General features: G+C 36.4%; 2 protein-coding genes across 2 annotated transcripts; one reads left to right on the top strand and one right to left on the bottom strand.

Moving 5' to 3' along the window:
- Positions 1-39,968: 39,968 nt before the first annotated feature.
- On the bottom strand, positions 39,969-42,105 carry LOC141416278 (disintegrin and metalloproteinase domain-containing protein 25-like). The gene is given in 3 exon segments (XM_074053323.1): positions 39,969-40,951; positions 40,954-41,145; positions 41,148-42,105. Coding segments are annotated over 3 exon segments (2,133 nt in total).
- A 7,062-nt stretch (positions 42,106-49,167) lies between these two features.
- Positions 49,168-51,480, top strand: LOC109675477 (disintegrin and metalloproteinase domain-containing protein 20-like). The gene has a single exon (XM_074053322.1). It carries the CDS (start codon positions 49,168-49,170, stop codon positions 51,478-51,480), a length of 2,313 nt encoding a protein of 770 aa, XP_073909423.1.
- Positions 51,481-72,089: the final 20,609 nt, after the last annotated feature.

Below are 72,089 nucleotides of genomic sequence, written 5' to 3'. Positions count from 1 at the left end.
TAATTTTGGTTTGAAATCTACTGTATCAGATATGAGTATAGCTGCTCTTGCCTGCTTTCCAGGTCCATGTGCTTAGAAAATCTTTTTTCCACCCTTTGCCCCTAAGCCAATGTTTGTTTTGGTCAGATGTATTTTTTTGGCAGTACTGGGAAGATACATTTCTTGCAGGCTACAGTTTTTTTAGTTTTGCTTTTTAATCCAGCTTTCCATTCTGTGTCTTTTGAATTGTGGAATGGAGACCATTAACATTCAGGTATGTAGTAATTCCTGTCATTTTGTTGCTTTCTTTTAGTGTTTGATTCTTTCCTACTATTTATTTGCTTATTTACTCATATCTGGTGAGAAATTTTTATTTCCATATTTTGATTACTCCATTTATTTTCATATTCTCTGTGGAGTATCTTCAGGGTCAGTGATCATAAGTTGTGCTAGTTTTTGTTTATTATGCAAAATATTTTATTACTTTTTCAGTTATGAATGATAGCTTTTTGGGTAGAGTAATGTAGGTTTGCAGTTACTTTCTTTCAGCACTTGATGTACCTCATTTTATGTTCTCCTTGCTTTTAAGGTTTCTGTTGAGAAATCTGTTGTTATTCTGATTGGTTTACCTTTATACATAACTCAATACTTCTTCCTTGTAGCTTGCAATATTCTTTTCTTGTTCTCTATACTTAATGTTTAACTATAATATGCCATGGAGATATTCTATTTTTGTCTCATCTATTTGGAATCCTAGATGCCTCCTGAACCTGGATGGGCAACTCTTTCTCAAGATTTAGGAAATTTGCTATTATTATTTTGTTGAATATGTTTCCTATGCCTTTAACTTGAACCTATCTCCTTCTCTAATATCCATGATTCATAGGTTTGGTCCCTTAATGGAGTCATGGAGTTCTTGTATATTCCATTCATAATTCTTCATTCATTTTTCATTGGATATTTCTATTATATCTACTTTGTCTTCAATCCTTGGTATTCTATCTTCCAAATGATTCAGCCTATTGGAAAGACCTCAATTGAATTTTTAAATATGACTTAAAGAGCTTTTAATTGAGAACTTCAATTTGATTTTTTTCATGTTTTCTATACTTTATTGAATTCCCTTTTAATGTCTTGAACTATCTACCTTATTTCATTTAGCTTCTTATTTGTATCATCCTTGAGTTTGTTCAGCTGTTTATTTGTATCCTCTTTAGGTCGTTTAGTTGTTTACTTGTAACCTCTTTGAATTCATTTAGCTGTTTATTCATGCTGATTTCATTGAGGACTTTATGCATGTCTTCTTTCATCTCACTACTTGCTCTTATCATCATTCTTTTAGGCTCAAAAATTGAGATTCTTCCCATTCACTATCTGATTGATATGGTTATGTGATTGTTGACCTTTTGACATATTATATTTCCTTGTTTTTTCATATTTCTTGTGCTTCTATTCTGAGATTTTTCTCATCTATAGTCAATTAGTTGGTTGGGGTTTTAGTCACCTAAAGTCTTTCCCTTGAGGTATTCTCTATGTTTTGGCAAAACTGGTGAGTGGCAGGGTAGATGTGCCATTTTTGATCACAGGCCAGGGGATATAACTCAGCAATAACAAATTCCCCAATTCAATCCAAACTGTGTATTTAAATGACATAAAATGTAATTGACAGCATTCTCAATACAATTGATCATGTTTTATGTAAAGGGGACTAGTATTCCCATATGGTATAGTAGGGTGTTAGAAAAATAAAATTTGTTTGCATAGGATTTAAAACTTGGCTAGTAAAAATAAGGGATGTGATTGGGGAAATAAGGAAGAAGGAGGATGGGGAGGAAAATGTGAGGGCTGCAGGTAAACAAAACACTAGTGAGTAAGGATATAGCTCAAGTGTTGTAGAGAAGGGTGCTATTTTCAGAGATTGCAAAAGGATAGAAAAGTTAGAGAAGAGGTACTATAAAGCATGAGTAGAATGGTTTGTAAACAAGAGATAGGAAAAGTGAAAGAAAAAGAAAAATGACAATATAAAAGAGATAAAAAATTACGTTTTAATTTTTTAAAAATCATATTTCTTCCTTGTTGAGGAGAAGCATGAACGTCTGGTAGGTTCTATCAGTACACTGGATATTCCCTACCAATCTCTGAACCTTAGGTCTTTATCTACAGTTCTGTTGGATTTACTCATGCGTCTCCTCAGGGCTCTGGATTGATCAGGTGTACCCTGAGTGGGAATCTCTTGATTAGGGCAGCTGCTGGGATAAGGTGGGAAAGTTTCACGTTTGTGAGATAGCAGTTGAGGGTGGTTGGTGGGGTACCCAAGCACAGCTAGTGCATGAGAAAGTACTCTGCTGCTCTTGAAGTCAATACTTTTCCCTGTTCATGAAGTCCAGTGGCTGCTCTGGCTTGTCCACAATGAGCTTTTTTCTTTTTCCATCTAGGCCCCAAGTTTAATGTTTCATTTGGAGCCAATTATGTATATACATATACTGCTGAGTTGGGCAGTGGATTAAGGGCTCTAGGTAGCTAGCCAGCTCACTTGCCAGCCCTCCTCATCTTAGGATAGAGATCCAAAAATTTTCTGAAGGATCAGATGTATTTGCATGCACCCTTTGTGCTTGACTGACTGGCAGCCCATTAAAGTAAAGTTCACACAGGTACACACACACACAGACACACACACACACACACACACACACACATGTGCATGCACACACACACACACACACTGCCAGTCTAGGGCCAGGTACAGGAGCTGACAATTAACCTACTTAGCCAAGGGTTTTCTCAGGAGTAACATGTATTTGCATGCATGTGCTGAGCTGGATTGCATGGTGGCCCTCAAAAGTGAAATTGACTCACCCTGTTGGTTGTTTTCAATGCCAGACTTTTTTGCTCTGGGAGCTGGAGCACAGACACCAGTTGGCTTCTATCTAATGGCTCAGGCAAGCCTTGCAGACCTGTTCTTATTCCTCTGTGCAGTCATTTTGTTCACAGAGTGGCCTTTGCAAGTGGCTCTTTGGGAAAGCAATTCAAGTCCAGACAGTAAATAAACAAAACAAAACAAAGGACTGGGAGGGGTTGGGATGGAGCAGGTCTGCACAAAAATCTGAAAGCAGATTTGTGCTTTCAGAGGTTTAAAGATCAGTATTTTTAGTTACTATCTGTTCTTACACTTTCTTACACTGGTGCCCTCCTTTAATGTACTAACTTGCCTACTTCTTACAACCATGTAACTGAAGAGACTTGTGGAGACACAGGAAGGTGGTGCCTGTCAAGAATCTGCCTCCTTGATGATCGATCAAGTACATCTTTTTTTTGAAGTACATCTTGAAACTCTGATTTTTAAATAATAACCTTTTTAAATTGACTTTAGTAATAGTTCTACAAGAGTTGTTTGCCTTGCTAACAAGATAACCAACTAATGGAGCATACAGAAAAGGTTTTCACTGAATATAATATGCTATAGAAAATGTTTGTCCTTTAGAAAGATTTGAAATATTAGAATGTTTAACAGGCCTTAGTAATCTTTTTAGAATGGGGTGCAAATATAGAAGTTTATTTGTAAGAAGTTTTTGTTTTCTTTCTAGCCATTGGCAAAGTCCAAAGTTTTAAAAGTAAACCTGTACTCACCCTACTTATCTTGCAAACAAAGTGACTTCAATGTTATAGGCAGAATGTTGCAGCTAAAATATAGACATGGATACTCTGTAGAAGGGTGTGTTATTTATTTTACTTAAACAATGCACCAAAATGTCCACAAATATCAGGCTTTGGGATATGTCCAACTCAAAATATTGGATGAACGTTGGAGAAAGCTCCACTATTTTCATTCATATTTTTAAAAATTTTTTTGAAATTTTGATGCACCTGGGATATGCAACAAAAGAAATAAAGCAAATACATTAAGAAATGACTCTCAAGAGATCAAAAAGGTGAAAAGCAGACAGACTCTGGAATACTGAGCTCTCACAATTCTGAAAGAACACATCAGATTAATGATAGCAAGGATCTGGTAACTCAGCCTTTTCGATAAGATACTATCAATACACAGGATGCACATAATATACAATAAGTATCCCCTAAATAAGATTTTTATAGCACATAACAGCCTAGGAAGCCTGGACACTAAGGATCAGCAGCTGACAGCTGGCCCACTGGAAAGCCAATTACTCCCCTCTCCTCCACCCCTCGTCTTTTTAGCTTCTTTTCTCTTTTGGAAGAGCAAAAACACAATGTAGAGAACTGCAGAACCAGTTCTGCAAGCATCTGGGAAGTTCTGGTCTCACCACAATTCATGGACAAAGAACCTTGGACTTCTGCCTCTTACATCATCTTGGAGCTGACCACAAATACCACTGAGTGAGACTGCAACTCCACCAGGTAAGCATGACACATAATCTGCTCTGGAGTGAACCACATAGTCCACAGTAGCTGGTGGGCAGATTGTACCCCTCCTGGATAAAACTGGTGGCCAAATAAATAGAGGGATAATTTCACCTCCACCTGGTGTATATGGGGCAGAGTGCTAAACTGACCTAACCTGTGTAGGACTGGGGAAGCCAGGCTGCAGTATGGGGAAAATAACATGGTCAACCACTTTGGAAAAACTGGTGGTAGCCCAAACTGAGACATCAAAGAGAAAAGCTGTTGACCTAAAAGCTCAATTCTACATCTGAGGCTTGCCCTTCAGATAGCAGGATCTGGTGACTGCTTACATACCAGTTCCTCTCAGGACCACTTCTGAAAACACACAAGGAGAGCCTGTGCTCAAATACCCTGAGTGGATCCACAGCAAAGCTGTCCAATATGGAGAGACAACTTCAGTGGCCACCCAGCCTAGCATACTAACCTCGAGAAGTGGCAGAGACCCAGAAAAAGCCCCTGTTAAAAGTGTCAGCACTAGGATTAGAAATCAGAGGAAAGAGCCTAGAATATTCATTGCACTGAAAAGAAACCCATTCTTCTCCAAACAAGGAAGAAGTTTAGACAATATTTTAATTTTTAAAATTTGCTGTCACCTATTTCTCTCTTCCAGTCTGTCCAAATCTCCATTTGCTTAGACCTGTCTTGATTCACTTTCCTTTCTTTCCTCCAATTTTTTCTTCTCTTTTCCTCTTTTCTCTGTTCCTTTTTTCTCCTTACCTTCTTCTCCTCCTATCACTTTCTCCACACGTCCCTACCTCCTCCACATTAACACTCACTGAATAGTCTATTATACCAACTTTACATATGACCCTTGTCCTTCCTGTCTCTTTGCAATCACTGACAATATCACCTTCTTCCACAATGACTGAATAACAACTTCATACAAATTTGGGCCTTATTACTCTGTTGTCCCCAAAACCTCATAACTTTTTACCCCTGGTCCCATCTCCCCTACTGCCCAATTTTCTAGCACCATCATTTGAATTACCCAAGTATCAATCTCTTTGCAAACAACTGTTATCACCCCAACACAAGAAGTTTACTTAACATCATCAAAGATTTTTTTGTATATTATATAAATATTTGGGTTGGCATTGAATCTGTGAATTTGTTATTGCTAAGTTAAACCTCCAGGTCAGTGAACATAATACAACAACCCAGCTAACTAAGCTAGTCATAGCATAGAAATTAAATCAAAGGAAAGAAAACAGGTGATTAAAACTCCAACCAACAAATCAAAAACAAATGATCAAAGCACAAAAAAGAAATGTGGGGAGAAAAAGAAGGCAGAGGAATATAACTTCTCAAAAGACTAACAGTAACATAACAGAGAATTTGGTGGAATGTGAATGGGATGAAGTCCCAGTTGCTGACATAAGAAGAATGATGATAAGAATGTTTAATGAACTTAAAGATGACAAAAGCAACTCAATGAATCCTAAGAGAATATGGACTAAAAAAAACATGAGAAGACAGAAAAAAAAATGAAATCAGAGAGGATTTCAACAAATTTTGAAAAAAACTAAGGAGATTATTTAAGAAATGAGATAAATGAAATAAAGATGACAGCACAAGTTGTGAGAGAGGATTTGAACAAAGATATGGAAAGTCTCAAAAAAATTAAGAAGAAATCCTGGAAATAAAACATTCTTTAAGTCAAATAGAAAGTACAGTTGAAAGCCTCTCCAGCAGACTAGAACAAGTAGAAGACATATTTTCAGGTTCAAAGACAAAATAGATATATATGAAAAAATAGAAGAACTCTTAGACAAAAGACTCAAGAGCTGTGAAAGAAATATGCAAGAGGATCCAAGATGGTGACTAGAGTGCAGAAGCAGACAGCATGAGATCTGTAAATCAAAAGTCTTTCTGAGATGCTGGAGTCACACTTGGAAGAAAAAAAGCACCAAGAAGAATCAAAGCTTTGACACCTTGAATCCCAAGCCCATACAAAGCTTCTCCATGCCATGTTATACTAAGAAAACTGGAGGACACCCCTGCTGCCAGATGCCAGCTCCAAACCTGCTTGGAAGACATCCAGAAGATGAACAGGTGAGCACCAAGCATCACACAATATTCCTACAGCCATCCCTGGGATAAACCAGCATATCCCCCTGGACAGACTGACTCCCCACCCTGCAAAAAAAAAAAAAAAAAGAAAGAAAAAAAACTGAATAATAAACAAGGAACTGAAAAGGAACATGAAGTGGAGGGGGTGCTGTAAGTGCACCAGAGAAGGGGAGTAGGGTGAAGGAACTGCTTTCCATGAGAAATTTCAGTAAGCAAAGACTAGAAAAGCAGAAGGGCTAACAGAGAGCAGGTGATAAGCCACTGCCTGAAATAGGAGAGGTAGTGATTCACAAAGCTCATCTCCTCACCCAGGGAACAATACTCAAAGTCAAATGATGCTGCAAAAATGAGAAACAATCAGTAAACCATCATAAAACTCTGACAGCAGGGAGCCAGCTGAGAGATCTCTGACCTTGCCCCAGAGAAAGGAGGCAAGACTAAGAAACAAGCCCCCAATAAACCAACACAGTAAAACCCAACTCCAAAGCAAATGGCTGGTGGGCTACAGAGCTGTTCTCCAGAACCTGAGGACAATATACAAACTAAAACTGTCACACCTCACTGAGGGAGGAGCTGACTAAGCAGCTGTCACTGAAAGAAGGAAAAAAAAAATGGCAAGACTCCACAACCACTTGGCAAGACCAAGACAGAGCTTGTGCTTAAATACCAACACCAGGACTGGATGCTGAAGGAGTAACTCCAGAACTACTAAGACTGAAATTCTATTTTTCCTGAACATGAAATTTTTTTGTATGTTTGTTTGTTTTGTTTCCTGATGGTTTGGTTGTGTTTGTCCAACTCTCTCTGTTGATTTCTTTGGGTTTTTTTTTTTGTTGCTGTTGTTTTTATTTTATTATGTTTTGTTAGTTTTACTATTGTGAGCTAGTTAATACTAAATTACACAGAGACCAGGGACAAAAATAGCATACATACACTAACCTACAACTCAACACACCCACAAAACAAAATTAATCAAAGGAATGAAACAGCTTACTGAAACCACCAATAGACTATCAAGAACATAGTTACTCAGCACCAAATGGAGCAATAGGAAGATGAAAACTGTATAGAAATCATTCTCCCCAGAAAATAATTTAATATGGGATTCAGAGGAAAATGAAGAAAATGGATACCCATTTCCAGACTCCAACAAAATAATGATAAATCACACCAAGGAAGCCAATGAAGCCCACAAGAACAATCTGAAAGGAGAAACCCTGCAAGTAATTACTGAGAATTTCATGGAGATGTTACCAGATATGGTCAACTAAAACATATAAGAGGCACTCAAGAAATTACAACACACCAAAAATAAGGAATATGAGAAGACACAAAAACAAATAAACAAATTGATAGGAGCCCTAAATAAACACCAAATTGAACAGAAAACACTACAAATAGAGAGATAAAGGAACTAAAATGAAAATTGACAATGTTAAAGAAGAAGTGACCCATGATATGGAAGACCTCAGAAAAAAAAATGAAACAGAAAAACAAAACACAATGGAAGGCCACTAAATCAGACTAGAACAAGCAGAAGACAGAATCTCAGAACTTGAGGATGAAATGGAAATTAAAGGAAAAACTGAAGACCTATTAGGCAAACAACTCAAGACCTGTGAAAGGAATATGCAAGAACTCACTAACTCTATCAAAAGACCAAAATTGAGAATTATGGGCATTGAAGAAGAAGAGATGCAAGTGAAAGGAATTCATAATATATTCAACAAAATAATAACAGAAAATTTCCCAAATCTAGAGAAAGATATTCCCACTCAGGTACAGGAAACAGAACACAAAACAGACATGACCAAAATAGAACTACCCTACAACATATTATCATTAAAACAACAACCACAGAAACTAGAGAAAGAATATTGAAGGCTGTAAGAGAGAAAAAACAAATAACATACAAAGGTAAACCCATCAAAATCACAGCAGACTTCTCAACAGAAACATTAAAAGCAAGAAGAGCTTGGGGTGAGGTCTTCTGGGCACTGAATGAAAAAAACTTCAACCCTAGGATACTCTACCCAGCAAAACTATCATTCAAAATAGATTGGAGCAATAAAAGTCTTTCATGATAAGCAGAAACTAAAACAATATATGACCACCAAGCCACCATTACAAAAGATTCTTCAAGGGATTCTGCACACAAAATGAAACCCAACATAACCATGAAAGGACAGGCAGTACCAAACTACAGGAAAAGAAAAAACAAGAAAGTAGAGAATAACATTGATTTAGCTACACACAATCAAACCCTCAAATAACTAAGACAACTAAATGACAGGAATCACCACATACCTATCAAAACTAACACTTAATGTTAACAGACTTAATTCCCCCATCAAAAGGTACCGTCTGACAAACTGGATTAAAAAGGAAAATCCAACAATTTGTTGCTTACAGGAGAACCATCTCATTGATAGAAATAAGCATAGGCTTAGGATAAAAGGCTGGAAGAAGATCTACCAAGCCAATGGCCCCTGAAAACAGGCAGGAGTAGCAATACTTATCTCAGACAAAGTAGACTTCAAACCCACATTGATTAAATGAGATAAAGAAGGACATTCATACTACTAAAAGGGGAAATAGACCAAAAGGAAATAACAATTATCAACCTATATGCACCCAATGTCAATGCACCCAATTTCATCAAACATAGTCTGAAGGTCCTAAAAGCATATATTAACTCCAACACAGTGGTTGTGAGAGACTTTAACACCCCACTATCATCAATAGCTAGGTCATCCAAACAAAAAATCAATAAAGACATTCTGGGAAAAAGATCACACTACAGATCAAATGGACCTAACTGATGTCTACAGAATATTTCATCCAACATCCACAAAACATACATTCCTCTCAATAGCCCATAGCCCATGCAACCTTCTGCAAAATTGATCATATCTTAGGGCATAAAGCAAGCCTCAACAAATATAAGTAAATAGAAATAATAACATACATTCTATCTGATCACAATGCATTAAAACTAAAACTCAACAACAAAAACAACAGAAGAAAACATGAAAACAATTAGAAGTTGAGCAACACATTGCTCAATGATCAATGGATCATTAATGAAATAAAAGAGGAAATTAAGAGGTTCCTGGAAGTTAATGAAAATGAAAACAGGACATACCAGAGCCTATGGGACACAGCAAAGGCAGTCCTGAGAACAAACTTTATATCCATGAGTGCATGTATTAAAAGGACAGAAAGATCTCAAATCAGTGACTAATGATACATCTCAAACTCTTAGAAAAACAAGAACAAGCAAATCCCAAACAAGCCGAAGGAAAGAAATAATAATAATAATAAAAGGTTGAAATAAATGAAATAGAAACAAAAACCATACAAAGAATCAACAAACAAAAAGCTTTTTCTTTGTAAAAATAAACAAGATTGACAGACCCCTGGCAAACCTGACTAAAATGAGGAGAGAAAAAAACTCAAATCAGTAAAATCAGAAATGAAAGAGAATATAACAATAAACACCATGGAAATCCAGGAAATTATCAGAGACTACCTCTGATGATTAAAACCTATATTCTAATAAATTTGAAAATCTTGAAGAAATGGACAAATTTCTAGACACTTATGAGCATCCAAAATTGAGCCAAGAAGATATTAATCACCTGAAAAGATCTATAACACAAAATGAAATTGAAGTGGCAATAAAGAGTCTCCCAAAAAAGAAAAGTTCAGAACCTGATGGATTCTCTGCTGTATACTATCAGACTTCTAAAGAAGAACTCATATCAAATCTCCTTAAACTTTTCCATGAAATAGAAAGGGAAGGTACACTTCCTAACTCATTTTATGAAGCCAGTATTACACTCATCCCAAAACCAGACAAAGACACCTCCAAAAAGGAGAACTATAAGCCAACCTTCATATTGAACATCAATGCAAAAATTCTCAATAAAATAATGGCAAACCAAATCCAACAACACATCAGAAAGATCATGATTCAGGTCAGCTTCATCTCAGGGTCCAGGGGTGGTACAACATACACAAATCTATAAATGTAATACAGCACATTAATAGAAGCAAAGACAAAAACCACTTGATCATCTTAATAGATGCAGCAAAAGCCTTCTAAAAGATCCAACACTACTTCATGATAAAAGCTCTAAGAAAACTAGGAATAGAAGTAATGAACCTCAACATTGTAAAGGCTATATATGACAAACCAGTAGCCAACATCATACTTAATGGAGAAAAACTAAAACCATTTCCCCAAAATCAGGAGTGAGACAAGGGTATCCACTATCCCTACCCCTATTTAAGGTAGTGCTGAAATTCCTAGCCAGAGAAATTAGGCAAGAAGAAATAAAAAGAATACAAAAAGCAAAGAAACTGTCAAAAGATCCCTATTTTCAGACCACATACTCCTATATCTTAAAGACCCAAAAAACTACGCAAAAACTCCTCAACACCATAAATAGCTACAGCAAGGTGGCAGGATACAAAATCAACTTACAAAAATCGTTAGCTTTTCTATACACCAAAATGAACAAATTGAGAAAGAATATGTGGGAACAATTCCATTTACAATAGCCTAAAAAAAATCAAATACCTAGAAGTAAACTTAACAAAGGATGTAAATGAACTCTACAAGGACACCTACAAAACCCTGAAGAAAGAGATTGAGGAAGAATACAGAAGGTGGAAAGATCTCCCATGCTTGTTGATTGGTAGAATGAACATAGTAAATATAGCTATATTACCAAAAGCAATGTATATGTTTAATGCAATTCCCATCAAAATCCCAATGACATTCATCACAGAGATTGAAAAATCTACCCTAAAGTTCATTTGGAAATACAATAGACCACAATAGACAGTAAAAAGAGCAATGCTAGAGGTATCACAATACTGGACTTCAAACTATATTACAAAGCAATAGCAATAAAACAACATGGTCCTGTCATAAAAACAGACATGAAGACCAGTGGAACAGAATAGAGGACCCAGATATGAATCCACACACCTATGCCCACCTTATTTTTGACCAAGGCACCAAAAAAATATGATGGAGAAAAGATAGCCTCTTCAACAAATATTGCTTGGAAAAGTGGTTATCCTTCTGCAAAAAATTGAAACTAGATGTATGTTTATCTCCCTGAACTAGTATCAAATCAAAATGGATCAAGGACCTTAATACCAGACCCAAAACTCTAAAGTTAGTATAGGAAATGCAGGGAATACTCTGGAAGTAATAGATATAGGCAAGGACTTCCTCAAGAGAACCCCAGCAGCTCAGCAACTAAGAGAAAGAATGGACAAATGGGACCACATAAAAATAAAAAGCTTCTGCATAACAAAAGAAATGGTATCTAAACTGAAGAGACCACCCACAGAGTGGAAGAAAATATTTGCCAGCTATACATCAGATAAAGGGCTGATAACCAGAATATGCAAGGAACTTGAAAACTAAACTCTCACAAAATCAATGAACCAAGAAAGAAATGGGCAAATGAACTAAACAGAACTTTCTCAAAATAAGAAATTCCAATGGCCAAAAAACACATGAAAAAATGCTCACCATCTCTAGCCATAAAGGAAATGCAAATCAAAAACACACTAAGATTCCACCTCACCACTGTTTGAATATCTACCATCAAAAACACCACCAACAACAGGTATTGGCAAAGATGTGGGGGAAAAGAAGCCCTCTTACATTGCTGGTGGGAATGTAAGCTGGTGCAACCACTCTGGAAGAAAATCTGGAGGCTTCTTAAAAGTCTAAACATAGTTATGCCATATGATCCACCAATCCCAATACTGGGGATATACCCAAAGGAATGCCATTTAGGTTACTCCAGAAGCACCTGCACACCCATGTTTATTGCAGCACTATTCACAGTAGCCAAGTTATGGAAACAGCCAAGATGCCCCACTATTGATAAATGGATGAAGAAAATGTATCTATACACAATGGAATTTTACTCAGCTATGAAGAAGAATGAAATCTTATCATTCGCAAGTAAATGGATGGAATTGGAGAACATCATTCTGAGCGAGGTTAGCCAGGCTCAGACCAAAAATCATATGTTCTCCCTCATATACAGACATTAGATCAAGGGCAAATGCAGCAATCTGGTTGGACTTGGGTCACATGCTAAGGGAAGAGCTCATACTGGAGGCATGCAGATAGGTAGGAAACCCAAAACTTGAAGGTATTTTGTGTCCCCACTGCAGAGGAGCTCATACAGAAACCTTATTGTGACAGAGGTCAATATGGGAAGGTGATCGGGAACTAGTGAAAAGGTCAGGTAAAGATGAATTAGTTCAGGTTATAACACACTTGTACATGGAAGCAATGCTAGGAATCTCTCTATATAGCTATCCTTATCTCACCTAGCAAAAATGCTCTGTCTTTCTTATTATTGCTTATGTCTTCTATTCAAACAAATTGGAGAAAAGGGCAGAACAAATTCTGCCTAGAAGTGGGGGTGGTGAGGGAGAGTGGGAGGGGGTAGGGACAGGTGGGAAAATGGCTGAAACAATGCATGCACATATGAATACAAAAAATAAAATAAAATTGCATTAAATTCAATTTAAGAAAAAAGGAAATATGCAAGAATTCTGCAACTCCATGAAAAGATCAAATATGTGAATCATACAGATCAAAGAAGAGGTACAAATCAAAGATATATGTAATATATTCAATAAAATAATAGCAGAAAATTTTCCATATCTTGAGAAACAGTTGACCATTGAGGTACAGGAAAACTCCAGCACACCAAACAGACAAGACCAAAGTAGAACCTCTCCATGGCATATTATAGAAATACAGTTAACAGAGAACAAGGAAAGACTATAAAGAGCTGTAAGACAGAAAAATCAAATAGTATATAGAGGTAAACCTACCTAAATAATATAGATTTCTCAATAGAAATCTTAAAAGCAAGACAGACATGGAGTGAGATATCCCAAGCACGAAAAGAAAAAAAATTCAATCCTAGGATACTCTACCTAGAAAAGCTATCATTCAAAATTGAAGGACTAAAAATCTTCCATGATAAGCAGACACATGACCACTAAACCACCACTATAGAAGATTCTGGGAGGAATCCTAAACATAGAAGATGAAAATGAACATTGCCGTGAAAGGATAGGAAATCATTAAGCCTCAAGACAATCAGAGAATAGCATAGAATTAATTGCACTCATACAAACCCTTACATACAAACCCTTATACAACAAAACAACTAAATTGTAGGAATCACCATATAACTAGCAATATTAACAATGAATTTTAATGGCCTCCACTCCCCATCAAAACACAAGATTTTGCAAACTAGATTAAAAAGAAAGACTAGACAATTTTTGTTCACAAGAAACCCACTTTATAGACATAAACAAACATTGCCTGAGAGTGAAATGGTGGAAGAAAATTTACTAAACTAAGCCAGACAACTGTGGCTCATGCCTGTAATCCTAGCTACTCAGGAGGCAGACATCAAGAGGATTGTGGTTCAAAGTCAGCTGGGGCAAATACTTTGCAAGACTCTATCTCAAAAAAAAACCCTTCTCAAAAAAGGGCTGGTGGAGTGGATCAAGGCATAGGCCCCAAGTTGAACTCCCAACACTTCAAAAAAAAAAAAAAAAGAAAAAAATTACCAACCTGATGGCCCCCAATAACAGGCAAGAGTAGCAACACTTATATCAGATAAAGTAGACTTCAAACCTCAATTAAACAGAAGAAGAGACAAAGAAAGTCATTTCATACTAATAAAAGAAGCAATACATCAAGAGGAAATAACAATTGTTAGCTTACATGTCCCCATTTTTGGTCACCCAATTTCATTAAACACATACTACTGGATGTAAAAACACAGATACACTCTAACACAGTATGTACTCTGGATAAGTCATCCAGACAGAAAAACCAACAAATAAACTCTAGAATTAAATGACACTGTAGATCAAATGAATCTGACAGATGTCTACCAAGTATTCCATTCTGTAACAGCACAATATTCATTCTTCTCAGCAGCCCATGGAACCATCTCCAAAATACACCTTATTTAAGTCACAAAGCAAGTCTTAACTAGCATAAGAAAATTGAAATAACCCCCTGTATACTGTCTGACCACAATACAATAAAACTAGAGATCAACAACAAAAGACATAGCAGAAAATACTCAGATATCTGGAGACCGAACTACACATTGTTCCATGATCAGTGGGTCATTGAAGAAATAAAGGAGGAAATCAAAAAGTTCCTGGAATTTATGAGAAAGAAAGCACAAACTATCAAAACCTATGGGACACAGCAAAGACAGTACTAAGGGGACTCATGGCTATAAGCCATGAGTACATAAATTGAAAAAACAGAGATATCTCAAATAAACTACCTAATGCTGCATCTCAAACTCCTAGAAAAACAAGAACAAGTGAAACCCAAAACTAGCAGAAAGAGAGAAATAGTAAAAATAAGGGCCAATGAAATACAGACCAAAAAAAAAGGCACGCAAAGAATCAATAAAAGAAAAAGCTGGTTCTTTGAAAAGATAAATAAGATTGACAAACCCTGGGAAAATTTGATTTAAATGAGGAAAGAAAAGACCCAAATTAATAAAATTAGAAATACAAAAGGGGAGTTTCCAACAAATGCCAATGAAATCCAAGAAATCATTAGGGACTGCTTTGAAAACCTGTATTAATACTGCTGAATTCAACCATACTTTTAAAAAAGATCTTATACCAATACTCCTCAAACCTTTCCATGAAATAAAAATTGAAGGAACACTTCCAAACTTATTCTATGAAACTAGTATTACACTCATCCCTAAACGGGACAAGGACACAATAAAAAAGAGAATTACAGCCCAATCTCTTTAATGAACTTAGATGCAAAAATACTCAATAAAATACTGGCAAACTGAATTCAACAGCATACCAAAAAGATCATACACCATGATCAAGTAGGTTTCACCCCAGGATGCAGAGATGGTTCAATATATTCAAATCACTAAATGTAATACAGCATATTAACAGAAGCAAAGACAAAAATGACATGATCATATCAATAGATGCAGAAAAAGCCTTTGATAAAATTCAACATCCCTTTATGATAAAAGCCCTGAAGAAAATAGGAATAGAAGGAATGTATCTCAACATATTAAAGAGTATATATGACAAGCCAACAGCATACTAAATGGTGAAAAACTAAAACCATTTCCTCTAAAGTCAGGAACAAGACAAGGCATGTCCACTCTCTCCACTCTTACTCAACATAGTCTTAGAAATCTTAGCTAGATCAATGATACAGGAAGAAGAAATAAAAGGAGCACAAATTGGAAAGTAAGAAGCCAGACTATCACTATCTGCAAATGACAGGATCTTATACCTAAAAAACCCCTAAAAACTCCTAGACATTGTAAACAGCTTTAGCAAAGTAGGAGGGTAAAAAATCGATTTGTAAAATCAGTAAGTAGCCTTTCTACACACCAAAAATGAGCAGAATGTGAAAGAATGCAGGAAAATAATTCCATGTATAATAGTCTCAAAAAATATCTAGGAATAAAGTTAACAAAGGATGTGAAAAACCTCTATAAGGGAAACTATATAAACCATTGAAGAAAGAAATTAAAGACAACTTGAGAAGAAGGAAAGATCTCCCATGCTCATGGACTGGTGGAATCAATATCATGAAAATGGCTATATTACCAAAAGCAATCTACATGCTCAATGCAATCCCCATCAAAATTCCACACAGAGATTTGAAAATCAACCCTAAATTTCATTTAGAAGCACAAAAGACAACAAATAACCAAAGCAATACTGAGCAAAAGAGCAATGCTGGAGGTATCACAATACCTGACTTCAAACTATACTACAGAGCCATAGCACTAAAAACATCATGTTAAGGACACAAAAACAGATATGAAGACCAGTGGAACAGAATAGAAGACCCAAATATGAATTCATGCAGCTAGACTTCCTGATTTTTGACAAAGGCACCAAAAACATATGATGGAGGAAAGATAGCCTCTTCAACAAATACTGCTGGGAAAACTGGATATCTGCATGCAGAAAACTGAAAGTAGGTCCATGTCTCTCACTCTATACGATATCAACTCAAAAACCTGAAACATTGAACTTAGAGCAGGAAAAAGCAGGGAATACTCTGGAAGAATCAGGCATAGACAATGACTTCCTAAATAGAACTCAAATGACTAAGCAACTAAGAGAAAGGATTATCAAATGGAACTACAAACATTGGCAAGTATGTGAGTGAAAAGGAATGCTCATACACTGCTGGTAGGAGTATAAATTAGTACAGCTACTATGGAAAACAGTACAGAGGCTCCTCAAAAAACCTAAAAATAGAACGACCATATGATTCAGTAATTCCACTCTGAGGGATATACCCAAAGGAATATAAGTAAGGTTACAATAAAGGCATCTGCACACCCATGTTTATTGCAGCATCACTAACAATAGCTAAGCTATGAAAACAGCCAAGAGGACCCCTTACTGATTAATTGATTAAGAAAATGTGGTATTTATTTGCAATGGAACTTTATTCTGCCACAAAGAATGAAATTTTGTCATTTGTAGGTAAATAGATGGAAATGGAGAACATAATCTTAAGTGTAGTTAGCCAGGTTCAGAAAGCAAAAAGCTGTATGTTTTGTCTCATATGTGAACTATAGACCAAATACAATATAGCAATATTATGAATATTATGAGCCAATTTGGATTATAATACATATACACATGGAAACATCACTAAGAAACTCCCTGTACAACTATCTTAAACAAAAATGTCATTTTTTTTTTTACAAAAACAGGAGGGTAGAACAGGTCTTGTCTTAGGCAGTTGGTAGCAATGGGATGTGGGAGGATATGAGGAAAGGATGTAGGAGGGTGAACATAGTCCAAATACTGTATACATACACCTATAAATGGAAAAATGAGACCTGTTGAAATTATATCAGGAATGAGAAGGACAGGATAAAGGAAAATGATGGAGGGGGTGAATTCAAGTGTGATATACTTGATATATTGTAAAAACTTTTGTAAATGTCACAACGAACCCTAGCACAATAAAAAAAAAAAAGAAATCAGTCTCAGAAATATATATTTAATCCAATTAAAAAATCAGTCAGCTGATCACTCACAGAGTTTTGAGCAACATTCTCTAAGTTTTTTGGTTCAGGTGTTTTCTTCCTAGGTTTTCTAGCCAATAAACTGTTTTTAATTCTTATGTACAACTAATCAATGAAAATTTTGTTCCCACATATATGTTTGTAAAAGGCAAAGGTGACTTCCAAGGTACATTCTAGATCTGTTTTGATTAATCAGTGAGTTTTGATCAATGAGAATAGGCAGGAAACCCTGTCATAGAACAGTGGTATGTGAATGACCTCAGTGGAAGTTAAAAATATAAATTGTTGGATGAATGCAAGGAAGGAAAGGATGACAGACCTCATGCCAACCAAACCCCCCCCCCAGGATTTCAGGTCTTTAAAGTACTGCTCACAACAAAGAAAGAGTGGTGGAGACAACTAGTGGGACTCAAATATAAAAACTAAGCATACTTAAATAAATAATGTACAAAACAAGGTGAGCTTCGTGGTACCATGGTACTCCCACAGACAAGCCTGGGCCAGAACAGCGTAGCTCCCTGGACAGACCAGCCTCCACCCAGGGAAAAAAAAGAGAAACTGACTAATAAGCAATAAGAACAATAAAGACACACGGGAAAGAGGGTGGGGTGCACTGAGTGCCGAAGATTGGGGGAAGGGAATCCTTCCCAGGACTGTAAATAAACAAGCCGGGCAGGCCAGAGAGCCTCTGGTGGGAGCGAGGGTGCACGCCCAGCAACCAGGAATGGGAAAGCTTGTGAGAGTGGCAGACGGAGGAAAACTCCACAGGAGAGGAGGGAAGACCCACTTCCCACTTGAACTGTAAACAAACATGGTGGCTGGCAGGAGCAGAAGCATTGCCCAGTAATCAGGAGCAGGAAAGCTTGGAAAAGTGGCAGTGGGAGGAAAACTGCACATGAGAGGGGAGAAGACCCACTTCCCACATGAACTGTAAATAAACACGTAGGCCTGAGAATGCGGGTGTAGTGTCACCTTCCCCAGTGTGCTTGGAAAGGGGAAAGCTTATAGCAGAGGCTCACGCACAGGAGAACTCTGAGTAAACAAAGCCTGCGGGGCCAGGTGAGTGCTAAGCACACCCAGAGATCTGCATAAATAATGCCTCCAGCAACAGCAGGCTGACAGCAGTGGGCAGACAAGCCACAGCCGCAGATACCATTCACAGAACTGTCTCCAGACTCTTTTTGTTTTTTTTTCTCTTTTTCTCCCTACCTTTAATGAGAGAACAACCGAATTACACCTGTATGCTGAAAAACTTACTGAAACGGTATTGCATTTGAACTTGGGACACTTGTGGGGGTTTTTTTGTTTGTGTGTGTAGTTTTGTTCTACTTTATGCATCCCCTTTGATGAGACAACTACAGAACAACAGCTGAGGCACCATCTCCAGGATTGGAGACTGAGATGGACACCCAAATTATTAAGACTCAAACTTCATTGCATTTGAACTTGGAGGTTTTTTGGTTTTTGGTTTTTTGGTGTTTTTTAATTTTCTATTTTTCATATTATTTTATTTTATTTATATATATATTTCTTTCATTTACTTATTTTTTATTTTTATTCTTATCTTTTTTTTATTTTTTATTATCAATCCTCTCTCTGTCTCTCCAATGTCTGTTCAGCTTACTATTGATTAGTACACTAATGCTCCCTGTTTATACCTTTGAAATTTTCTTGTCTAATACCTTGTTCTGTTTTCTCCCTCCAGTCTGTGTACTTGTTTTTTCCATTTATTTAACTTTTTGCTTTCCATCTCCACTCACCCTTCCATTCTAAATATCACCATTGTTATTATTACAAGCTAGAAAATACTTAATTGCACACAGTACAGGGACAGTAAAAACACCAAAGACAATGACGGGAAGACAGAAAAACAGGGAAACCAGTTTCCCCACAACAAAAAATTAGTACAGGAACCAGAGGGGAATAAAGAAAACAGATACTCAGATCCAGACTCCAACAAAATGAAGATAAGCTATGCCAAAGGACCCAATGAAACCCACAAGAATAATTTAAAAGAAGATATACCACAGGTATTCAAAGAGAATTTTATAGAGATGATACTGGATAGGGTCAACCAAAATGTACAGGAGACACTCAAGAAATTACAAGATGACAAAAATAGAGAATTTGAAAAAGCAAAAGAAGTAATAAAGGAAACCATAGAAGCACTGTATAAACACCAAAGTGAAACAGAGAACACGATGAATAAATGGATAAATGAACTCAGGACAAAAATAGACAACATTAAAGAGGAAACCACCCAGGATATGGAAAACCTCAGAAAAAAGAATGAAACAGAACTGCAAAACAAAACGGAAGGCCAATCCAGCAGAACAGAACAAACAGAAGACAGAATCTCAGAACTTGAAGATGAAATGGTAATTAAAGGAAAAACCAAAGAACTATTAATTAAATAACTCAAGACCTGTGAGAACAAAATTCAAGAACTCACCGACTCCATCAAAAGACCAATGTTGAGAATCATGGGCATCAAAGAAGGAGAAGAGGTGCAAGCAAAGGAAATGTGTAATCTATTCAACAAAATAATAACGGAAAATTTCCCAAATCTAGAGAAAGATATTCCCATACAGATGCAAGAGGCCTCCAGGACACCAAACAGACCAAATCAAAATAGAACTACTCCACGACATATCAGCATTAAAACAACAAGTTCAGAAACTAAGGAAAGAATATTGAAGGCTGTAAGAGAGAAAAAACAAGTAACACACAAAGGTAAACCCATCAAAATCACAGCAGACTTCTCAACAGAAACATTAAAAGCAAGAAGAGCGTGGGATGAGATCTTCTGGGTACTGAATGAAAATAACTTCAACCCCAGGATACTCTACCCAGCAAAACTATCATTCAAAATAGATGGAGCAATAAAAGTCTTCCATGATAAGCAGAAACTAAAACAATATTTGACCACAAAGCCACCACTACAAAAGATTCTTCAAGGGATTCTGCACACAGCAAGTGAAACCCAACCTAACCATGAAAAGACAGGCAGCACCAAATACAGGAAAAGAAAAAGCAAGACAGTAGAGAGTAACCTCAACATAGGTACACACAATCAAACCTTCAAACAACTAAGACAACTAAATGGCAGGAATCACCACATACCTATCAGTACTGACACTTAATGTTAACGGACTTAATTCACCCATCAAAAGGCACCGCTTGACAAAATGGATTAAAAGGGAAGATCCAACAATTTGTTGCTTACAGGAGACCCATCTCACCAACAGAAATAAGCATAGGCTCAGGATGAAAGGCTGGAAGAAGATTTACCAAGCCAATGGCCCCCCAAAACAGGCAGGAGTAGCAATACTTATCTCTGACAAAGTAGACTTCAAACCTACATTGATCAAATGAGATAAAGAAGGACATTCCATACTAATAAAAGGGGAAATAGACCAAAAGGAAATAATAATCACCAACCTGTATGCACCAAATGTCAACGCACCCAATTTCATCAAACATACCCTGAAAGACCTAAAAGCATATATAAACGCCAACACAGTGGTTGTGGGAGACTTTAACACCCTATTATCATCAATAGATAGGTCATCCAAACAAAAACTCAATAAAGAAATCCTAGATCTAAAATATACAATAGATCAAGTGGACCTAGTTGATGTCTACAGAACATTTCATCCAACTTCTACACAATATAAATTCTTCTCAGCAACCCATGGAACCTTCTCCAAAATAGATCATATCCTAGGGCACAAAGCAGGCCTCAGCAAATATAAGAAAATAGAAATTATACCGTGCATACTATCTAAGCACAATGCAGTAAAAGTAGAACTCAACAACAAAAGTAAAGACAAAAAGCATGCAAACAGCTGGAAACTAAGAAACTCATTGCTTAATGAACAATGGATCATTGATGAAATAACAGAGGAAATTAAAAAGTTCCTTGAAGTAAATGAAAATGGAAACACAATCTACTGGAACCTATGGGACACAGCTAAGGCAGTCCTGAGAGGAACGTTTATAGCCATGAGTGCATCTATTAAAAAGACTGAAAGATCCCAAATCAATGGCCTAATGATACATCTCAAACTCCTAGAAAAACAAGAACAAACAAATCCTAAAACAAATGGAAGAACAGAAATAATAAAAATAAGAGCTGAAATCAATGAAATAGAAACCAAAAAAACCATACAAAGAATTAATGAAACAAAAAGTTGGTTCTTTGAAAAAATAAACAAGATCAATAGACTCCTGGCAAACCTGTCTAAAATGAGGAGAGAAAAAACCCAAATTAGTAGAATCAGGAATGCAAAAGGGGAGAAAAAACAACAAACACCACGGAAGTCTAAGAAATCATCAGAGACTACTTCAAGGAACTATATTCAAATAAATTTGAAAATCTAAAAGAAATGGACAGATTTCTAGATACATATGATCATCCAAAACTGAACCAAGAGGAAATTAATCACCTGAATAGATCTATAACACAAAATGAAATTGAAGCAGCAATCAAGAGTCTCCCCAAAAAGAAAAGTCCAGGACCTGATGGATTCTCTGCTGAATTCTATCAGACCTTTAAAGAAGAACTGATACCAACCCTCCTTAAACTGTTCCATGAAATAGAAAGGGAAGGAAAACTGCCAAACACATTTTATGAAGCCAGTATTACACTTATCCCAAAACCAGGCAAAGACAACTCCAAAAAGGAGAACTATAGGCCTGTCTCCTTAATGAACATTGATGCAAAAATCCTCAATAAATAATGGCAAATCAAATTCAACAACACATCAAAAAGATTACTCATCACGACCAAGTAGGCTTCATCCCAGAGATGCAGGGGTGGTTCAACATACGAAAATAAAGAAACATAATAAACCACATTAACAGAAGCAAAGACAAAAACCACTTGATCATCTCAATAGATGCAGAAAAAGCCTTTGATAAGATCCAACACCATTTCATGAAAACTAGGAATAGAAGGAAAGTACCTCAACATTATAAAAGGTATAAATGACAAACCTACAGCCAGCATTATACTTAATGGAGAAAAACTGAAACCATTCCCTCTAAAATCAGGAACCAGACAAGGATGCCCAATATCTCCCCTCCTATTCAACATAGTACTGGAATTCCTAGCCAGAGCAATTAGGCAAGAAGAAGGAATAAAAGGAATACAAATAGGTAAAGAGACTGTCAAAATATCCCTATTTGCAGACGACATGATCCTATACCTTAAAGACCCAAAAAACTCAACTAAGAAGCTCCTAGACATCATCAATAGCTACAGCAAGGTAGCAGGATATAAAATCAACATAGAAAAATCATTAGCATTTCTATGTACTAACAATGAGCAAACTGAAAAAGAATGTATGAAAACAATTCCATTTACAATAGCCTCAAAAAAAAATCAAATACCTAGATGTAAACCTAACAAAAATGTGAATGACCTCTACAAGGAAAACTCTAAACTTCTGAAGAAAGATTGAGGAAGACTATAGAAAGTGGAGAGATCTCCCATGCTCATGGATTGGTAGAATCAACATAGTAAAAATGTCTATACTCCGAAAGGTAATCTACATGTTCAATGTAATTTCCATCAAAATTTCAATGACATTCATTAAAGAGATTGAAAAATCTACTGTGAAATTAATATGGAAACACAAGAGGCCACGAATAGCCAAGGCAATATTCAGTCAAAAGAACAATGCTGGAGGTATCACAATACCTGACTTCAAACTATATTACAAAGTAATAATGATAAAAACAGCATGGTATTGGCACAAAAACAGACATGAAGACCAGTGGAACAGAATAGAGGACCCAGATATGAAGCCACACAACTATAACCAACTTGTCTTTGACAAAGAAGCTAAAAATATACGATGGAGAAATAGGAGCCTCTTCAACAAAAACTGCTGGGAAAACTGGTTAGCAGCCTGCAAAAAACTGAAACTAGATCCATGTATATCACCCTATACCAAGATTAACTCAAAATGGATCAAGGATCTTAATATCAGACCACAAACTCTAAAGTTGATACAGGAAAGAGTAGGAAATACTCTGGAATTAGTAGGTATAGGCAAGAACTTTCTCAACGAAACCCCAGCAGCACAGCAATTAAGAGATAGCATAGACAAATGGGACCTCATAAAACTAAAAAGTTTCTGGTCATCAAAAGAAATGGTCTCTAAACTGAAGAGAACACCCACAGAGTGGGAGAAAATATTTGCCAGCTACACATCAGACAAAGGACTGTTAACCAGAATATATAGGGAACTTAAAAAACTAAATTCTCCCAAAACTAATGAACCAATAAAGAAATGGGCAAGTGAACTGAACAGAACTTTCTCAAAAGAAGAAATTCAAATGGCCAAAAAACACATGAAAAAATGCTCACCATTTCTAGCAATAAAGGATATGCAAATTAAAACCATACTAAGATTCCACCTCACCCCTGTTAGAATAGCCATCATCAGCAACACCAGTAACAACAGGTGTTGGTGAGGATGCGGGGAGAAAGGAACCCTCATACACTGTTGGTGGGAATGTAAACTAGTACAACCACTCTGGAAAAAAATTTGGAGGCTACTTAAAACACTAAACATTGATCTACCATTTGATCCAGCAATACCACTCTTGGGGACACACCCAAAAGACTGTGACACAGGTTACTCCAGAGGCACCTGTACATCCATGTTTATTGCGGCACTATTCACAATAGCCAAGTTATGGAAACAGCCAAGATGCCCCACCACTGACGAATGGATTAAGGAAATGTGGTATCTTTACACAGCGGAATTTTATGCAGCCATGAAGAAGAACGAAATGTTATCATTCGCTGGTAAATGGATGGAATTGGAGAACATCATTCTGAGTGAGGTTAGCCTGGCCCAAAAGACCAAAAATCATATGTTCTCCCTCATATGTGGACATTAGATCAAGGGCAAACACAACAGTGGGATTGGACTTTGAGCACATGATAAAAGCGAGAGCACACAAGGGAGGGGTGAGGATAGGTAAGACACCTAAAAAACTAGCTAGCATTTGTCGCCCTTAATGCAGAGAAACTAAAGAATATACCTTAAAAGCAACTGAAGCCAATAGTAAAAGGGGACCAGGAACTAGAGAAAAGGTTAGATCAAAAAGAATTAACCTAGAAGGTAACACACACGCACAGGAAATCAATGTGAGTCAATGCCCTGTATAGCTATCCTTATCTCAACCAGCAAAAACCCTTGTTCCTTCCTATTATTGCTTATACTCTCTCTACAACAAAATTAGAAATAAGGGCAAAATAGTTTCTGCTGGGTATTGAAGGGGTGGGTGGGAGAGGGAGGGGGTGGAGTGGGTGGTAAGGGAGGGGGTGGGGGCAGGGGGGGAGAAATGACCCAAGCCTTGTGTGCACATATGAATAATAAAAAAAAAATAAATAAAAAATGGGCAAATGAACTTAATAAAACTTTCTCAAAAGAAGAAATCCATAAAGGAAATGCAAATCAAAAGCACACTAAGATTCCATCTCACCCCTGTTAGAATAGCCATCATCAAAAACACCACCAACAACATGTGTTGGCAAGGATGTGGGGAAAAAGGAACCCTAATCCACTGCTGGTGGGAATGCAAGATGGCACAACCACTCTGGAAAAAAATTTGGAGACTTCTTAAAAATCTAATCATAGACCTGCCATATGATCCAGGGATCCCACTCCTGGGGATATACCCAAAGGAATGCTACACAGGTTACACCCATGTTTATTGCAGCACTATTCACAATAGCCAAGTAATGGAAACAACCAAGATGCCCACTATTGTTGAATGGATCAAGAAAATGAGGTACTTGTACACTATGGAATTTTACTCAACCATGAAGAAGAATGAAATCGTATCATTTGCAGGTAAATGGATGCAACTAGAGAACATCATTCTGGAAGAGGTCAGCCAAGCTCAGAAGACCAAAAATTGTATGTTCTCCCTCATATGCGGACTTTAGATCTAGGGCAAATGCAGCAATGTGGTTGGACTGGGACCACATGACAAGGAGAGAGCACATATGGGTGATATAGAAATAGGTAGAAAACCCAAAACCTGAAGATGTTTGATGTCCACACTCCAGAGGAAGTAATACAGAAACCTTAAAGTGACAGAGGTTATCATGAAAAGGGGATCAGTGACCAGGGTAAAGATCAGTTAGAGATGAATCAACATGGGTCATAACACGTGTACACAAAAGCAATGCTAGGAATATTTCTGGATAGCTATCCTTAACTCATCTGGCAAAAACACTTTGTCTTCCTTATTATGCTTGTCTCTTTTCTTCAACGAAATTAATGATAAAAGCAGAACAGGACCTGACTGGAACTGAGGGCAGAAGGGGAGAGAGGGTAGGGAAGGGTGGCAGGAGAGAAAAATGACCCAAACAATGTATGCACATGTGAATAAACAATAGAATTTGCTTTTACTGTAACATCAGTGAAAGCATTTTTTCTTATAATTTGGTCTGGATTAGATCAAAACACCAGACAGGCAGACCATGTGGGAAAGAAAGAGTAGTTGGTGTTACACACTAGAGATGTTTAAGAAATATTTTTAAATTAATCTTGAAGAACATGGAAGCATCACATGTGGATTTCAGCACTCTGACACAAATGTCCTATGTCCACATTTGAAATAGAGAATCCAGTAGGATGTCCACATTTGAAATAGAGAATCCAGTAGGATGGGGGTTCATGGACACACCCAGAAAAAACCTGATCATTAAGATGACAATAATTAGGTCCTGAATGAGGCAGGAAGGAAAGTGTTGAGACTCCCAGCACTCCATGCTGTTGGCTTCATTCTTGCCTTCCCAGGCCATGCCATTCTGATTGAGGGAGTCAAAGTGGTCAGTAGCAAATATGTCGGTCTCTATCAGAATTTATAGTTCTCAAGAAACAGTTCATGGGAAACTCCAAATCCACCATCCTAAGTCCTAGGGATAGGTATAAAACCATTAGAATTCTGTCATATGAAATATTTTCTTGGGCTGGGTATGCTGTGCACACCTATAAAGTGGATTATGGGCATGTGGATCACGAGGTCAAGACAAGCTTGGGCTACATAGCAGGGCCCTGTCATCAAAAAATGCATATATACATAATATAAAAGAAAAAGAAATAAAGAAATATTTTCCTTTATATCTTATCTATGTGAAGAAAAATTTATTGTTCATGCATTTAGTATTGATTTAAACTTTCAGAACGTTTTTGCAATATATGGGGTTTGTTTAACTCATGAAAATTAAATATGTTTTTTTTTAAGTTGGGAGATGAGGTAAAATTCAACTTGTTTTTGCACTGAATGTAAAAATTATTCTGTGTAACTATGTTAAATATTAACTGTTCCTTTATCTATTCATGTACTAGCTGAGGATGACTTCTTGTTTAAATGTTAATTTGTAAAATCCTTTGGAGGTTTTATGTTTGTAATTTTATCATATGGTCCTCTGAGATTTTCAGTGTCCATAAAATTGTGAAGTATGCATGGATGTTTTTAAGCATCACATATAATTAAGATTGAATATTCACATTATTATGAGGCAGTTCTTGTAGATACAGGGCAAAGAAAACTCCCGGTAGAGATAATACTTCAGGAAATATTTGGATCTCTAACATTTGTAGCATTAAGTCTGTCTTATTGAGTTAAAATTAAAATTGCATTAGTGACCAACTTTGAATGCTAAAGGGTAAAGAAATAAATCAACACTTGACCTAGAGCATAACTAATTGAACAAGATAAATAAATATGCAATACAAATTATTGATTTCATTTTCATGTTTTAACTTCTAGTAGTTTGATCTACCATTATAGTATAATAAGTATGCTCGCACATTTCCCCACTTTAAAAATAACATTACTCAAAGTATTTTCTAATGGAATTTCATACTTTTATGAAATCTCTATCCCAGAATTGCTATGAAACAAAACCCTTTGCCTTTTCTAATGACATGCTTGTATATTTTCCTGGTGACTCTTTGAAGTTTGGGTTTTCAAGCATTTTAAGGTCTCAGTTTTAATTTTAAAAATTTTTAACTTTAAAGGTCTCATTTTTCATCTTCATACATGAGTAAATAAAATGTCCACAGTATTCACCTTCCTAAACCCTCCTTTCCTTATATCCTCTCCCTCCCACTGGTTGTAATCTCCAGACATGACCTGTTTTACCTTCCTACTCTTCATTTTTGAAAAAAGATATTTTTGTTTGCTTACAATAACTATAAGGGAGTTTCATCATGACATTCTGTAAAAATATGTGTTAAATCTCAAATTGTTTCATCCTCTCATTTTTTCCTTTTCTACCTTAGTTTCAGCAGGTTTAAACATTCTGTATTCATATTGTATAGCAACTACACCACCATATTCACATACTTTATGTACTTCTTTTACCCTTACCTTCCAATTAGTACCCTAACCTTAGCATGACATGTTTTTCATTCTTGTTCTGTGTTGTTTAGGTGTTTGCTTGTTGTTCAATGAGATTTTTCCTGGTTACTATACCTGGACATGCCTAGTGCTTAAGTTAATGTCACCCTCCTGTTTCTTACTTCTTCGCCCTTTCCCCCATCTGGTGTTTAACAGTTTTCAGTGTGTTTCCTGGTTTCTTGTTCCTACACCAATATCTTTCTTTCCTTCTTTTTCTCCTCTCTTGGTCTCCTTTACCAGTCCTGCTTTTAGATATATTCTCTCTATGTATTTGTATGAACATATAACATTGCTTTTATTTGTACTAGGTCTATATTCCACATATTAGAGAAAATATGTGGCCTTTAGCTTTCTGAATCTGGCTAACTTCAATAAAGATGATATTCTCCAGTTCCATTCATTTGCCTACAAAAGATAAAATATCATTCTTCTTTATGACTGAATAAAATTCCATTGTATAGAAATACAACATTTTCTCGTTCATTCATAAATTGTGGGACATCTTACTTGTTTCCACATCTAGAATATTATGAATATACTGAAATAAACATGAACATGCAGGTGTCTTTATTGTAAACTGACTTACATTCCTTGTTATATCCCTAGTTGTGGAATTGCTGGACATAGGCATTTCTATTTTTAATTTTTAGAGTAGCCTCCATACTGCTTTCTACAGTGGTTGTACTAACTTTATTATTTATTGAAGTGGCTGTCTTTTCCCCATATTATGTTTTGGGCACTTTTCTCAAAAATCACATGGGCATAGCTGTATGGATTTAAATCTGGATCTTCTATTCTGTTCCATTATGTTCTCAGCAGCAGTCTATGAGAGTTTATTTTCCCCACATCTTTGCCAACATATTTTGTTGTTTGTTTTCTGGATGGTAGCCATTCTAATAAGAGTGAGATGAAAAATTTACACGGTTTTGATTGGCATTTCCTTTATGGCCATGGATGCTGAGCATTTCTTCAATGTGTTTTTTGGCCATTTAGACTTCTTTCTTTGAAAAAGCTCTGTTCAGTTCATTTGCCCATTTCTTCATTGGGTCATTTATTTTTGGAAGGTTTAAATTTTTGGAGTTCCCTGCATATTCTGGTTATTAATTCCTTGCCAGATGTATAGCTGGGAAAGATTTTATCTTATCCTATGGATAGACTGCCTCCTCAATCTGGTAACCATTTCTTTTGTTGTGCAGAAGTTTTTAGTTTCATGAACTCTCATTTGTCAGTTCTTTTTCTTAGTTGCTGAGCCATTGGAGTTCTGTTCAGGAAGTTATTGCCTATAGGTTCCAATGCTTTTTGTAATTTTTCCCTCACTAGCTTCAAAGTTTTAGGTCTTATATTAAGGTCCTTAATCTACTTTGAATTGATATTTATATAGAGTGAGAGACATGGACCTAGTTTCAGTTTTCTGCATGCAGATACACAGCTTTCCCAGCAACATTTATTGAAGAGGTGTCTTTTCTCCATCTTATGTTTTGGACACTTTTCTTAAAAATCACATGGGCATAGCTGTATGGATTTAAATCTGGATCTTCTATTCTGTTCCATTGGTCTTTGTGTCTGTTTTTGTACCAGTAGCATACTATTTTCATTAACATGGCTCTGTAGTATAGTTTGAAGTCAATAATTGTGATATCGCCAGTGTTCCTCTTTTTGGTCAGTATTGCCTTGGCTATGTTTGGTCTTTTGTGCTTTCATATGAACTTTAGGGTTGATTTTTCAATCCATGTGTTAAATGTTTTTGGAATAAAAAAGTAATAAAATTTGAACTCCCAAATTAAAAATATTTACCAATCAAATTAATTCCATTCACCCTGAAGATAATGTAGATATATACAAAATGATTTTATTTGAAACTACCAAGTTCTTTGGTTAGAGAAATAGTTTTAAAAAATATGCACCTTTATTTCCTAAACATGATATTTTAACTTGAAACCGATAAATTTGCATTCATTTGCTAAACATCTAACTTATGTCTCGGGCCCTTTGCATATGTGATTTCTGAATGGAAATAGGTATTTTCATTCTGGCATGAACTAAAACCTTCATTCTGTAACTCTGATTGCAGGTTTAGCTACCTTTAAAGGGGAACCACTTGAGAAATAATCTGAATGCAGAATCCATCTGGAGTTTCACTTTCTTTTCTGATCATTTAAAATTTTCTATTCAACTAATGCTTTTCTCACCTACTTGCTTTACCATATCTTTTCAATGAATTTTACTTAATTTTTATCAAGACTTTTTCCACACACATTTTTTGATGCTTACATAGTATTTAACAAAATTTTATAACTACAAAGTATAACTGGCATAAACTAGAAAGTCAGGTTGGATCAGGCTGAACACCTGAGGCCAGCTGGTGACAAAGAACAACAGGGCTAGGGATCCCAAAAAGAACTTGACAGTGGTTCTCCATCCTTGCAAGACAGGACATTGCACTAGAGATGTTCTTCAGATGTGTGTTGCTGTGGGAAGGACAGTCCACTTATTCTGTGGAATTAAGGGTCAGCCTGGCTCTCACACACAGTTTGAGTACCGCCTCTCTGAATCAATCACAGATCATCCACATGGAGCACTACAACAGCAGAGGAGCCATTATGAAACATATTCAACCTAGGATTTGCTGCCCTCTATTGCTGAGACAAACTACAATATTAAGTCTACCCAGAATTTCTAAACACGTGCACTGAAATTGAGTATTCACTAAATATAGGTTGTGAACATGAAAAATTACCAAATATGTTAGTGCATAGATAAGAAATGTAAACTTCTAAGATATAAGAAAAGTAAGAGAAAGACGGCTTTTTTACAAAGACAAAGCAATGTGCCACTGAATGATCCTAAAAACATAGAGAAGAATGATTGCTAGACAAGGAATTCAAACTAGTGGTTGTAAGAAAATTCAGTGAGTTTCAAGAAAACAAAGAGAAACAACTCATAAACTTATCAGAAAAGAATTGACATAGATCAAAATAAAAATTAAAATCCAACAGAGATCCTCAAGATGAAAGAACTTAAAAAAAAAGAAAAAATGCAGCAGAAGGAAGCCATTAAGAGAATAATTGAGGAAGCAAAAGAAATAATCAGTGTGTTGCAAGGCAGAATATGAATAAATACAGTCAGAGGGAAAAAAGAAAAGAATAATGAGAACGAATAACAACAGAAACAACCTACAGTGAATTATCAGATGTCATCTAAAGAGGAAATCTATAGGTCATGTGAGTTCAACAGGGACTAGAGAACCACAAAGGAGAAGAAGGTTTAATCAAGTAACAAAATTTTCCAAATCTACAGAAAAATTTAAATATCTGAGGTATAGGAAGAGCAAAAAGCACCAACCAAATTCAATCCAAATAAGAAAGCATCATGAAATATTATAATCTTTCAGAGGTTAAAGAAAAAATACAAAAGGCAGCAAGAAAAGAAATAAAAAACATAAATGTGTTCTAATGTGGCTATAATCAGATTTTTCAGCAGAAATGCTACAGCCAGAAGAGAGTGTCATGAAGTATTCAATGGACTGAAAAAAACACTGCCAACCAAGAAGACCTTACCCAGAAAAGCACTCCTTTAGAAATAAAGAAAAGATAATTTCTAGAGAAATAAAAACTAAAGTAACTCATTGAAATACTCTACCTTTCAAGAAATACTAAGGGGAATTCTTCATATTGAAAGAAAGGATGCTAATATGTAGCAAGAAAAACTCTGAAGGTATAAGAGTAAGCATCTTAAACAATTCAGGTTGCTCTGACAGGCTCATCATGGGATATAAACCATATATATATATATATATATATATATATATATATATATGACCATATGAAAATAATTGCAACAGGAATAACTTGTTAAGGAATACATACTTTATTGAGATGCAAATTATGACAATGAACTCTCTAAATGCAGGGAAGGAATGAACTAAAGAGTAAAGTTATTTTCTTTTCTATTTTTGCTATCAATAATAAGTTGTTATCCATTCAGAATAACATGTTTTAACTATTTGATGCTCTTTGTCAGGCTCTTGGTAATCATAAAGCAAAAACCTTCAATAGCAATGTTTATTGCACCCAAAAAGAAGAAATAGCTCATATAAATAATCTAATGCAACATCTCAAGTACAAAGGAAACCCATGATTAATAGAAGGAAAGAAAAAAAGAATATCTAACAGAAATAAATGAAATAAGGTCTAAAGAAAACAATACAAAATATCATCAAACTAAGAGTTATTTGAAATGATAAAACAAAATTGGCAAGCCTTTTTACAGACCAACTTAGGAAAAAAAAATAGGAAGGCTCCAAACAAAATAACAGCAAGGATGAGAAAAGAAAGACTTGATTTATACAACAGAAATACAAAGGCTAATTCAAGTCTATAAATGACAATTATACACCAACATACTGGAAAACCTGGAAGAAACAGATAAGCTCCCGGATATATTATGTATCAAGATTAAATCAAAAGAAAGCAGAAAGTGTGAGTAGACCAATAATAAGCAACAAGATGGAAACAGTAATTAAATGTCTCCCATAAAAAAATACCCAGGAACTAACAAATTCATTTCTGAATTCTAGAAAACATTAAAAGAAGAACTAATATCATTTTAAAACACAGTATTCAAAAAAAAAAAAATAAACTGAAGGAAAGGGACTTCTTCCAAACTTTTTCTATAAGGACAGCATTACCTGAATACCAAACCCAGCAAAATGTATAGGCCAGTATCCCTAATGAACTTAGTGCAAAAATTTTCAATAACATGATAGCCAAAAGGCTTCAACAGCACACTAAAAAATACCACAGTTTGCACATGTAGCTCAGTGGCAGAATGTTTGCCTAGTATGGGTGAGGTCCTGGGTTCAATCCCCAACATTATGAAAAAAAAAAAAAAGATACCACAGTTCATTTCTTCAATAAAAAAAATAAAAATAAAAATATCTCTCACCCTACCAATTAAAGCAGAATGGTACTGGAACAAAAACACACATGAAGATTACTGGAACAGAAGACTCAGTTATGAACCCACAAGCTACATCTACCTGATTTGACAAAGGCACCAAAAATGTACAATGGAGAAAAGACACCTTCTTCAACAAATGCTGCTGGGAAAACTGGATATCTGCATGGAGGAAAGTAAAATTAGATCCATATCTGTCATCCTGTGCAAGTATCAACTGAAAGTGGATTAAGTACCTTAATATAGGCCCTGAAACTTTGAAGCTAGTACAGGAAAAAGTACAGAATACACTGGAATTAATAAGCATAAGCAATGATTTTCTCAATAGAACTCAAATGACTGAGCAACTAAGAGACAAATGGGACTACAAGAGATTAAAATCCTCTGCACAACAAAAGAAATGATCTCTAAATTGAAAGTGTTCCCCACAGAATGGGAGAAAATCTTTGCCAGCTATACATCTGACAAGGGTTTTATAATCAGAGTATAAAGGAAGCTCAAGAAACTAAACTCCCCAAAACTCAATGACCCAAAGAAGAAATGAGCAAAAGAACTGAACAGAGATTTCTCAAAGGAAGAAGTCCAAATGGCTAAAAAACCCTTGAGGAAATGCCCAACATTCCAGGCCATAAAGGAAATGAAAATCAAAACCATGTTAAGATTAAACCTCACTCCTTTAAGAATGGAGAACACTAACAACTACAAATGTTGGTGATGATGTGGAGAAAAAGAAGCCTTTATACACTGCTGGTGGGAATGTTCATTGGTACAACCACTATGGAAAACAGTATGGAGACTCTTCAAAAAACTAAAACTAGAACTGCCATTATGATCTAGTAATTCCACTCTTAGGGATATATTCGAAGAAATGTAAGTTAGGTTACAACAATGAACTATAGTAGAAAGAAGAAAGATAGAGGAGATGAACCAAATTGGGCTATATACACATGTATGTGGAAGTACCATGAGGAAACTTCCTGTGTAACTATCTTAAACATGCAAAAACATCACTTCTTTTTTCTTGTTGCAAAATCTGAGAAGAGGAAAGTGAAACAAGTCCTTCCCAGGGTTAGGGGGTGGGGGAGATGATATCAAAGGGAAGGACAAGGAGTTGGGGAGAGGGTGTAGGAGGATGAATATGGTGCAAATACTTTGTACACATGAATGTAAACAGAAAAAAGATACCTGTTGAAACTATTCCAGGAATGGGGGAGGGGGAGATAAAGGAGAATGGTGGAGGGGCTGAATTTAAGTAGGATATAGTTGATATATTGTAAGAACTTTTGTAAATGCAACAACAATAAAAAAAATTTTTTAAATCTCTGACCAGTATCAAGTGGAATTTATCCCAGGGATAGAAGTATAGTTTAGAAATACTCTGGAGTTAATAGGTATAGGTAAGAACTTTCTCAATGAAACCCCAGCAGCACAGCAACTAAGAGACAGCATAGATAAATGGGACCTCATAAAACTAAAAAGCTTCCGTTCATCAAAAGAAATGGTCACTAAACTGAAGAGAACACCCACAGAGTGGGAGAAAATATTTGCCAGCTACACATCAGACAAAGGACTGATAACCAGAATATATAGGGAACTTAAAAAACTAAATTCTCCCAAAACTAATGAACCAATAAAGAAATTGGCAAGTGAACTGAACAGAACTTTCTCAAAAGAAGAAATTCAAATGGCCAAAAAACACATGAAAAAATGCTCACCATCTCTAGCAATAAAGGATATGCAAATTAAAACCACACTAAGATTCCACCTCACCCCTGTGAGAATAGCTCATTAGCAACACCACCAACAACGGGGAAAAGGAACCCTCTTACACTGTTGGTGGGAATGTAGACTAGTACAACCACTCTGGAAAAAAATTTGGAGGCTACTTAAAAAGCTAAACATTGATCTATCATATGATCCAGCAATACCACTCTTGGGGATATACCCAAAAGACTGTGACACAGGTTATTCCAGAGGCACCTGCACACCTATGTTTATTGTGGCACTATTCACAATACCCAAATAACAGCCAAGATACCCCACCATTGACGAATGGATTAAGAAAATGTGGTATCTATACACAATGGAATTTTATGCAGCCATGAAGAAGAGCGAAATGTTATCATTCGCTGGTAAATGGATGGAATTAGAGAACATCATTCTGAGTGAGGTTAGTCTGGCCCAAAAGACCAAAAATCCTATGTTCTCCCTCATATGCGGACATTAGATCAAGGGCAAGCACAACAATGGGATTGGACTTTGAGCACATGATAAAAGCGAGAGCACACAAGGGAGGGGTGAGGATAGGTAAGACACCTAAAAAATTAGCTAACATTTGTTGCCCTTAACACAGAGAAACTAAAGCATATACCTTAAAAGCAACTGAAGCCAATAGTAAAAGGGGACCAGGAACTAGAGAAAAGGTTAGATCAAAAAGAATTAACCTAGAAGGTAACACACACACACAGGAAATCAATGTGAGTCAATGCCCTGTATAGCTATCCTTATCTCAACCAGCAAAAACCCTTGTTCCTTCCTATTATTGCTTATACTCTCTCTACAACAAAATTAGAAATAAGGGCAAAATAGTTTCTGCTGGGTATTGAGGGGGTAGGAGAGAGAGGGAGGAGATGGAGTGGGTGGTAAGGGAGGGGGTGGGGGCAGGGGGGAGAAATGACCCAAGCCTTGTATGCACATATGAGTAATAAAATAATAATAAAAAAAGAAGTATAGTTTAATACATGTGAATAAATTAACAAGATACATCACACTAACCGAATGAAGTACAAAAATTACACAATTTCTTCAACAGATACAGGAAAAGTATTTGAAAAAATTCAACATCCCTTCATGACAAAAACACTGAGCACATTGGGTATAAAAAGTACACATCTTAACATAAACATATGTGGTAACCCCAGAGCCAGCATCACCCTTAATGGAGAGAAGGTAATAGTATTTCATCTAAGATGTGAAACAAGATGGGATTCCCTTTCACATCTACTATTCAACATCATTGTAGATGTCCTAGCCAAAGCAATTTGGCAAGAAAAAGAAATAAAAGATATCCCAATTAGAAAGGAGGAAGTCAAATTACCCATTTTGAAATAATATGATCTTATAGATCACTCAAATGGCTCCAGGAAAAAGCTGTTAGAACTAATAAAGTTGTAACATACAAAATCAATGCACAAAAATCAGTAACATTTGTATATACCAATATTAAATTAACTGGAAAAGAAATTAAAAAGCAATCCTATTTATAATAGCTACTAAAATATCTAGGAATAAGTACAAAACAGGAAGTGACAGGTCTCTACAAGAAGAACTGTAGAATATTGATAAAAGATGATACAAATAAATACAGCTGTCCCATGTTCATGGATCAAAAGAACTAATGTTATTTGTGTGTGTGTGTGTGTGTGTGTGTGTGTGTGTGTGTAATATCCAGATAGATCTTTAGATTCAATGCAATCTCCAATATAATTCAATTGACATGCTTCACAGAAGTAGAAAAAATACTTCTGAAATATACATGAAACTAAAATGACCCTAAATACTCAAAATAGTTGCAAATAATATGAATATAGTTGGAGGAATCAGGCTACCTGACTTAACAATATAAACACAAAGTAGCCAAAACAGAATGCTGTTGGCCTAAAACAGAGACAGGATAGAAAGCCTAGAAACAAACCATGAAGTCACAGCTATTTGATATTTAAAAATGTGCCAAGAGCACAATGGGAAAATGACAGTCTTTTAAATTGGGAAAACTGATACATAATATTCAAAAAGAAGATGAAAGAGGATGTGATGGGGTGGTAAATTTGATTCAAATACATTATATATATGCATGAAAATAGCATAACGTATTCCACTAAATGCTGTTTTAAAAAGGGGGTAAGAAACAGTAATAATAGGGGTGAATTTTATCAAAGGACATTATATGCATGTATGAAAATATCATAAACCAACCCGTTTGTAAAATTAATGTATGCTGCTTAAAATATATAAAATTTATCCTCACACACACAAAAAAACCCAGAGCTATGAAAGTACTACAAGAAAACAGGGGACACATGACATCCACCTATTTTAGGATGAGACCTCAAAAGCACGCACAACAAAAGTAGAAATAAAAATGGTGGTGTTGGGATTATATAAATAAAGTGTCTGAACAGTAATGAAAACCAACAGAGCAAAAATATAATCAATAGATAAGGAGAAAATATTTGCAAATTAAATGTCTGACAAGAAGTTAATATCCAGTATTTATAATATAAGGAACTCAAGTCAATAGCAAAAACCGAAAAAATCTGAATAAAAACAGACCAAGGATTTAAATATGACCATTTCTTTAAAGAAATTAAACAGATACCAGAATTAAGAAAAAAAATACACGCTACCAGTAATCATCAGAGAAATGCAAATTCAAGTCACAAGGAGATATCACGTTACTCCAGTAATCATGTCTACTAACAAAAATCCCAAAAGAACTTGAAATAACAAATATGGGGAAGGATGTAGAGAAAGGGAACTCTTACATGATGGTAGTGGGAAACTAATTTAGTACAGCCATTATGGAAAACAGTATGGAAGTTTGTAAAAGCTTTAAAAATAGAAGGCAATAAGGTGTAAGGCTATGGATTTGATTCTCATAGCAAAAAACGAACAAACAAAATAGCCATGGAAATGATCAATGTGTTGAAGAAACACATGAACTTGCACGTTTGTTGTATTACCATCCATAACAGCCAAGTTACAGAAACATCTTTACTACCCATTAATGGACGAATAGATAAAGAAACTGTGGAATATATACAGAGTGGAATAGCATTCACTAAAAAAAGAATGAAATCTTGTCACTTGCAACACCATAAATGAGCCAGGATGGAGGACACTATGTTAAGAGAAATAAGCCAGGGGCAGAAAGACAAATACTGCATGATCTCACTTATATGTGAAATGTAAAACAATTGATCTTGTGGAAGTTGAGTGCAGAATAATGATTCACAAAAGTTAGGGAGGATACAGAGGAAAGAAAACTGGGGGGAATTTGCTTAATGAGGACAGTGTTGTAGTAGCAAGGTGAAATTATTTCCTGTACTCTATTGTACAGAAGTGAGTACAGATAACAATGGTGCATTGTTCAAATAACTAGAAAATAAGGACTCTTGAATGTTTTACCACAAAAAATAGGTATGTTTGGTGAGAGATGATATGCTAATAATCCTGATTTGACCACAAAGTACACTCCCTTTGAAATATTACATTACCCTATAAACATGGACAATTAAGATTCAATAAAAATATAAAACAAACAAATGTGACTTGGGAAAAAATGATAGTGAATTGAATGCCCCAAAATATCTAATGTGTGAACTAGTCCTGTGGACTATTAATAGGATTGGGATTTCTATGTCTCTGAACAAAACACTAAACCTCAACTTCAATTCACCTGCAGTGTTGCCAAGAGCTCCAGATGAAAGAATGGAGGTCACTGTTCAACAATTTCAGCTTTCTATGTTTGAAATTTTCTTCTCTGGTCCTCTTTGAATTTACTGCTCTCTGATGCCTTTAAATGTTCAAAGTTTAGTGGGTATCTTTTATTATTTTTTCTATAGGAAAAATGGTTTTCTAAGGCACAGTATATAAAATTATATGTTCTTACCCTATTGTGTAAGCAAATTTCCAAAGGAGTTGAGTGGCAAGGACTATTACCCTGGTTACAGATTTTGAAAAAACTCTATTTTATTTGAATTATCTCCTGAAGATTATAGACTCCTTCTGTGTTCTCCATTGTATGAAGATAAATTCTATATCATTCAGAGATTGGTCACAAAATGAGAAACCACATGTTCGAGATAACTACAAATTGCTAAACAGAGATATACATGTTACCTCCCTCACAGGGAGGACTTTGGAATAGTCAAACATAGAGTTGTGGAGTTGGTCCCATGTAAGACCCCAACATCTGAGGAGAAGATGCAGCCAGCTTGCATCTGCAACCTTTGAGATTCAGAGCAAGGTTCAGAGACCTGGGACTCAGAGTTGCTGCTCTGGGACATACTAAATATATATATTCCACTATACAGAATAAAGAAACTGCTGTCACTGAGGAGAGCTGCTACTGAAGCTAAGCTGATGAGAACAAAACCACATGGTTCTCTCAAGCTCCAGGTCTCCCTCTATGCCCCCAGTGTGTAGAAACAGTAGGGAAGACTGGCAAAAGGGAATGGTAATGATAGGTTCCCTTTCTCTATGTGAAAAAGCGAGCACAAAGGGGAAGGTTTGGAGCCAGGAGGTACCAAGCGAAAACACACACACACACAAATATACACTCACAAATCCAAGAGTTAGGTCTTTTCTGAGGAAACTCAAACACAAGGATTTCGTAAAGCAGGCGGTGATGGGGAAAGGAGGTAGGAGAGTGAATACAGTGCAACAAATGTGTGCACATGCATGTAAATGCAAAAATTATACCTGTTGTAGCTGCTCCATGAATTGGGGGATAAAGGAGAGCAATGGAAGGGGTGAATTCAAGTATGATACAGTTGGTACATTGTAAGAACCTTTGTAAACACCACAATGTACCCCCACCCAGCACAACAATAAAGGGAAATTTTTTTCACAAAAATTACCATTAAGTTGCTTAAAATTAAAAAAAAAAAAGCAGGAATATGTGAGGATTTACTTTTTAATTAATGGTGAAACCTCATGATCCTAAAACATTAAAGAACCTTGGGATTTTCTGTCACTGATGAAATTTCATCTGCCAGGGCATTAAAAATGTATATTGGGAAATTTCGTCAAGGTTTGGGATCATTTTCTGGAATTGTAAAATTTTTCTCTTCTTTTAAAGGTGAAGTTTGAACCTTGGGCTCTTCTTTCTCAGGTGAAGTTTGAACTTTGGGTTCTTTCTCAGAGGAAATTTCAACCTCTGGCTCTTACTTGTTTACTGCTAATTTACCCCTAGTCCTCAACAAAATGAGCAAACAGAATAACAAAATGCAAAAAAAAAGCTAGCAAAATCAGTCCTGTGTAAATTCTTTTTTGCCCCCTTTTTAAAACATCCACGTTTTCTAGTGGAGATGGTCCACTATCAACACTACCACCAGAACCTTTCTTCAGACAGTTGGGTGGATCCCACCCAAAGTGTCAAAGGCAGTGCTGTTTATTGTTGCAGATCCCTCTCATGTTGCAATCATTTGTTGAACATGTACCTTTTAAGCTTGATATATTGACACACTTCCCGTGGATGCACAGCTGTTCTAGATCACACGCTGTGCCATCTTTAACTTCACCAATATCAGGTATGGTCATCCCCCAATGGTAGTCGGTACCCCAGCAGGTGACCTCATTGAAGTGAATCTGATGCACAGTAGAGTGTTCTTTCAAAAGGGGAATATGTGGCATATTCTCTCACTGAACTCTCCCACAGAGGACATCGGTGATATTACACTGTAAGTACCCATCGCTAGTCATACCACAGTTACCAAAACGGTCACCTCGAGTGTTCATTTCCTTGTAGCAACTCTGATTTGCACTAGTGGCATCCTTGCCAAAAATCTTCTTACACTGTTCATGATGGTTATTACATATCTTTTTATAGCAGTAGCCTATGCCCAGGCAAGGCAACCCATCCTGCACATACACATCTTCTGGACACTCTGGTGAAGTTCCATTACACCACTCTGGAAGATCACATTCACCGTCCTGCTCTCTGCATAAGGTCCTTGGTGGCAAGACCTGGCAATCTTTACAACAAAGCCCCGAAGCACAAGCAGCTCCCGGTTTCAGAGTACAGCCTAGCAGGCAACATGAATCATTTGCACATGATTTTAAGGATCCACAGTCACACTGCTCTCCATCCTCAACTACACCATTCCCACATTGCACCCATGGAAAGATGGCTTTTCGAACTGGCGAATTACGCAGACAGTTTCTCTGGGTGTTCCATAACTGTAGTTGCTGAATTGTGTTGAAAAAACATTTCCTGAATTCATTATGCAATGTCGGTGCCCTTGCCCACATATGCACAAACCATCATCATCATGATGCATACCCAAAACATGACCCACCTCATGTGTTACCATGTATGCCAAATAAAATACTTCATCAATTAAGAAACTACTAATTGCACAATTGAGGGCAAAATGAATACTGATCCGATAAAGGCTTGGCCCATTCTACCCCAAAAAGTCTGCATTATGTAAATTGGTGCAGGGTCATGGGGTATGCAGACCATGAAGCCATTTCTCTTCCAATTGCAAAAATTCTTTAGAGCAGAACTTATGTTATTTGTTATTTTTATGGGATTTCTTTCAGTCCAGACCTCAAGTCCAACTAAAATAACATTAACACCTAAAAAAGAAAAGTACGAATTAATTCCATTCATAATTACAATTTTTTCCTTCAGTACTTTTGACATATTCCTTTTCAGATGAAGAAATCGTTTATGGTCTACCACCACTCCCAGTTCAACTATCCATGTGTGGATCCACCAGCCTTCATAGCCACTTTGCTTCAGAGTTGAAACAGCCCTTGCTTGAATCTTCAGTTGTCGTTCTATTTCTTCTTCTGTTACTGCACATCTCACAGAGAGTAATTCTCTCTCTTCACTGTCCATCTTATAAATCAAATGTTCAAATGTACCAGAAAGATTCTTGGGCTTGATTTCATAAAGAATATCATTTATCTGTAGTATTCCTTGTAAGCCCCCCAAACAGGTGGTAAGAGCAACTAGGGATTCTGGGTCCCCTTCCACATAACCATGGTAGTAGCAGTCATTCTGGATAAAAAGCTGGTCCTCAAGGAGAGTGCCCTGGTCTGTGTAGGTGAACACAGAGAGATCTCTGGATGCCAAAAACTTATTGGTCTTCATGTGGACAACACGGCTTTGGCCTCCAAAGTACAGGCTATAGGAGAGCCAGTCTGGAGACCTTGTGACTATTCCAGTGCCAGTGACCCTCAAGGGTATGACCACTTCTGGAGGGCTGTTATGTTGAGCATGTATATATTGGGACCATCCAGAATGGAAGAGTAATAGCCCCAGCCAGAGCTGCAGGAGGGTGATCCTTACATGCACCAGAGCCTCAACCAGAGTCATCATGGGCTATGAGGGAAAGAGAGCAAAGATGGAGAGCAGGAGACAATGCTGGCCTGTTTTCTTCCTTTGTCTTACTTGTATGATGCACTGACCACAAAGTGTTTGTCTTCTACAAAGTTAATTCTTCAGAGCAGCAGAACTAAAAGATAAAAAAGAAAAAGAAAAAGATATGAGTGTTAATTACATGCTAGTCAGGAAGGAGAAAAATAGCATGCATGGCTTTGGTTAAAATACATTAGCATTTGGTCCAAGAAATGAGAAGAACTAATGTACTGAATTTTCTCTTTAGTTATAGTTAAGCAGAGTCAGCCTATGTTTGTGCAAAGAATGACTTGGCCACTAGTTTGTCACAGATAAATCTAGATGAAGGACACATATATTCACTATAGTGCTTTCTAACTATGTATTCATATGTGAATATTTCTACAATAAGTATTTAGAACAGAAGTGTCCTAATGGAAAGGTGAAGATACATCTTTTTTAGATGAGGAAATTTGTCATGTTGATTTGGTATCAATAGTTCTTCCCTTCTATCTAAACTGAAAAATGATTTTGTCACTTTAGTGAAGAAAGACATGTAAAAAGTACTCACATTCATTATTTTTACTTATAATCCTTTCCTAGGTAGTTGGTGTGACCAATCATCAATTGTCCTATCTTCCTTTAATCCTGACAAATTACAAAGTGTCAAAGCAACAACTGTCCTTCTATAGAGTTGGTATCTACTATAGTGAATTCCACTGTTCAAAAAAGAGAAATAATGTAATTGGAAGGTACCCTGAGTTAATGCATAGTGGTTACTCAAAAGTGTTTATATTTAATCGTGCTATTGAGAAACATAATAATTTTTTAAAGCCAATGGCAATATGAAATGAAATGGAAATCAAATAATATGGGAAAGTAAGAGTTGGAGATGGGAGGATACCGAAGGCAATACAAAATGCTTCCAGAAGTGAAAAAGATATCAGTAAACACTAAAAGAAGGAAGGATAATTTTCAGAAAGGTAGCATTATTGCAATGGGGCAAAAACATCAACATTTCTGGTATTTTATGACTATATGGTAATCAGCTTACAACATGGACCTCCAAAAATGTTTGTCATAACTAAAAATACAAATACAAAAATTTACCTCAGTGATACAAGTGTACTATCACATTTGTGAAAATGAGAAATCTGGTGGTAGCATAGAGCCTGGCTTATAATGCTGATTCATTGTTTTGGGGTAAAATATTAATAAAAACACATAATGTGCTTATTCTGTGATGTACACCTGGGAAATATAATTGGATGATACATACTTGAGCAAGTCAGTGGTCTGCACTACAAATTTATGCTTAGTGTTTGTGGCAAATTTACACTGTCAGAATCTGTAAAATTGTATTCATGTATATAAATTACATATTTTTAATGATCTAGTGAAAACATCCTCAATTTTCATGAGATCACTAAAGTAACATGTTAAAAATCTGGGAAAAAAAATACCATGGGAAATGAAACCTGTTCTCTGTTCAAACCCCATTTCCCTCAGTAGGGATCTCAGAAATGAAAGAGGCCAGCACCTATCATCTCCTGCATCCAGGACCCATTTTAACCTCAGTTTTCTTTTGCCTTGATTCTAAGTTCTTTTACTCTTCTCTTTAAATTCGTTTTCCTGCATTTATGAAATCTTCTTTTCTCTTCTCTTTCTTACTATTGTTTACAGAGAACTTCTTATTCTGACTTAACTTTACAAAGATGTGTAACTCATTGTGAAGTCCAGCAGAAGAGACCCTTTCCACTCTCAAAATCCCCACTAGGCATCAGGACAGATATTTGGACATAATTTGCTTTCATTGCCAAACCGACTTCTAAACCACTAACTGACAGCCATCTTGTTAGAACACTATTCATCTTTCTTCCTTATTTTTTTCACCAACTCCTCTGTCAATCCTGCACACCCACAAAGAGCTAGGTGACTGATTTACTACTTTTCTCTCTGCCATTTTATTCATTGTCTTACTGTGTAGTCAACACATGAACAACCAATAAGCACACCAGGTGTTTTTCCTGCTGTTGCTTGTTTGATTTTACTCTGACAACTCATCTTTAGCAATCTTTCACTATCAACCTATAACTATGTACTGTATCATCTTATCACCATCATCCACCCTAACTCTTACATATTACATAATTAACTACAATATTTATTCTTCATTTAAACCTACTCATCAAGCACATAGAGAACTCACAAAATTTACCTTGCAAGTTTTCCCATCATTGCCACATGCCAACACTGCTGGAAATTTAAATCACAGAGGGTTGAATAAAGGGAGAAAAACAGCCTGACACTACAGCCTGAAGCCTGAAATCATAAACAGATACTCATTTCATACACTTCCATGCCTTTAAGTATTTGTGACTTGTCCACATTGCTTTCAAGTTTCTGAGTTTTTAAACTTCGTCATCAATATTTAGAACCTCAACCGAAAAAAATCAACACTGTTTTTATAAATTTTTATTATTATTGAATCTCAATCATGGTAGTTTAAGTTGAAAAACCAAGAATTCTTTGTTAATGCTTATTTAATGGAGGAGCAGATAGTTTTTCTTAGTCTTTGCCTTATTGCTCAAGGGTACTTGTTTTAGACTAACCATTATCTTCAATGTTAAAATCACACATGTGCCTAATCCAAGTGCAAAATTCTTGACATTTGCTACAAAGATATCTCCAAATGTTCCCAGAATCTTCTGAGTAGGAACATTACCTCTGGTTGATAAGCACTAATCTGGAGCTAAGACTGAAAATCCTCAATCATATACCTCACTGTTAATTTCAGCAATTATGAATATACCTAATTTGACTGAAACTGACCCTTATATTTCCTCAAATGTTTTCAGTTATGAGTCCAATATCCTTATTTTGTGAAAGCCATTTTTAGTACCTATCACTCTATGTTCTTTATAACAATGAATATATGATTGGGACTTGGGTCCCAAAGGTGCTTACAATTAAATAGAGTGAAAAGACATCCTTAAATAATGAATATTGTCATGGTCTTTGCTAAGTGAAATAGGAATGGGACAAATAACATGCAGTTGGGTGGTCAGATCAAGTAGCGAAATGAGCTTCAAAGTGTTGGTCTTTGAATTTTGCTTTGAATAATTTGATAGGATTTTGAAAAGGTGAGATAGGGAGAAATATATTTATAAATGTGGGGATATACTATGAAATGACATTGGTCTTGAAATGTTCAAAGTGGGTGGAAAGAATGTCCAGTTAATTCTAATGCAGCGACTATACTTAGTTTTTCTCCACAAAGGGAATGCAGTTCCCTGTTCACCAGAACTATCTGATAGTTGGTTGAAATGAACCTTAATGAGGGGAATTTATGTGATCCATTCTCAAGAGACCAAATTATTTTCAATGTTCTGACAGATCATGAGTCTGAGCTCATGAAGCCGCAGTCTCCAGCTCTGTTGAATCACATGCATCATGTTCTGAAGCATCTTCTCACTCAGCCAGTACCTTAGGAACATGGGCCTACTCACCTTAACGTTAAGTGAAATCTTCCCTCCAAGGTTGCAGTAGATCATACAAAATGTGTATCAGTACTTATGGTGCCTATGCTGCTCTGTCTTTACTAGCTGTAACTCTGGAATAGACAACCGAAATGACAATGACAAGAGTCTATGATAGAATCTGACAGAATCTCTGAGCCCAAGCCTAGCTTCATGAAATACCATTATGTCACCTTCTTCTAGGTTGATATCAACAACACAGCTAAATCAATCCTATAAATATAAACATCTGTAATAGTTTCTGATAAATAAGAACATTTAATTTTAAAGTGATGTCTACTGATAAACTATAGATATTTGGATTCCTTAGATTGTGTTTTAAATAGAGTTGAACTTTATTGAGGAACTTTGAGTTGTTCAAGTGCACCATAATATGACTCAAAGTTGTGGAAATGTGGTTCTAGAGTAACAATATGAAAAAAACTACAGAAGGTGAAATGATCATCCTGCATATGATGAACATATGTACCTGGAAAATAAGACTTATTCATATTGAGCAATTATTGGAGCACATTGAATGAGGATAATTCAGAAATAAGATATAGTCATATTGAAGAGTATGTAGATATTTCTACATATGGATATTTCTACATATGGAATGAAACAGCTAGAGTGCAAAGGAATCCTAGTCAATTATCAGATTCTTTAGACTGAGAGATTCCTGTTGCCAGGCGGCTAAATCTAGAACTTAAACCAGTGAGAAACAACTAAAGAAGGGAATTTGTATTCTATGTCATCTGAGGTCTCAAAAATCTTTGTTCATAGGGATGGGTGTTATGAGTATGGAGAGAGCTATAAAGAGAAAGGATCATGGGTATCATCACTTCACCAGTTCGTAAGTCTTTCAAGAGTTAAGCTCTAAAGGACACAACCACAAATAATTAGTTCATCAACACACACATACACACACAAACACACACCATGATTCTTTGCCAATTATTCAGATCTTGGGAAGGAGTACACCTTGTATTAATTTCCATTCTCTATATATTTTCTTTGAATACTCTAAACTGCATTTAATATGTTGCTAATCATCATTTGAAGAACACTGTAAACTATAAATGGCAGGGAGGAGTGTTTGTTAGGTTACAGAGATTCATTAATTTGGTAAAATTGTGGGAAAAGGAAACAGAATTTACAAAAAAAAGGGTATTTCAAAGTCACCTTTGAGTACTCTACTCATATGGCACTACATAGCTTTATAAATGAAAATGTTACATTATCTCAAGATCTGTGGCCTCTAGAGTCATTGTATAAAATAATATAATGAGTAAAAAGATAGTCTGGCTCAACAAATGTTCCTTCGAATTTGTTTCTCTGCTGTACACATGTATAATGAGGTTTTAGGAACAATTCTGACAATTCGTATTGGTTCGCTCTCAAAAGTGCCACATTATACTAATAATTGTTTCCTATCACAACAAAAATCTACCCTCTATACCAATGAACAAATATATATCAAAACAGTCATGTCAGAAGTTTACTCTAGAGAATTTTGTTCTTTGGAAAGAAGTTTTCATTCAGTGTTCTTACTTTCTTCTGTGGGCTCTTGGTATATTGAACAGGGAGTCTCTATTCATTTTACTTTAGTTAATGACTGTCTCAATTAGGCACTAGTGTGACTTTAACTTTGAAGATAACAGTCAGCCTGAAACAAGTCCCCTTGCACCTATGTGCAGTAACACAGTGACTAAGAAAAAACATCTGCTCCTGTATTAAATAAGATTTAATGAAGACTTCTTGGTTTTACAACTTAAACCACCATGATTGAGATTTAATAATATAAAAACAAAGGCAATGTTGACATTTCAGTTGGGGGTCTACATATTGATAAGGAAATTTAGAAACTCAGAAAGTTAAAAGCAATGTGGACAAGTCACAAATACTTAAAGACATGGAAGTGTGTGAAATGAATATCATTTCACAAATGTGATATTACATTTCTACCACTGAGGAAAAATTTTGTATTTTTAGTCATGATATAAAACACATTAGAAGGTCAGTACTGTAAGCTGATTACTTTATAATCCTAAAATGTCAGATATTTGATGATTTTCCCCATCACAATAATACTACTTTCCCCAAAGCTCTCCTCCTCCCTTTATGGTTTATTCATTTCATTTTCACTTCTGGGCATTTTGTTTTGCAATCTGTATTCTCTCATCTCCATCTCCTACTTCTCCAGCTTGTTTGATTTCCATTTCATTTCATATAACAGAGACTTTAAAAATATTATTTTTCTCAATTGTATAATTATATATAAACACTGCTGAGTAACCTCTATGAATTAACCCAAGGTACCTTCCAATTACTTTCTTTCTTGTTTTTTTTTTTGAAAAAATGATATCCATTATAGTAGATACTAATTCTTTTGAAGAACACTTGATGCTTTGACACTGCAATTTGACAAGATTAAGGGAAGATAGGACAATTAATGATTTGTTGCACCAATTACATATTAAGGACCATGAGAAAAAATAATGAATATGTTTTTCATATCTCTTTTCACTAATTTAACTGAATATTTTTTCATTTTAAATAGAAAGGAAGAAGTATTGATGCCAAATCAACATGTAAAAATCAAGATTTTCTCATCCAAAAAAAGATATATCTTCACCTTTCCATTAAGATACTTTTGTTCTAAATATTTTTAATACTTCATTCCCATCTTGGAAATCATTTTTGGGGGGTACATTGTGTCACTTACAAAAGTTCTTACAATATATCAAATATGTCAAACTTGAATTCATCTACTCCATCATTCTCTTTCACTCCCTTCCCCCCATTTTTGAATATATTCAATAGTTTCAACAGTCCTCATTTTTCCACATACATATATGTGACACGTGCAGACACTGTTTTCACCATACTCACTCTCCTACATCCTGTCCCCACATCCTTCCTGTCACACTGGTACTCCCTCTCCAGAAAGGACTTGTTCTGCCATCCTTTTCTCTGATTTTGTAAAAGAAAAAATTGACATTTTTATTTGTTTAAGATAACTATCCAAGGAGTTCCATTGTTACATTTCCATGTATATATGTATTATAACCTGAATTGGTTCATCTCCACTATTTTACTCCTTTCTACATTCACACATGAACATTTATTTAGAAAGCACTATGCTGAATACATGTGTCCTTCATCTAGATTTAGGAATTGTCAACCTGTGGCCAATGTCATTCTTTGCACAACCACAGGCTGACTCTGCTTAACTAAAGCTAAAGAAAAAAAAAAAACAATTAGATCATGTCATTTCTTGGACCAAATTGAAATTTATTTTGACCCATATCATCCATGCTCTTTCTCTCAATCCTGGCTCATAATTACCCACTCATATCTCTGTCTTTCTTTTTCTTTTAGTTCTGCTGCTCTGAAGAACTAACTTTGTAGAAGACAAACACTTCGTGGTCAGTGCTACATACAAATAAGACAAAGGAAGAAAACAGGCCAGCATTGTCTCCTGCTCTCCATCTTTGCTCTCTTTCCCTCATAGCCCATGATGACTCTGGTTGAGGCTCTGGTGCATGTAAGGATCACCCTCCTGCAGCTCTGGCTGGGGCTATTACTCTTCCATTCTGGATGGTCCCAATATATACATGCTCAACATCACAGCCCCCCAGAAGTGGTCATACCCTTGAGGGTCACTGGCACTGGAATAGTCACAAGGTCTCCAGACTGGCTCTCCTATAGCCTGTACTTTGGAGGCCAAAGCCATGTTGTCCACATGAAGACCAATAAGTTTTTGGTATCCAGAGATCTCTCTGTGTTCACCTACACAGACCAGGGCACTCTCCTTGAGGACCAGCCTTTTATCCAGAATGACTGCTACTATCATGGTTATGTGGAAGGGGACCCAGAATCCCTAGTTGCTCTTACCACCTGTTTGGGGGGCTTACAAGGAATACTACAGATAAATGATATTCTTTATGAAATCAAGCCCAAGAATCTTTCTGGTACATTTGAACATTTGATTTATAAGATGGACAGTGAAGAGAGAGAATTACTCTCTGTGAGATGTGCAGTAACAGAAGAAGAAATAGAACGACAACTGAAGATTCAAGCAAGGGCTGTTTCAACTCTGAAGCAAAGTGGCTATGAAGGCTGGTGGATCCAAACACGGATAGTTGAACTGGGAGTGGTGGTAGACCATAAACGATTTCTTTATCTGGAAAGGAATATGTCAAAACTGCAAGATGAAATAATCATAATTATAAATGAAATGAATTCCTATTTTTCTTTTGTGGGCATTGATGTGATTTTAGTCGGACTTGAGGTCTGGACTGAAAGAAATCCCATAAATGTGGAAGATAATGACATACAGTCTGTCCTAATAGACTTTTGCACTTGGAAGAGAGGAGACTTCAGTACCCGCATTTCCCATGATATTGCACATATTTACGTAAATCACAGCTATTCAGGCATGTTGGGCCAAGCCAATCTTGGCTCAGCATGTAATTTTGACTCCAATTGTGCAATTAGTAGTTTCTTAAATGATGAAGTACCTTATTTGGCATACATTGCAACACATGAGGTGGGTCATGTTTTGGGTATGCATCATGATGATGATGAGTTATGCATATGTGGGCAAGGGCACCGACATTGCATAATGAATTCAGGAAATGTTTTTTCAACACAATTCAGCAACTGCAGTTATGCTCAGTTATGGAACACCCAGAGAAACTGTCTGCGTAATTCGCCAGTTCGAAAGGCCATCTTTCCATGGGTGCAATGTGGGAATGGTGTAGTTGAGGATGGAGAGCAGTGTGACTGTGGATCCTTAAAATCATGTACAAATGATTCATGTTGCCTGCTAGGCTGTACTCTGAAACCGGGAGCTGCTTGTGCTTCGGGGCTTTGTTGTAAAGATTGCCAGGTCTTGCCACCAAGGACCTTATGCAGAGAGCAGGACGGTGAATGTGATCTTCCAGAGTGGTGTAATGGAACTTCACCAGAGTGTCCAGAAGATGTGTATGTGCAGGATGGGTTGCCTTGCCTGGGCATAGGCTACTGCTATAAAAAGATATGTAATAACCATCATGAACAGTGTAAGAAGATTTTTGGCAAGGATGCCACTAGTGCAAATCAGAGTTGCTACAAGGAAATGAACACTCGAGGTGACCGTTTTGGTAACTGTGGTATGACTAGCGATGGGTACTTACAGTGTAATATCACCGATGTCCTCTGTGGGAGAGTTCAGTGTGAGAATATGCCACATATTCCCCTTTTGAAAGAACACTCTACTGTGCATCAGATTCACTTCAATGAGGTCACCTGCTGGGGTACCGACTACCATTGGGGGATGACCATACCTGATATTGGTGAAGTTAAAGATGGCACAGCATGTGGTCTAGAACAACTGTGCATCCACAGGAAGTGTGTCAATATATCAAGCTTAAAAGGTACATGTTCAACAAATGATTGCAACATGAGAGGGATCTGCAACAATAAACAGCACTGCCATTGTCACTTTGGGTGGGATCCACCCAACTGTCTGAAGAAAGGTTCTGGTGGTAGTGTTGATAGTGGACCATCTCCACTAGAAGACGTGGATGTTTTAAAAAGGGGGCAAAAAAGGATTTACACAGGTCTGATTTTTCTAGGTCCTTTTTGCTTTTTGTTATTCTCTTTGTTCATTTTCTTCTGTAAGAGGGATAAATTACTGCCCAAGAAAGAAGAACCTGAGGCTGAACCTCTCCCTGTGAAAGAAGAACCCAAAGTTCAAACTTCATCCAAGAAAGAGCCCATGAAAGAACCTAAAGTTCTTGAGAAAGAGGAAAATTTTACAAATCCAGAAGATGAATACAAACCTTAATGATATTTTCCAAGTATTAATTTTTTGTGTCCTAGCAGGAGAAATATTATTGTATGCATCATCAATAACAGAAAATCCTAGGGTTCTTTAATGTTTTGAATCCTAAGCTTTCACCATTTTAAAAAGAAGTAAATATTCCTGCTTTTCCTTATTTTAAACAACTCATGGTTATTTTATGAAATTCATGTCTTTGAGTTTCCTTAGCAAAGACCTAACTCATGGATTTGTGTGTCTATGTTTGTGTGCATGTGTGTTTCCACTTAGTACCACTTGATTCCAAACTACCTTCCCCTTTTTAGTCCTTTTGCACATGGAGAGAGGAAACTTACTATTTGCCTTTCCTTTTGCCCATCCTCCCTACAGTTTCTGCCCATAGGGGACCTAGAGGGATACTAGGAACTTGAGAGAACTATGTAGTTATGTTCTCATCAGCTTAGCCTCAGTAGCTGCGCTCCTTGGTGGCAGCAGTGACTTTCATTCTGCACAATGAAATATATATATATATATATATATATATATATATATATATATTATATATAGTAAGCCTTAGAGAAGCAGCATTGTCAGTCTCACAGACACAGCAAAACTACCATACCACCTCCCAACAGTTGTGAGTCCCAGGTCTCTGAGCCTTGCACCAAATCCCAGAGGTTCCAGACGCAAGCTGGCTGTATCCTCTGCTCAGAGGTTGGAGTCTTAGAACCATGGGACTAATTCCAAAACTCTGTGTTTGACTATTCCAAACTCTTTTTTCAGTCTTTAAGGCAACAGGTTCACCTCCAGTTAGCAACTCGTGGTTATGTGAAACGTGTGGTTTCTCATTCTGTGACTGAACTCTGAATGATACAGAAATTACCGTCATACAGTGGAGAATAGAGAAGGATCAAATGTCAAAAGGTTTGAAATTTTCTCACCACTATTGCTCATTATAATCACAGAAGATAAATTATACAGAGAGTATTTTTTCAAAATCTGTAACCAGGGTAGTAGTTCTTGCTACTAGACTCCTTTGTAATTTTGCTTTTACAAAATAGGGTAAAGAACATACAATTTTATATACTATGTCTTAGAAAACCATTTTTCTTGTAGAAAATACAAAGACAAACGATCCCCATTAAACTTTGAACATTTAAAGGCACCAGAGAGAATTGTATGCAAGGCAGACCAGAGAAGAAAATTCCAAACATAGAAAGCAATTCTAAAATGAGTTGATTAGTGACCTCCATTCTTTTGTCTGAAGGACTTGGAAATACTGCAGGTGAATTGAAGTTGAGGATTATTTAGTTGTTTTGTTCAGAGACATAGACATCCCAATCTTTTTAGTACTACACAGGACTAGTTCACACATTAGACATTTTGGGGCACTCAATTCACCATCATTTTTCCCTAGGTCATATTTGCTGACTTTAATTTTTACTAAGCCATAATTGTCCAGATTTATGGGTTACAATGTAATATTTCAATGCATGTATACTTTGTGTAGTGATCAAATCACTATTATCAGCATTCTATCACCTAACATGTACCTGTTCTTTGTGGTGAATTATTCAAGAGTCCTTCCAGTTATTTGGAACAATGCTTCATCATTATCTATGCTCACTCTACTGTACAATAAAGTACAAGAAATAATTTCTTCTCTCCACTGTAACATTGTTACAGTTTTCTGGAGGTGGTCAGTCCTGAGAAGAGTCTATTGTTGGGGTTAGTTTCAGTTCCTTGTCATGATCATTTGATGTTATTGATCATTTGTGTTTTTTCTTAACTCCAAGGTGGTTGAAAGATGACTACAAAGAAAATGGCTCAGAGCAATGGCAGATACAAAATGGAGAGATACTTTGCTATTTCTGCTTTTAGTTAATTTCTGGGCCCAAGTAAGGAGTTAATCCTTTTCAGCAAACGAAGTTTAAGTACCTCTTATAATTTTTACATTTGACCATTTTTAATCTTGAGCAAATTAGGGTTTTCTGACCAAGATAAATTAGTACAGGAGAAGAGGACAGATGACTGACAGCTAAGTCAATCAAAAGTACTTGTTAAAATTGGAGAAAAAGGAGGGCAGAACAGGTCCTGTCTGGGGGTTGGTCAGTGAAGAGGGGAAGTTATGTGGAAAGGGTGGAGTAGGGTGAATATAGTATAAATACTGTGTACACATGTATGTAAATGGAAAAATGAACCTGGTGAAACTATTACAGGAATGGGGGGATAGAGGATAAAGGAGAATGATAGAGAGGTGAATTCATGTATGATATATTTGATATATTGTAAGAACTTTTGTAAATGCCACAGTGTACACCCAGCACAACAATGAAAAAAGAAAAGACTTGTTTTTGAAATCAAAAACTAGAAACACCTTTATAAAGCAGAATACAGAGTAAGTAAAAGAAGGCTCCCAGTTAAATAGGCTGTGTAGGGAAACTTAACTCTGTGAGCACAGACTACTAAAAAGATATGTTTGGAGCCAGCAAAAATAGTCATTTTTGTGTTTACTTAAATAGAAGGCCTTGGCCAAAAATATGAGTTTGCCTTCTGTCAGAGGTGCCTGCAAGAGTTTGGATGTCTAGTAGCCATACATAAGATCTCTTTTTGAAAGCCTCTTGGCTTGAATAACTTTTGTGAGGTCTGGTACAGGTGACTCTATCTGGATTGTGACAGCTTTTCCCTCTTGTCTCCAAACTGTCTCTGAACAGTTTCCATTGAAGATTTTGTAAATTAACCATTCTGGTTAAAGAAACTCCCTAGTCACCAAGAATAGCTTTTCCCAGATGCTCTTTTCAGATCCCACATTGAAGGGGAAGAATCAGGTAGGTCAGATAGAAGTCATTGCCAATTAAGACTCATTTTACCAAATAATAAGCAGCAAGCGATGTTTAAAAGAAGTGGGCTTACCTGGCACACATTTTTAGTTGTCTGGACTATTGTTGATACCCTGACATCTTAAAAATGCTGCAGAATGTCAAGAGAAAATGGTTATAAGTTTTACAAATATAATACAAAAAGCCAACAGAAGTAAATATGTAAAAGACTGGCTCAATTGAAAAATAGGTACTTGTTAGTCATTTTTGGGAGTGTGATTGCAAATGCTCCAGTGAAGGTCCTGGATAGTGAATGACAAGACTTACAATAGCCATGGCTAAAATACTCAAAAGTAGTTTAGGAACTGTCAGAACATCTAATTATTTCCATTGCAGATAGCATTTTAGGAAAATAATTATGATTGGTAGCATTAAAACAGCAACACTAAGTGCTTCTTGTTATAGTTGGGAATACATGGACACAAGTCTGCAAAATCTACCAGCACTAAAATTTTAATTTGAAGAACATCTATGTGGTAAAGGTTTCTTCCTAAGAAGGCATATATGTTTGAGAAGTATAAGTATTCTACAAAGGAGCCAGCAACAATTAGCTTCACAGCTATACAGATGTCACATATACATATTAATTTATCTTTTTCCCTTGGAGTAAAATTAGACTTTGGCTAGGTAAGATAATAGGTACGCAGCACTGACAAAAGTCAAAACTTTAGATCTATTACAAGTTAAGGGGATAACGCCTATGCTCCCAAATTGTTTTATTTCCAAATGCACAAGTACATTTCATATATACAGTTACACTCACTTAGCTAAGAAGAATATAGGCCAGACTAAATAGCAGGATTGCCCAAATGGCAGGGTTTTTCTGAATCTAACTGATTATAAACAGCAGAACTACCAAAAGTTTCATTAAACATTTATATATAATATTTTTGAATAAAAATATTTAGCTTTCATCTGGACATTTTACATATATTAAACAGACATACTTTTAACTCTGTAAATATTTGTATAATATTTAGATGAAGTTTAGACAAATAGCTCTACATGCCTTTAGTCACAAATCTATAGTGCACTAATTGTGATAGAATTACTTAAAATAATAGTTGTCTCATTACACAGTTATAAGGTGATCATTTAAGAGTCCTTTACATGAATAGATTGTTAAATGAACTCTTATTTAGCTTAGATTTAGTTTTCTAAGTAGAAAAAGTTTGACAAGATCAAAAGAAAACACAAGTAATTATTTTGAAAAAAATCTTTCCTTAAGACAGTTTCTTACAGATGGTACTCAGAGCAGAACAATGTTAAGATAGCATTGTTATTTTATGGACATGGAGAATCAGGGCCTAGTTTAACATGACCCTAAAAAATTTTTCAGGAAACTTAGATTACAGTCAACACACACCTATGCTTTTATAAGCAACTTCTATTATATGCTTTAAAAACCTACTCAGGACTTCATACAATGTTCTGAAACTTCTGATGGTTTGTCTTTATCCATCTTCTCCATTTTTTGGATCAGTGCTTTAAGACAAATCTTTCTTTACAAAATCCTTCCTCATCCAAAACCACTTTCTTTTTCCCTTCAAATTTTCCTCCAAAAAAATATACCCAATACCTTTCTATATCCTTTTCTACTTGTTGACTTTTTTTGTAACTTATATTTTAAACTAAAATTTATAAGAATTTTAAATTTAAATAATTTGCTCAATAAAAAAAAACTCCTTTAGCCTTATTTTTTACTAAATAAACTCATGAAGAAAGGCAATCTTAAACTGCTTGTCCATACAATAAGAAACTTACAAAGACGCACTTGTTAATAGAGCCAATTATAAAGAATTTAATGTAAATTACACTTATGACAAAATGAAACAGATTAAGGTTACTGTCCATAAAATAATGCCTGAGTTTTAATTAGACCTGGTTGACATAAGAACCTTGAAAATCTGGTTTTTCTTAAAAGTAGCAGCAGAAGAGGTAGGGAGAGAAAAGAACGGAAGTCTTTAATTTCTTTATATCAACGCTGTAAGAATCAACCTAAAGAAGTTCATATACAGGCATGTGCAAAAAATGTTTTAAATTGGGCATGCCATAAATGTCAGTTTAAGCATGCATAGACTCAAGAGCTCAAGAACATGCAAAAATTAACTTAAGTAGCCACAAGTAAGTTGGTCAGCTAGTTTTTTAAAAATTTTAGGAGCAGATTGAGATGTGTCTTATTCTGCTCTTTTAGGACTCATTTGGGAGGCTTGATAGCTGAATTCTAAGAAAGTGTTTTGAGTCAGTCTCAGTCTCCAATAAAACTACTGCCATAACTATCATATTTGTTTCTACTAAGTTAATCATGCAATAGACATACACAAAATTCACACAATGACACAGAAAATAATTACATTAATTCTGAGTGCACTCTTAGATATTAGAGACATTAGGTTTACCTCTAGAGCATGTCTTCTTTTTAAATAATCTCTAATAATAGTTTACCTTGGACTACTGTAACTTTGTTATTAGCCAAACCTTTGAATTTAGGGATCCTAGTCTTGGGTATAGGGCTGGCATCCCATATTCTCCTCCAGATAATGGATATGGAATGCATCAGTCCACCCTCTTATTTTATATCAAAATTTTGTTTTATAAATTAGAATTTGTATGCCCAGAAAAGGGGCAGACTATGCAGTAAAAAAGATTATGTCTCCATTGAAACTGGTGATATCTGGCTTCTTCATAAGCATGGAAGAGGTAGAATGAATTATACCTTTAGGACTTAATTTTGGCACTGGGCCTTTCATAATCAAAAAATTCAAATGCATTATTGAATCCACAGCAGAACTCAAGAAGGCCTCCCTTTTGCTATTCAGTTAATTCCATAACCTGGAAAACTGAGATTTTAATTTTAAATACATAAGGCATTTGTAGGAAATGAAAAACATAAAGAATTGAAATTCCCTCTTTAGTCCCTCCATAGTATATGCATGTGAGGCTGAGGGCATGTGTCCATAACCCTTACTGCATTGTGCCTTGGCCAAGACCAAAAGATGGGCCAGCCTAGGGTCTCTCTCTGCAGCGACCTAGATATGACCTGTTCCCTCTTCTGGGAAAATAGTCCATCTCAAAGGCAAGACTTAGAGGAGGAAATTGTTTCTAGAGGGTTTAGAGGCTTAGCATTAGGTGGAAAAGATTTAGAAGGTCGGGACAGAAAATCAGTTCCAACCTTCAATCACATGTTATTTAGATTTCCAGTTGATTTTATATGTTTTTTTGTCCTGGAACTGTGTGAGTCACTCAGGAGGCTGAGAGAACTGACAATGTTACTTAAGCAGGACTTTTCTTTCCCTTTCTCTTCATCCATTTATGTTTCCGTTGTCCTCACTCCAGTGGCCAGGTCAGGAGAGAAGACAGAAGCACGCTGTATGGAGTAGGAGAGGTGAAGGAAAACTTTTATCATGTCTAAGACAGATTTAGACAGAAGAGTTTCAAACTTAAACATTTTTCATAACTCATGAGATGACGGAAGAGGAAAGCATGATATAGAGCTGGGTTGAAGTCAGAAGAAAAGAGGGTTCTTTAAGGGAAGGCAGAGAAATCTGATGGGAATTTTTCTTTAGGAGGAGAATATGATAAGTCAAACAAGATTGACAAAAAGAGGGTCTAGAGCAGAGATAAACAAAGGCCTAGATACAGGGAGACCTAGGCCCATGACCCATAGCTTTGGAGGAAGTTTTTGAGATCAAGTTGAATTTGGAAATCGAAAGTGCCTTGTTTGGGCCAATGGCTATTGTGACCAGACCATTTTACAGTAAAAATTGGCTATTTAGGCATGATGATTTCTGTGAGACCCAGAGTCTGAAGGTTTTGGAGGTGATATCTCAGTGGACTGTCCCTTGGGGGTGGGGGAGCTTGGATGAATTCTGGCCAATTTTGGTGGAAAAGGTGGTAAATAATCCCCATAGTGGTACTACCGTGAAGCAAAGATGTATCGGAGAGGGCAGGAATGAGCATCTTCACTACCAACTGATAATCTATGATATAAGCACACCTGGGTTTTTTTCTAAATGTCCTTAGGAATTACCAGATGAGTCCACCCAGTTGGTAGACTAAGGGAGTCCCTCACCAGAGTAGGACAGATAGTGAGACAGATACTTGGAAGGAGGGGATAACTCACCAAAATTTTAAGGCCAGTGTTAGATGGAAGTCCAGAGATGGGAAAATGGTCCCTGGTGGAGCCGTCAAGGAAAGGAAAAGGTGGGCGTGATTGAACAGCAAAAAAAGAGGGTGAGGCAGCAAGGGACAGGGGAGGATGTTTCTAGTCTACACTCAGAGTCAGGGAGGGAGCCCTGGAAGAGCTACTGTTTGTCCATTGCTTCCCAGGTTGCAAAGAACTGAGAGCTAAGCGTACAAGCCCCATCCTCAGTTTTAGCACCATCTGATAGACTGAAAGAAGCACAGGATAGGTAGGTGTGGACTCAAACACCAGCACAGAGTTTATTTAGGAAGAATCCCATGGAATGGAGTATATAGTCAATGCCAGAACCTCACTACCACTTACAGACTTGGAGTAGATATAGGGGAGAGGTCTGAAGGGGAAGTTTTTCTGGGAGGGAAAATTTTCCTAGGGTTGACAATTACTAGGGGAACCTAGAAGAGATAAGTGGTAATTAGGTAGGTTGATTGCTTTACCAGCTCCCAAACCCCTGTGACGGAACAGTTTGGAATGCCCCCATGGCAAGGTAAGAGTTTGTCATTTCCTTGAGGTTAGGTGTGGACCTTGTAGTAAGTGATGAGGTGTTTCCAGTAAGCTGCCTGCAAGGAAGGGGATTCAATCTTAACTTGGCTTCCCTTTTGTTCACCCTCACACTTCCCTCAGCAACACATATCTCAAGAGCCTCTCTAGGGCAATGTTCTGTCTGGCAAGTATGGAGAACCACTGCCAAGTTCTATGCACTGGTGATTGCTAGTACAACTTCTCTTTTTACTAGCTGGCCTCACGTGGTTTAGCCTCAATAGTTTCTGATTTATGCCAGCTACTTTTTATAATTATGAAAGTTCATTAGATATTATTTAAGCAATAAAATGCATGTGGAAAAAGTTATTTCTTTTTAAAAATTACGTAAAAAACATTGAAAAGATTTGGTAAAGCAAGTAGGTGAAAAAGCATTAGTTGAATATAGATGCATTTAAATGATCAGGAAGGAAAATAAATTTTAATGGAAAATGTTTTTAGTTTGGAGTTCAAATTTTATCATTTTTCGTTCCATATTCAAAGAAGTCAAAGAACACAAATAATGAATATACCTTTAAGAAAATGAAATGTCAATAACACCCACATATTTAAAATAGCCTCAAAAGCCTAAAATACCTAGGAATAAACCTACTGAAGGAAATGAAAACAATAAACCACTGAAGAATGGAATCAAAGAAGACTTCTGAAGTTGCAAAGTTCTCTGATTCTTATGGTTTGGCAAAACCAATATCATGAAAATGGCTGTATTACCAAAAGCAATGTACTATACAATGGAATCCCTTTCAAAATTCCAAAAACATTCAACATACAGATTGAAAAGTCAACCCTAAAGTTCATATGCAAGCACAAAAAAACAAAAATAGCCAAGGCAAGACTGAGCAAAAAGAATGCTGAAGATATCACAATTCCTGACTTCAAACTATACTACAGAGTCATAACAATAAAAGCAGTGTGGTACTGGCACAAAAACAGAGATGAAGACCAATGGAAGAGAATAAAAGATCCAGATTTGAATCCACACAGCTATGCACATCTGATTTTTGAGAAAGGTGTCCAAAACATAAGAGGGAGAAAAGACAATGACTTCAACAAATGTTGTTGGGAAAACAGGATACCTGCCTGCAGAAAACTGAACTTACATCCATGTCTCTCACTCTGTAGAAATATCAACTCAAAGTCAATATTATATTAATGATCTTATTATAAGACCTGAAACTTTGAAGCTAGTGTAAGAAAAATTAAGGAATACATTGGAACTTATAAGCATAGGCAATAACTTCTTAAATAGAACAACAGTGGCTTAGCAACTAAGAAAAAGATTGACAAGCAGGAGTACATGAAACTAAAAAGTTTCTACACAACAAAAGAAATGGTCACCAGATTGAAGAGGCAGTCCACAGAATGGGAGAAAATCTTACCCAGCTATACATCTGAAAAGGTATTAATAACAAGAATATATAGGGAACTCCAAAAATTAATCTCCCCCAAAATCAATGATCTAATGAAGAAATGGGCAAATGAACTGAACAGAGCATTTTCAAAAGAAGTCCAAATAGTTAAGAAACACATAAAGAAATGCTCAACACATAAAGGAAATACAAAGCAAAACCACATAAAGATTCCAACCTCATTCCTATTAGAATGGCTATCATCAAGAACAAAAATAACAACAAATGCTGGTGATGATTTGGGGAAAAAGGAACCCTCATACACTGTCATTAGAAATGTAAATTAGTACAACCATTATAGAAAACTGTATGGAGGCTCCTCAATTCCCTAAAAATACAACTACCATATGATCCAACAATACCATTCCTAAGGATATACCTGAAGAAATGTCAGTCAGAGTATGATAAACCTGCAGGCCCATGCTTATTTCAGCATTATTCATAATAGCCAAGGCATAGAAACAGCCAAGATGCTCCCTCTTGATGAACGGGTGAGAAAATGGGGTATTTCAATACAGTAGAATTTTATTCAGCCATAAAGAAAAAAAATGTCATTTGCAGGTAAATGGATGGAAATGGAGAACATCATCTTTAGCAAAGTTAGTCAGGTTAAGAAAACCAAAGGTCACATACTTTCTCTCATATGTGATACAGACCTAATACAAATGCAAGCATTATGTATATATAAAAATATATACAAAGCATGTATCCAAAAGTGAGACTGGTAGAGGAGACAAAGGAAGGAGGAAAAGAAGGAAAGAAAGATAGGGAGCAATAATGAAATACATCACATCTTTGTAGGAACAAGACACAAGGAAACACACTGAAAACTGTTAAACAACAAAGCATAGGGAGAAAAGACCAGGAAGTGAGGAGAGCAGTGTTATACTGACTTAAGCACAAGACATGAACAGTTGTAATACCAAAACAAAAATTCCACTGAACAATGAGTAGATATCAAAACAATGAAGGATAAGAATGAAAAAGAGGTCATGCTAAGGGGAGGCCACTGATTGATGAAAAGGCAAAAGAACTACATAAAGTATGTGAATATGGTGATGTAGTTTCTATACAATATGAATATAGAATATTTAAACCTGCTGAAAACACTGTAAGATGTAGACAAAGGTAGAAAAGAGAAAAATTCAGGGGATGAACCAATTGGAGATATAATACATTTATACAGAAACAATGAAACTCCCTTACAGTTATCTTAACCAAAGAAAAATATCTTTTTTCAAAAATGAAGGGTAGGAAGGTAAAACAGGTCATGTCTGGGGATTAGTACCAGTGGGAGGGAGAGGATATAAGGAAAGGAGGGTTTAGGAAGGTGAATACTATGGGCATTTTATGTACTCATGTATGAAGATGAAAAATGAAATCTGTTGAAACTATTCTACACAGGGGAAAAGGGGATAAAGGAGAATGATGGAGGGGGTGAATTTAACTAAGATACATTATAAGCACTTTTGTAAATGTCACAATGTACCTCCAGTACAATAATAATATGACAATAAAAACAAAATGAAATTTAAAAATTTCATAAATGCAGTTTCTCCCATATGTATCTTTAGTCTTTACTATTCTAAAAAACAGTCGGGCATAATGGTGTATGGCTCTAACACCAGCATTGGCACTTGGGAGGCTGATGCAGGAAGAACCTGAATTTGATATCAGTCTGTGCTGCGTAGGAAGACACTGTCTCAAACAAACAAACAAAAATAAAACAAACCAAAACAAAAATCCCTAAAAGACTTTATTCATGGACTTTACTTTAAATCTTAAGCACCCACAGAAAACTGTGAGTTACAACAACTGTAATAGAAACGTAGATATCTCCTTTCTAAATTGCACGTGTGCTCTAAATTCCAGGAGTGTGAAAATTCCATTTGACTCCTGTCTTCAAAAGGACCTAGTGCTGTGCTTGGTCAGAGAAGAGGTCCACACGCATTTGCCGAATGGACCTCCATGGAGTGAGCGTCTAGCATGGATTTAAACGCTCATTTGCTTCACTAGGTCCCTGTACCTTCATCAAGTTCTTCCACAGTCAAGTAATAGATAAGCTTCCAGTAGTTTCTTGGAGCATTAAGCAAATACAGGCTGAGATCATATATTTTTCCAATAATTAAAATCCTTGAAAACCCAAAGTTCAAAGAGTCACCAGAAAAATATATACCATATCATTAGAAAAGGCAAAAGGTTTTGTTTCATGGCAATTCTGGGATAAAGATTTGATAAAAGTAGGAAATTCCATTAGAAAATCTTTGAGTAATGTTATTTTTAAAGTGGGGAAATGTGCGAGCATACTTATTATTCTTCTAATGGTAGATCAACTAGTTAAAACATGAAAATGAAATCAAGAACTTGTGTTGTATACTTATTTTTCTTGCTCAATTAGTTATGTTCCAGGTCAAGTGTTGGTTTATCTGTTTACCCTTTAACATTCAAAGTTGGTCACTAAAGCAAATTTAATTTTAACTCAGTAAGACAGACTTAATGCTACAATTGTTAAGGATGCAAGTATTTCCTCAACTGTTATCCACTGGGAGTTTGCTTTGCTTTATATTTATAAGAACTGGCTTATAATAATGTGAATATTTAATCCTAATAATATGTGGTACTTTAAAATCCTATGTACACACCACAATTTTATGAACATTGTGCAAATCTTACATGACCATAAAATATCAAGCATAAGCCCTCCAAAGAATTCTGGAAATTATCATTAAGAAAACAAGCCATCCTCAAGCCAGTAGATGAATAGATATAGGAATAGTTAATATTTCGCACTTTGTAAATGTCACGATGTACCCCCAGTACAATAATAATATGATAATAAAAATTAAATTACCAAAAAAATACTATTCTAGAGAGTGGATGTGATGGTGCAGGACTTCAATCCTAGTATTTGGGAAATAGAGACAGGTGGATTTCAAATTCAAGGCCAGCCTGCACTACATAGTGAATCCCTATCTCAAAATTAAAAACAAGACAGATATTGTGGCTCAATTCCATAAACATAGCTACTCAGAGGAAGAGACAGGGAAGATGGAAGCTCTAGGTCAGCCCAGGGAAAAATTAGAGAGACTCCCATCTTAACCAATAAAAGCTGGGAGTGATGACATGTGCATCATCTCAGGTATTTGAGAAGCATAAATAGGAAAATTGCTATCCAGGCAGGCCCAGGCATAAAGTGAGAACCTATCTCAAAAATAACTAAAAGCAAAAAAGGCAGGAAGTGTGGCTCGAGTGACAAAGCACCTGCATAGCAAGTGCAAGGCCCTGAGTTCAACCTCCAGTACTGCCAAAATAAAACAAAAACAAAACCAACAAGGCAAAAACTCATAACAACTCTTCTAGAAAAGGGAAAGTACAAAACAAAGTTCCTAATTTGACTTTGGAAAATAGTTAACAATGGTTAGAATGGATTTTTGTGGTGTCTTAATTTTGGATGTTCCCTTTGAGAAAATTGTAGAATCTAAATTACATATGAAAATATGAATTTATTTCAAATAAGGAAAGAAATTACAGCAAACGTGCACTCTAAACAATTCCCAGATGCCTCGCATGTTGCATTTTGCAGAAAGATAACATTTAGGTGCAACGCCACTGGATTACCTGTTGCCCATGCATTTGACTGCATGCATGCTGTTCACATTTTTTCTCTGTAAGGAGAATAGAAAAAATGTCAGGCCTCTTGTATTGTTGATTGACATTTGAGTTTTAGAAAGATTTCTTTGAGCTTTGTAGCTTGTAATTAGTCATATCATGTTAAATTTTTATCCAGTTGCTTTCATCATGCAAGGATTCTAAGTTTCTGAACCTTTTTCTATGTCCATGACAATTTTGTGTGTCTCTCGGCATTAAATAGGCTAAGATATATGAACTGAAATGTTGGGATCTGCAATACATGTGCTTGCTCACACAATCATGGAGATGTCCTTGCTGTTTGTATTACTACTGTAGACATGTTCTTTACAGGTAGGAATGCAGAAAAATTCTGTTTTGTGTGATTCTTGTCCATTCACAACAAAAAATCCTGATGTGTTTGCATTGTCTGTAATTAGATTGTCCTGAGGCTTAAGTTTGATTAGGTTTACAGTTAACCTAGCTCTAAGAGTTAAGCATGCGCAAGAAGGAGAGTGGAAGGAAGAACTAGGTTCAGAGGAATAGCATCTGTAGAAACTTCAAGTTTTTACTATGAAGTATGCCTTCACGCCATTTGCAAGAGTGTCCATAATTCTGCGTTACTGCAATGCAACTTCTGCAGCTCACGTTTACTCTGCAGATCCAGGGGCATCACTTGTTCCTTTTTGTAATGCCTGCAAGATTTCTTAAACTCACATGGAGCCTTTGGATTTTTGAGGAAGTTACGCACATGTTATCTTGTGGAGTTTGCTGTTTGACTATATCTTCATTTCTGAAATGGAGTCAGTTGAAGAGCAGTTAAGTGACAGTTCCAGGCCATACAAAGTCCTTTTCTCTATGATATTGAAGATGTAATAATGGTATTCCCAAGTCCTGGGTGTATTAGGTAAGTTAATATAAACTGTCATCACAAACAACCCACTTGTAGCAATCACAACAAATGTCACATGGATACTTCTGGTGGGATGGCTCTCAGGGAAGCTTTCAGTTACCAAGAGGCCCAACCTCCTTTGGTCTTGCAGTGCTGCCACTTGAAAAAAGCCGTCTCCAACTCCTGCAGAGTGGGACAGCATCAAGGAGCAGACACCCAGGCACTGACTGTCATGACCCATGCAGACCTGACACATGCCACAATATTAGTTACAAAGCTACACTGTTGTACAGTGAAGCAATCTAGGCAGCAATTTCCCACCAAGGGACTAAACAAAGAAGCAAATTGTTGTCCAAGAAAATAAGTTATTCCAGCTAAGTTTTTAAAGCAGCAAATGATAGGGACAAAGGAGGGACAAAGTTATACCTTGTTTTCTTCTTGACCACCACTCAAAAAGCCTACATTTAAGCTCCAACCATGAAGAAAGATGCTCAGGCTGTCAAAATAAAAAGACACTCAGATATATAATTCTATCTATTTCTCATAGCTGGTCAATGCATTTTGTGTTAGGAAACCAGAAATAAAGTATGCTATGGATTTTTATTATAATGTGTATTCTAAATGAAAGTCCAATATTTGGAGGAACATACTGAATTCATTCAAGAATTTTTAGTTTTGTTTTATTTGTACAGGATATGCTAGTGACCTATGAGACATGAATCCCTTATATGTGAACTAGTGTAGTGGGAACACAAGTCACATATATAAATTCAAATGCAGCATAAAATTTTTTTAAATGCCATAACAGAAATACACCACAGAATACTTTGGAAGTCAAGGAAGGAGGGGGATGAAAGGCAGGATTTGAAAAATTCGTGATGGAAAGATAGGCTTGCCTAGTTCAAGCCCCACCCACCCTCAACTGCAAACTGCATTTTCATCTACCAGCAAATAAGAAAATATATAAATGGTTTTTGGAAAGGTAAAAAGCTATTTTCTGCTACACCATCATTAATAATGATTTTTTATTTGTAGAAATCTTCATTTGCTTGCATAAAGACTTACAGGGGATGTATAATAGGAAAGAAGAAAACAATTTTATACTGATCAGTGAAGAAGTGATGTTTGATATTATAAAGTTTCAATAGGTTTTTTTTTACCATTATTGCCTAATTGAAAACATTCAAACTATAAAGAAATATTTCAAACATTTAGAAATTCAAAGTAATGACAATTGGCTTGACAAAAACAAAACTGCCTGTGCTTTTCTTGACATTAGAGGGCCTGTCTAATGAAGATTGTGTCGTCAGTATTCAGGTCTATCGCCTGCTCTTCATAAGAACAAAGAATTCTTAGAAAGGAACAATTTGGTACACAGTAATGTTCAATCAGAGTAAGACAAAGTGATGAGGAGTTGAGCTACATAATTAGGTGCACTGAAACTCCCAGGCTGCCTGCTTAACAAGGTTCTTTTTCCTCAGTGGGGTTAACAAATTAATTGGATAGAGAAAATTACACATTTAGCAACAAACAAATGAGCATGGCATACAAAGCTGCTACATTATGACACCTGCATCATCTCCCTTCTCCTTTTTTTCAGCCTGTGCTGTTTTCCTTCTACTCCACTTTGCTCAAGCTGTTCCCTGACCTGAAATGCACTGGTTTACCCTCTGTCTCCTTTGCATGTTGAACAATTTCCCCTCAAGAACCAACACATGCATGTTGCATTGTTGTTTATCTCTGACTCTACTCTCCCAATTATTAATTAAAATAGTAATTACTGAGCACCTGGTAGACTTCAGGCTGGGAATACCCAAGGTAGAGAGGCTCCAGTGGTTAACAAGTCAAGTTGCTCTGTTCCCCAGAACTCAGGGTCTAGAGAGGGATAATGCTTGGTGGCCAGACCACCACCAACACCCAGTTTCCAGGCTTTCTTCCTTCTAAGACTGTTGACATATGCTTACTTACTTCATCCTCATGTCAACCCTTCCAGGTGGGTATGATCAGAAAACAGCAAAAGAATGCATGAGTTTCTTCCTACTTGGACATGCTAGACTCAGCCATGCTGGCCTTTTAAGAATCCTTGGTTCTTTTAGTTCACCAAGGATATGTTCCACATTTGCTCCATTTGAGGTCCCTGAATTGATTCTCTCTCCTGGCCTTTGACAAGCTTCTCTCTCTGCTCTGGAGAGTCTTGTGAACTTGCTGCTCTGCTGTTCCAGTTACCTTGTACTAGTCAATGTTGCAGGTCACTCTCTGCTGGGCCTGAGGTGTCAGTGTATCTGCTTTAGTTGACTCAAATAAGGGCCTAGGTGACTTCCTGTTTCTCTCTTAGCATGAATGAAACTAGGCTGTGACTTTTAATAAACTCTTCAACAAATATTTATGGACTCCTTGCTATAGGCTCAAAATAATACTAGAGGTCAGAGATAGAGTGAGAAAGATAAACAAGTCTTATTTTCTGGCATATATATTAGTGGGGAACATTTAAAGTCAGACTCCTTTGTGCTTCCTTGCCCCAGGTGAAGTATTTATTACTGATTCAAAAACAGAAACTGTCTGGATTATACCTAACAGTAATAAATGAAAATTTATTCTGTGCTTGCTAAGACCTACTGTCTTTGCTAAGGAATTTATATGTTCCCACAAGTACTACTGTCATCCCATTTTACAGATGAGAAGAGTGAGTTTCTGCTGAAAGATGGAAAGACCTCCCTAGTTTATGGATTGGGAGTATTAATATTATTTAAATGGTTTTATTTCTGAAAATGGTCTGCAAATTAAATACAATTCCAATAAAAAAAAGTGACATTCTTTACAGAACTAGAAGAAACCATCCTAAAATACTTGTGAAAGCACAATAGTCAAAGCAATCCTGAGCAAAAAGAGCAATGCTGTAGGTATCACAAGACCAGATTTCAAAATGTACTATGAATCCATAATAACAAAAAACATGGTATTGGCATAAAAACAGACATATAGACCAAAAGAATAGATAGAGAACACAAAAATAAACCCATGCAACAACAGCTATATGATTCTTATTTTATTCTTGTTACCATAATATGGTTGTATTGGGGTTACACTGTAACATTTACAAAAGTCTTACAATATGCTTAGTTAGATTCACCCCCCTCCATCATTCTCTTGTATCCCCCCTCCCCACTTCTTACAGCAGTTTCAACAGGTCTCATTTTTCCATTTTCATACATGAGTACATAATATTTCTACCATAAGAGGCTGCTTGAGAGTGGGAAGCAATAGGCCTGTGCTTTTGAGAAGATTAGGGCACATGCTGTGTATTTGATCCTCTTTGTCCTTTCATGTTTAGCAGAGCTAATAGAAGGCCATATAGTAATCATTACACCCTCAAGGCGCATGTGTAACCTTAATACCTTAATATGGGAAGTGTGCTCCATAAGAAGAACATAGGGCCATCATCCTAATCCATGGTCCATGGTGTGGGCTATCTGGGGTTTTGTGATTCCACCTCCTCCTTGGAGAATGGAATCTCATAACCTAGGAATCTCCTTGCTTTTTCTCATATCTACCTATCTGCTTTTGTGGACAAAGTCAGGTGTTAAAGGGTGAGAGATGAGGGATTTTGGAACACTGAAATTCTATATGAATACAACTGGATTTCAGCTCTACTTCTGGGCCAGGGAACTTTGTTCACAGCACAGCATATTGATGAGTAGTCAATAGCTTTTTTTCCTTTACATACTTGCTGCTCTTCTTTCTGGAAAGGACTCTTTCAAGGCATCTCTATTCAGGTATGTCCCATAATGACAACAGTTGTTGTCTTGCTTTTATTCTGTCATAGCATTTTCACACTGTATCTCTTCTCTGATCTTATTCTTTGTTCTCTTAGTCATTTAGATTTCTTCATCTTTGTCCTGGATTATATTGCAATAAAATATTTATTATCTTCTATATATTCTGTAGTAAGTGCTGGAAATGGAAAAGTAGATAGTTACAGTCTGGCGCTGTAACAAACTGGAATGTGAGCCCTTGTCTCCTACATTGTCTTCTTCATCCCTTAAGAATACTCTTGATAATTAGGTATGGTTTTGCAAGAATTATATTATTAAAAACTTTATAAAGGCGAATATCCTTAAATTTCAGCCATGAGATATGCAATTATCTATCAATTTCCTAAAAAGCTTTACAAGCAAAGAGAATATTTGGAGAAATGGAATATTTTACAAATAGAATATTTTGGAGTTTGGGTTTTCTTTTCTTTTTTTCAAGAAGACTATTTCTTTTTTTAATTTATTATTTTGCTGGGTGGGGGTACATTGTGGCATTTATAGAAGTTCTTACAATATATCAAATATATGTCACTTAAATTTACCTCCTCTACCATTCTTCCCCCCCCCCTCCCATTCCTGGAATAGTTTCAATAGATACCATTTTCCAATTACAAACATGTGTATACACTATTTGCATCATACTCACCTTCCTACACCTTTTCCCCATCCCCATCTCTTCCCTCTTCTTACTAGTACCAAATCCCCATGAAGGAAATAAGAATTGGTTATTTCTATTATATGTTAAATTTGAGGGAACTGTACATGCAGAAATAAAATTGTAATCTAATTCTGTATCTTCTAACTTAACATATGAGCTTAAGTTAAATTTACTGAAAGAATTAACTAAAGATTAGCATGGTATGAACAACTGCTAGCCAAACTTTCTGTCACTGGCAAATGCCTGAAAAAAATAACATAAGGGAAGCAGTATATACTTTGGCTCATAATTTCAGATGTTTCAGTCCAAGATTGGCTACTGCACTACTGTGGGCCTGAGATAAGGCTTGAAGGAAGCAGGAATGTATAGTAGATGCTGCTCACTTAATGGAGGCAAGGAAGTAGAGAGAAAGACAGAAAGAAAAGGCCCAGGAACAAGATACATCTTTCAAGGGCATGTTCCAGCAATCCACTTTCCCTAAGCAGACTGCACTTCTACAGTTCTATCATTTCCCAGTAGTTCATTAAAATTTTGAATCTATCAATGGATTAATGTATTTATGAAGGTATAGTCCTCATGATCCAACCACTTCCCAAAAGCCCACATCTGAACACTAAGCAGTGTTCATTATGGACTAAGCTTTCAGTACATGAGCCTTTTGAGGGGCATAATTCATATACAAACCATAACAATATTCCAAAGAAAATTAATGTAATATGTATATTATTCTTATGAATAACTATCTCGTAAAATCCAAAGACTTGGAGAAAGCAAGATGGCAGATAGCTGAGGGACCCTGAGACCCTGAGCACCATGAATCACGAAAACACTTCAGATATATGGTAGCAAGAATCAGGTCAACCCTGCATTTTTTGCTAACTAAAATACCACCAAATACATTATGAGCACATAATGTTCAATAACCAACCCTTAAATTAGCTTTTTATAGCACATCATAGCCAAGGAAGCCCTGGCACTGGCACTGGCTGCTGCCTGTACACATGCTGGAAACTCCCTCCCTTTTTTTGTGTGTGTGTTTTCAAACAAAACACAGGGAACTGCAGAACAAGTGCAACAAGCATCTGGGATATTCTGGATATGCCATAATTTGTGGAAATGGAGCCTGCCATCCCAGAGTTGAGTGAAACTGCACCACTGCCAGGTGAATGTGACACATCATATACTCTGGAGGGAACCATATAGTCCAGTGCTGCAGCTGTTGGGCAGATTGTACCTCCCCCCACCCCAGACAAAACTGGTGGCCAAATAAACAGAGTGAATATTTCATTTCCATCTGGTGGTAGTGGAGAGAAATGCTGAGCTGATCCTGTCTGTGTGGGGGCAGGTTGACACAGCCACAGTCTGGTGAAAACAAATCATTCTACCACCTTGTAGAAACTGGTAGTGAGGTGAAACTGACAAACACGCAAAGAAATGCATTACACCAAAAAGCTCAATTCTAACTCCAGGCTTGCCCTGCAGGCACTAGGGGCTGGCAACTGCTAACATACCAGCTCATAAGGGAACCACTTCAGAGAACCTGCCTACACCAGATAGCCCATCCCACCAAGGCAGTCCCGGGCTCAATCACCCTGAGTAAATATTCCCCAAAGCTGTTAGATAAGGAGGGCCAACATCCATTACCACATAGCCCAGAATAACAACTTCAAGAAGGGGCACAAATGCAAAGAGAAGCCTTGTTAAAAGCATCCAGCACCTAAATTTGAAATCAGAGGATACAGCCCAGAACATTCATTGAATTGATTTTTTAATTTAGTATTTTTATTTTTTTCACTTTTTCAATTTATTGTTATCTATCAGCCTCTTCCATTCTGCCCAAATATGAATTTGCTTAGTCCTTCCTTGCTCCACTATCCTTTCTCTCTCTTATTTTTATTTTTGTTTCTTTTTTTGTCTCCTTTCCTCTCTTCCTCTCTTCTCCTTTCCATCCTCCCCTCCATCTCCCTTCCTCCCTTTCCCCTACCTCCCCCATGCTCAGGACTCACTAAATAGTCTATTATACCAACTTTACAAATTATACAATCCCTGACAACAGCACCCTCACCCACAATAATTGAAGTGCACCTCTACACAAATTAGGGCCTTATTACTTTTTTGCACCCACACTTCACACCTCCTCTCCCCCTTGCCCCATTTCCCCTCTCTGCCCCCTCTTCTAGTGCCGTCTTTTTAATTACTTAACTATATACCTTGAACCAAACAACTCTTATCTTCTTAATATCCACTGTTAATAGACAATATTGCCCAAGTATTCCTTTTATATTATGTAAATAACTTGTTTGGCATTGAATCTCTGAATTTGTTACTGCCAAGTTATACCTCCAGGTCAGAGAACAGCAATATTGCAATAACCTCGCTAACAACTAAGCTAGTAAGAGCACAAAAATTAAGTTAAGGGAATGATCTAGCAGGTGATTAAAACCACAAACTATTCAGCAACACACAAGCAAAGTACAAGTAGAAGCATGGTGAAGAAAAAGAAAGCAGGAGACTACTACTCCTCAAATGATTAACAATAACATAGTAGAGGATTTGGTGGAAAGCAAAAAGAATGAATTGCTAGTTGCTGACTTCAGAAGAATGATGTTAAGAATGTT

This window comes from Castor canadensis, chromosome 14 (genome assembly GCF_047511655.1).
Source record: "Castor canadensis chromosome 14, mCasCan1.hap1v2, whole genome shotgun sequence".
Classification (NCBI taxonomy): domain Eukaryota; kingdom Metazoa; phylum Chordata; class Mammalia; order Rodentia; family Castoridae; genus Castor; species Castor canadensis.
This window is presented reverse-complemented; position numbering and strand designations above follow the sequence as displayed.

Bases quoted from the DNA above. Each gene is read 5' to 3' on its own strand.
- LOC109675477 (XM_074053322.1), top strand. From the start codon at position 49,168: ATGACTCTGGTTGAGGCTCTGGTGCATGTAAGGATCACCCTCCTGCAG.